At 43.2% G+C, this 68,692-nt stretch overlaps 7 protein-coding genes across 13 annotated transcripts in view; 6 read left to right on the forward strand and 1 right to left on the reverse strand.

Annotated features, from left to right (window-relative positions):
* The first annotated feature begins 1,154 nt into the window (after positions 1–1,154).
* Positions 1,155–8,837, forward strand: LOC148106242 (uncharacterized). 2 transcript variants are annotated; one of them, XM_087837750.1, is made up of 3 exons: positions 1,155–1,568; positions 2,911–3,106; positions 8,765–8,837. In XM_087837750.1, the coding sequence occupies exons 1-3, from the start codon at positions 1,228–1,230 to the stop codon at positions 8,795–8,797; spliced, it is 570 nt and encodes a 189-aa protein (XP_087693876.1). In that variant the 5' UTR covers positions 1,155–1,227; the 3' UTR covers positions 8,798–8,837. The 2 variants fall into 2 exon arrangements, with proteins under 2 accessions (XP_087693876.1, XP_087693830.1); XM_087837704.1 differs by lacking the exon at positions 8,765–8,837 and having other exon boundaries at positions 2,911–3,793.
* gpn1 (GPN-loop GTPase 1) lies at positions 8,813–16,959 on the forward strand. 2 transcript variants are annotated; one of them, XM_087837461.1, is made up of 13 exons: positions 8,813–8,980; positions 9,669–9,762; positions 9,973–10,079; positions 10,167–10,204; positions 12,007–12,085; positions 12,163–12,257; positions 12,682–12,727; positions 12,820–12,966; positions 13,173–13,255; positions 16,107–16,146; positions 16,223–16,313; positions 16,393–16,494; positions 16,590–16,959. In XM_087837461.1, exons 1-13 carry the CDS (start codon positions 8,813–8,815, stop codon positions 16,694–16,696), a joined length of 1,197 nt encoding a protein of 398 aa, XP_087693587.1. In that variant the 3' UTR covers positions 16,697–16,959. The 2 variants fall into 2 exon arrangements, with proteins under 2 accessions (XP_087693587.1, XP_087693766.1); XM_087837640.1 differs by having other exon boundaries at positions 16,396–16,494.
* An 8,264-nt stretch (positions 16,960–25,223) lies between these two features.
* On the forward strand, positions 25,224–32,336 carry LOC102789246 (stathmin-4-like). 2 transcript variants are annotated; one of them, XM_087837883.1, is made up of 7 exons: positions 25,224–25,300; positions 26,746–26,813; positions 26,895–26,990; positions 27,531–27,736; positions 28,218–28,382; positions 28,499–28,516; positions 30,807–32,336. In XM_087837883.1, exons 2-7 carry the CDS (start codon positions 26,801–26,803, stop codon positions 30,813–30,815), a joined length of 507 nt encoding a protein of 168 aa, XP_087694009.1. In that variant the 5' UTR covers positions 25,224–25,300; positions 26,746–26,800; the 3' UTR covers positions 30,816–32,336. The 2 variants fall into 2 exon arrangements, with proteins under 2 accessions (XP_087694009.1, XP_087693955.1); XM_087837829.1 differs by lacking the exon at positions 30,807–32,336 and having other exon boundaries at positions 28,499–30,105.
* A 584-nt stretch (positions 32,337–32,920) lies between these two features.
* Positions 32,921–34,004, reverse strand: LOC148106243 (interleukin-17F-like). The gene is made up of 3 exons (XM_087843734.1): positions 33,974–34,004; positions 33,256–33,443; positions 32,921–33,164 (listed from the first exon to the last, which is right to left on the reverse strand). Exons 1-3 carry the CDS (start codon positions 33,998–34,000, stop codon positions 32,921–32,923), a joined length of 459 nt encoding a protein of 152 aa, XP_087699860.1. The 5' UTR covers positions 34,001–34,004.
* Positions 34,005–54,310: 20,306 nt separating this feature from the next.
* On the forward strand, positions 54,311–56,832 carry il17a/f2 (interleukin 17a/f2). 2 transcript variants are annotated; one of them, XM_087843748.1, is made up of 3 exons: positions 54,311–54,346; positions 56,337–56,491; positions 56,598–56,832. In XM_087843748.1, the coding sequence occupies exons 1-3, from the start codon at positions 54,311–54,313 to the stop codon at positions 56,830–56,832; spliced, it is 426 nt and encodes a 141-aa protein (XP_087699874.1). The 2 variants fall into 2 exon arrangements, with proteins under 2 accessions (XP_087699874.1, XP_035768641.2); XM_035912748.2 differs by lacking the exon at positions 54,311–54,346 and having other exon boundaries at positions 56,253–56,491.
* A 3,341-nt stretch (positions 56,833–60,173) lies between these two features.
* Positions 60,174–67,161, forward strand: LOC118455046 (membrane progestin receptor beta-like). Of its 3 annotated transcripts, none has more exons than XM_087843762.1 (6): positions 60,174–60,240; positions 61,739–62,040; positions 62,126–62,238; positions 62,372–62,528; positions 66,074–66,289; positions 66,448–67,161. In XM_087843762.1, exons 2-6 carry the CDS (start codon positions 61,756–61,758, stop codon positions 66,757–66,759), a joined length of 1,083 nt encoding a protein of 360 aa, XP_087699888.1. In that variant the 5' UTR covers positions 60,174–60,240; positions 61,739–61,755; the 3' UTR covers positions 66,760–67,161. The 3 variants fall into 3 exon arrangements, with proteins under 3 accessions (XP_087699888.1, XP_087699882.1, XP_087699881.1); XM_087843756.1 differs by having other exon boundaries at positions 60,180–60,240; positions 61,691–62,040; XM_087843755.1 differs by lacking the exon at positions 60,174–60,240 and having other exon boundaries at positions 61,445–62,040.
* A 1,170-nt stretch (positions 67,162–68,331) lies between these two features.
* Positions 68,332–68,692, forward strand: part of LOC102789037 (uncharacterized) — an 8,485-nt gene continuing 8,124 nt past the window's right edge. Inside the window, exon 1 of the mRNA XM_087843765.1 lies at positions 68,332–68,415. The gene's annotated coding sequence lies outside the window, so the exon portion shown is untranslated. The remainder of the gene's footprint in view (positions 68,416–68,692) is intronic.

Below are 68,692 nucleotides of genomic sequence, written 5' to 3' on the forward strand. Positions count from 1 at the left end.
AGAGCCGGCTCTCTAAAAAGAGCCGGAAATCCCATCACTAACTTGAGTCCAATAAGATAGAGAAGGATCTCTCTCTCCCTCCGGCTCTGTTCCTGTGCCACTGGGAGTGTAACCGCCCCTTGCTCTCCTGCTCAGCAAACAGGTGGCTGTTTTTGCACCCGTCCCCTCGCTGCTCAGAGCAAACACAAGGCTCATGTGCAGAGTGAAGCAGAAAAACAGCAAGAGAGGGAGAAAGAAAGGGGAAAAAACGGAGCAGGCTCCTGTTGTTCACTTCAAGGAGGCAGCTCTAGGGGCCGTTTTGTTTGCGACCGACACAAACACACACAAACACACACACACACACACACACACACACACAGTATATATATATTCTCAATCACATTTACACCACTCTCTTATATCAGTTCCACTACATCAAGACAATTTTATGGTGGTCAGCTGTTTTATTGCCATGTATTTTGCAAGGTAAGATAACCATGTCCTGCATTCAAAACCACTGAAAATGTCTATGGTGGTGCTGTACCTAATATTGTGCTCATTTGATCCAAAACCTATTTTTCCTTTATTTTGAAGGCAGAGGCTCAGATCCATTAGGTATTCACGAGAAAAGCATTATCACATGTCAGGATTACAGTATATCGAAAACATGTGATTATAATGGGAGTCAATGGGGCCCAAAATGGTACAAGGGTAAACAAAGGTAGTACATATGTGAATCTCCTTTACACCACACCATAGAGGGGATCATTGAATTGAAAACACACATCCTGGCCAAGTTTCATGCAACTAGTCTTTAAAATGACTGATATATTGAGAATCAAAAATCCAAAGTTACCCAAACGGTGTAAACATCTGTCGTGTAAACACTGATGTACTGTTGAGGATCACAACGACAGCAGTTGAAGAAAACCTGACAATATTCACGTTTCAGGCGATAAAACCTTTTTCTGTAAAACATAAACATCGGTCTCCACCAAAAGGAACAAACCAACAATGAAACGTGTGAAATGTTTAAAACAGCAGAGTTTATTAGAGGTACGAGGCTGTCTGCTCCCGGTCACAAACACAACGCACAGCCAGCAGAGGGGCGGGGCCGCACGCGGACTGTTTGTCGTGAGGAAATGTTGAGGAGATCCCCATGGCAACCAGGCAGCCGTAGGAGCTCCGCTACCGTATTTAAAGCAGCTTCAATGGAGCGGCCGCCAGTCTCAGCCGTCCGAAGTCAAGATGGCCAATCACTTCAAGCTCTCTCTGACTGTTTCTGCCACTTTGCATCTCTCTCTGCTGATCCTCTACGAGCTCCGCGCCGAGATGGTGGACGCCTGCGAGCGCCAGTACATGACCACTAGCGAACAGGCTGCCCAGCAAATGCACGAGCTCCGCCCGGCCGCCTCCAGGTGTCTCAGCGCCGAGACGGTGGAGGCCCGCGAGCGAAAGTTTGACGTCAACCTGAAGAAGCTCGACCTTCAGCGCCACGCCCCCGAGCAACAGAAGCTGACCACCTGCGAACAGGCTGCCCAGGAAATGCACGAGCTCAACGGCCGCGCGCTGTCTCCGTGGCGTTACTAGTAAGTATGGAACCCGCAGAGGGACAAAAACGCTCATTCTCTCACTCATTACTGTTTGAATGTTGGGTATTGTCGCAAATTTCTATCATCGATTCGACTGAATTTTGACTCTGACAGTCAGAAATATTCTAATTCTATATTTTTTTCCATCTCTGTATAAAAACAAAGCTGACACTTCATCGGAGCTGTGAGCATCACAACAGATGTGTTTGTCTCAAAGTAACTGAGGCTAAAACAGAAACATATCATATAACATAACATAACATAACAGATAACCTTAAAAATATTCTGCAGCCAGTCAAAAATGGAAGAAACCCATGAATCAGCTTCTGAACCTGATGCTGCTGAAGTTACAGAGGTTTGATTAGAGACTCAGCTCAGAGTTTTGGCATCATTTTAAAAAGTTTACATTTCTGCACTGAACAGCAGAAATGAGGCTTTCTTGTTGGAGGCTGACAGCACTGAACACACAGGTAGACTGGTGCGTAATAATGCAGAAAACAGAGATTTGAGATGGGAAACTGTTCTTGAAGGACACTTAGAGAGACAGAGCTGTGCAGGAAGTGAGATCGTATCGTGGTGGAAGCAAAACAGTCAAAGTAAGAGAGAAACAATGACGATGTTTTACAAATGTGAAGCTGCTGGTTCAGTGAATTTTGGTCAGAGACTGACAAAAATAGATTCAGGATTTAATGAATCGATATCGCGTTATTCTGGCTAAAATCGATTTGAATTGGAACATATTTAATAATTGTTTATTTATTTACCAACATGGTATACATCATGCTTTGATTCAGCAGCAGGTACGGTGGATGTTTTTGACAGTAAGTAAGATTTCATCAGAGTGACGGCCTGTGGAGGAAGCTGCACAGATGTCTGTTGGCGTACAGTGCTCTGTAGCGCCTACTAGAGGGCAGGAGTGGGAACAGGTTGGGTCCAGGCTGTGATGGTCTGCAGTGGCGTTGCCTGCCTGTTGCCTGTTTCTAGATTTGTACGAGCCCTGAATGGAGGGCACGTCAGCAGCAGCAGTGACTTTCTGTGCAGTCCTGACTTTCCGGTGTATTCTGTTCTCGCCCTGTGTGGTGGCTGATCCAAAGTTTGGACGTGCAGAGAGCAGGCTGGATTATTGCGGAGTAGAAATGGATGGACAGCTGCTGAGCTGGTTCAGGAAGTTCAACCTGGAAGGGAATGGAGGAGGAAGCCTGCTAAGCCCAACCAGCGAGCAGATGAAAGCTACCAGCTTTAATATTAAACGAGCTTTGATTTGAGAAGCCGCGTATTGTCCCGACTGAATCTGTCTGTCTGTGTCTCCAATCTCTTTTCTGTCTGTCTGTGTCTCCAGCATAGACCGAAACGACAGCAGGTATCCACGTGACATCATCTTTGCCGAGTGCCTTTGTAAGGGATGCATCATCCACGGGCGCGAGGTGGACGACTACAACTCTGTGGAGGTTCGGGCTCCGATGGTGGTCCTGATAAAGACCAAGTGTAAGGACGCGGACACATATCGAGTCCAGAAGACGCGTATCGAAGTCCCGGTGGGTTGCACTTGTGTAAGGCCCAAAATTACTCTGTGATCTCAGAAACGAAGCTTTACTCACACTGAAGGCCATTTCTAGCTGTGCAGCACCTTCACTTACACTATAAGAATATTTATCACAGCTTTCTGCCTGCATGTGAAAATGTTGCAACAACAGGCCCGTTTTGGCCTGGATAGTTAAGAGAAACTAACCGTGATCGGTCATTCTGGAGTCTTCATCATAAACAGGACCAACACTAAACCGCAGACAGACTCAGAGGCTTCACGTCCTCAAAGAGCCTCAGACCTTTCCTGTCGTTTGCTAACAGGAAACTATTACAGCTGCTGCGCTGCTTTGTGCAAATACATATCAAGCTTATTTAATATAGCACTTTATCTCCAACTACCTGTAACTTTCCCTCCTCATTCGGACGTTACTTGCAAGTGAAAACTGGTGATTTCTTTTTGTTTAACCTCCTAGGACCTGCCGTCCACATATGTGGACATCTTGACCAAAATACTCAATTTTGCTCTACAAGGGCCTGATATCCACTAACAAGGACATTATGCTGCCACTGTTCTATCGAAATTTAAAATGAATGTCCTCATATGTGGATCTAATTTCTCTCAGAAACAAAAATCAGGTAAAAAAACAAAACAAAAACAAAACAGGTAATTCTTTGTTTTTACATCCATCAGGTCCCAATCAGCCCAAAGAGAAATTAAAAATGCTGCCATGACAGAGTTTGAGCATCAGTCTGCTCTGTAGAGTTTAACGAGTGACTTAAATCAGGCAGGACTGCAGTCAGTCAGGTTTTTTGATTATTTCTTGGAAGAATTCGTCTGAAAGCAGCTTGTTTCCACCTTTCAGTAAACGTCCAACCAACAGACCAGAAACTCCAAAGAAAGTCAGATTTCTTCCCATGTTTTTAAATGAAAAAGTCTCTTTTTCCTCACACGGTTAAAACTGTGAGACCTGCAGGTTTAACCCGTGAAGCACAGAGACTTCACCAAAGACACGAGGATGTGCTTTCACACTTTAGTATTTATTTTGTTGTATTTTATTGTATTTTTTGAGTCGTTTGCACATGCAGATTAATGTGAAATACCACTAAAGCAGAGTGCCGCTGTAGCTTCACTTCATGCCAGAGCGGCTGGAAGCTCGGCGTGAACAGAAGATGAATAGTTCAACATTTGGGCAAATTTGGAGACGTTAGCTTAGCTGAGCACGAAGCCTCGAGTTTTAATGTAACGATGAGTCCAAGGAAACATTTTAGTACGTTTCATTTACCAAAGAAGAAGCAGAGACAGTCAGCTGATCGACTGTTTCACGGTCAGGAACAGCATCGTGTAAATGCACTGAGTTTACTAAGGAAGAGTCCATAATTACTGTCGGGACGTCAAAGAAATCTGTTTTTAATGTGACTGATGTTGTTGTCAGATGGATGCAGAGCAGTAAAAAGCTGGTGAGGTCTCTGACCTGCAGCAGAGTGAAAGTCAGGACGCTCGAGCTCGGAACAAGGGGGTGAAAATCCTCTAAAGTTGACGTGGTTCGGATCCTGGCAGAAACGCTGTGAGCCTTTACAGAGACGCACCTTTTTCTGCTCAGCTAAGCAAACAGCTTCATGGCTCCACATTTAGCAGAGCGATGTGAGAGCGGTCCGACCCCCTCGAACTGTGAATGAATCAAATGTTAAACTATGCAGAACAGGACAGTGTTGGGCACATGCACAATATGAAGAAGCTGCACCTTAATTAGCTTTAAAGAGACTAAAAAGTAACGAACGTGTGAAGAGAGGAGAATGAATGTGAAGAAATGTTTTAGTGAGTTTCACTATATTTCTTTGAGATATTGTTCATGTTTTTATTTATTCGTGTTTTTGTTGTGAGGTAATGATGCAGATTTGATCCCTTTGAAGAGATTTTTAAAGCTGTTTTTGTCAAACTGTCAGTTTGTGCTGGATAAAGGTGTAAAGCAGGGGTGTCACACTCAGTTTGCATTGTGGCCACATACAGCCCAGCCTATGTTAAAAGGCCCGGACCAGTGAAAGTGCCCTTTCTGTCAGCGTAAAGAGGCTTAAGTACATATTTAATCCCTGACATGTTCATATAAGACCAAGAAGGGCAGTCTGCACAGTACAGCTCAGTTTTTCTACGTGAGAAATAAATGCAGCTGCAGGAAAGACAGAAATCTGCCAGCGTGACTCTTTGGGCTTAAATGTTCAGAGAGCTCATTCCTCACACTGCACTTATAAAACACCAAGTTTTACTTTTACTGCAGTCTCATTAAAAAAAGAACTTTTCTGCCCTCAAACTGATTTCCTATTAATTTATTTCTGTGTTATAGTACGAATGTGGATGGTGGACGTCTTTATCAGTAAGAAAAGCTGTAAACTGATGGAAATACAGTTAAAAGGGCAAAATTTATGCCTTCCTTCACTTGTTCCACCGGCCGAATTAGAGTCTTTGCTGGGCTACTTTTGGCCCCCGAGCCTCCTGTTTGCCACCCCTGATATAAAGACACCTGTGAACTTTAAAATTGTATTTTTATTTATTTAACCAGGAAAAATAAAACTCTTGGAATGAAAATTTCTTTTACGAGAGTGCAAAGAAGCACAAGGAGTGACATTTTTCTTTAATTTGTGTTATAAATGTACCGTCAAAGCTTTGTTTTTATTTTTGTAATCTTTACGTTATAATTTCAGGAGAGTTTAGAAAAAGCGAACCGGGTGTGCGATGACATGAAGCCGCGTTTATTTCATGTACACTTGGGAAATCCTCCCTGACTCCTGTGCGGCTGATCGTCTCACCTCAAAACGGTTCAACATATCCTTAAAAGAACACTTTATTTTACTATTTAACTATCAATAAACAAGTTTCCTTCTATGATTTGTCCAGTCGTGTCTTTTCTGTAACTAATCACAAGCATCTACGTACAGCAGTTTCTTTTCTCTGTCATGTGGGGGCGCTGTGGTAACAGCATGACCAACTTTGGACTCTTTAGCTTGAGACACCAGAAGATCTATTTTCTTAGCCTGTTTAGAAATCCAACACAGAGCGTCACTGGCTGTATCCCAATTCAGGGTCTGCAGCCTTAAAGTACGCAGCCTCAACGATCCTCAAGGGCCGCGTACTTAAAGACCGCTAAGACCGGAAGTGCGAGGCTTGTGAAATGGGACGGTCTAGCCTCCGTCGCGCTGCCCAGGTTGCCTAGCAACCATGATACTAACAGCTGGAAACGTTTCATACAGCTTTGTTTGACAGAAATGAAGGAGAAAATCTTTTGTTCATTTGTTTGTTTCTACATGAGCTTTGATCATTCTCTGATTAAGCTCAGCTATTGAACGGCGTATATTTTAAAGTAAAGGCTTTAAAACCAAGTTAGTACAAACGTCACTAATGTCACATAACTTTGCCGACATGTGGCCAACAGTAATGTTTTAATGTTCTTCGTTATTAAACATTTGCACATAAATAAGTGACATAATATTCAGTACTTACTTAAAGTTCACTCTTCAGGCGCCCCTCATCCACCGTTTTTTTCCGGCAAAATTATCCACACCCACCGCCGTGCTATGCATTCTGGGATATGTTGGGCCACGAAGTCTACACCGCCACATCCTTAAAATTCAGGGAAATGAAGGACGCGTTTGAGGGCCGCATTTCGAGCAGCCTTTGAATTGGGACAGCCTTCATCACGTCGCTGTGACGTAATCGGCCTTAAAATGCGGCCTTTAAGACTGCAGACCCTGAATTAGGATACAGCCACTGAGCTGCCAACGTGCCAACGTGTGGCGGCTCGAACGCCTCCTGCTGGAGAACTTACCATCATCGGTCAACTAAACATGCTGCTGCACACCTGACACTCTGGTCCACCTGATAAAAACTGTCAATCAGAGGGTGACTAACAATCCCACACCTGATATTACAAAGTTCATATCAAGCTCTTTCCTGTTACCATGGTAATCACATACGGTCAAAGATCCCTAGCTAGTATAAAACTTCCAACTAGCAGAGCTACCATCAGTGGCGACTCGTGAAAGTAGCCTTATTACCATGGCGATTACATGGCATTGCATTGTTATTAGCTGTGTCCAAATTCATAGGCTGCATCCTCCTGAGGACCCGGCCTTCGCGGTCTACGTGGGCCGGGTCCTTTGAAGACTGAAAAAGCTGGACGTGTGAGGCTGTGAAATGGGACGGTCTGGCCTTCAGATTTGCCGTCACCGCTGTCTCTGTAGAGTTTAATAAACTCGGCTGCTTGCTTCCTCAATATAACAGGACACTGGAGTAAACTCTCGACCGTCTCACACTTCGGTTTAACCAGTTTTCTGTTTGACGTTTATTCAGCTGTATGAAAACTAGAACTTTAATCTCAGCCAAACCGATTTACTCAGGAACAAATCAAACACTGAAAAAATAACATTTTTAAGTTATCTGAGTGACTCATATATCATGTTTAACTCAGGTGGGTTGAAAACGATGTGCCCAGAGTTCGGCGTTTTCGCCCCGGTCAGCTATCGAGCTGGTGGGTAACAGACGTCTCAGAAAATGTCGGAGCACTTTTAGAAATATGTGATGTCTTGATAAATCGAGCAGATATTTGAAGTTTACACAGCTACATTCTCTACGTACAGCAGTTTCTTTTCTCTCTCCAGAAAGAGTAATAAGAGTAATATTAAAATTAAGTAGCTGCCGCCATTGTTGGAAACTGGAATCGGCTGGGCAGCGCTATGAATTATGGGATAGGTTGGACCACGAAGGACACACCCGACACATCCTTCAAATCTGGGGAAAAGGAGGACGCACTTGTCGGCTGTATTTGGAAAAGTCTTCGAATTTGGACAGCCTTCGTCGTGTCTCTGTGACGTAATCAGTCTAAAAATCAGGTCTCTGAATTTGCACACCCTACTGAGTCTTTATTTTCACATTATTATCCAACTATTGCTGTTTTATTACTGAGCTACTGAACTAGTTTAGATGAAAGGCACCTGGTAAAATACAGGCAGATGGCCCCGCCCCTCCCTGAGCCTGGTTCTGCTGGAGGTTTCTTCCTGTTAAAAGGGAGTTTTTCCTTCCTGCTGTCACCAAAGTGCTTCTCATAGGGGGTCATATGATTGTTGGGTTTATTGTGAAAATCATCCACCACACTTCTTGCAATTTTCATTTGACGAAGAATCTACTTCTTTTAGAGTTTTATTCAAGGAAAGTAAAATTTCAGAATATTTCTAGACTATAATGAGAAAAATAAGTATTTATTGGTTTGTAATTTTTTTTAAAAAGGAAGTGTTAGTGATACATGTGAAAATTCCAGTTATGTATATTAAAATTAATTATTTAAAATATTTGCAAAACATAAAACTAGTAAAGCCAATATTCTTTTAAAATACGGAAATATATATAATATAGAAATGATTAATTATTTATATACTGCGTTACTAATAAATTATAAACTACTAAAATGTACTAAAAGTAATATTTCTAATCCACAAAAAATTAAAATAAAATACCTAACAGCAGAAATATTTTATTCTCTGCAGTCTTGTGTTTTTTTATTTATATTAATTTATCTGTAAAATATTCTAATAAAGTTTCCTTGTGTTTTCATCATAGTTTATTAAACACGCTGCCGACTTCTGGCTTTCGTTTTGAACACCGCGTTTCCATTTTACGACAGCGGCTGCGTGTGGACGGCAGCCGGTTACTATAATATCCCTCCAGCATCATGGCAGCGGCGGCGGATTGTCCCGGCACTGATGCGGCTTTCCCGGAGACCCGGGGCAGTTCGGCGACGGCAGGTGGCAGCGGGGTCCCGGGAGCTGCTGCCGGGGACAAGCCCGTGTGTCTCATCGTGCTCGGCATGGCGGGCTCCGGGAAAACCACCTTCGTCCAGGTGAGTCCCGGTCCCTTAGCGGCTAACGCAGCTAGCCGCATGAGTTAGCTTTTTCAGAGAGACCGAAAGGTAAATAAACGAGCAGCGACAGGTACCGGTGTGTGAGCAGGTTTACATCAGAGGAGGAGGAAGAGCTTTTTTTATTATTTAATTTCAGCTTAAACTCAGGTACCAACCAGCTTTCTGTGGGACACCGAGGACCACACGAAGCCCCCAAACCGCACAAACCCATTAGCATCAAATAAAATCAGTTTGATTTCAGTCAGGTAGGAGAGGCAGCAGAAGGTTAGTTATCCTACAACAGCCTTTAATAAAATAACTTAAACGCTCAATAGAATATAAGTTAGGTCAGCAAGGTGTGGATTACATAGTCTTAGCACGTTTAAGTAGAAAACAATAGAATATAGAGTAGAGTCAAACTTTACTAAATTGTATATAACCCAATAAATGTTAAAATAGCTTAATAAAGTCCCTAAATTAAACCAATGACACCCTGTGACTGATGTTTGCTGCTCCTTCAGTCTGAGCTCAGAGATGAAGATTTTTTAAGCAGCTGATGTTAACATCTTCAGCTTCCCTCCTCTTCCTCAGAACATTTCCTCCGTATGAACAGTGTTTCCTGTTTGTCTGCCTGTTGTGAAGTGAGCCGCAGTCACGAGTAATCTGAGTACTTTTCTGTTTCCCGCAGAGGCTGACGGCTCACCTGCATTCCCTCAAAGCGCCTCCATATGTCATCAACCTGGACCCCGCCGTCCACGAGGTCCCTTTCCCTGCAAACATCGGTAAGGATCCATCTGTTTGCTGGACGCTACTCATTTAAACCAAACTGATGCTGGATTTGCAGAAGTGCATTTAATATTTGCATTACACATCACAGCGAAAGCAAATAAACCTTCACGTGTTTTTGTGACTCAAGCGGAGCTGAAAAGACTTTTAGCTCCGCGTCATCTTCAGCGTCTGTTAGTTTTCTCTGTCTGTCCTCTTGCTTTCAGACATCAGGGACACGGTGAACTACAAGGAGGTGATGAAGCAGTACGGCCTCGGACCCAACGGCGGCATCGTGACGTCACTCAACCTGTTCGCCACCCGTTTTGATCAGGTGACTCACAAATCTCAACATCTCGCGGTACGAATGTCCACACCGGACAAACAGTTCGGATGCTGACTTTGTGTTTGTTTTCTTCAGGTGATGCAGTTCATCGAGAAGAAGCGACAGAATCACCGGTCAGTATGTAGCTGCTTATTTGCAGCTAAATGTTTTAAGGATCGTGAGGGACGCCAGCGGCATCCTGTGTGTGGTTGTGATGCACAACACTCCAAAATATTAAAGGAACACCTTAAAGCACAGCAGAGCTCACTGAGGGTAATAGGTGATGATGCGCCTACACAGGGCTAAATTCAAAGACACCCCAAAATCAAAGTAAAAAATCGATGCAGGCCCATTTTGTTCAGATTTCGTTGCAGGACTTCAGAAATGATTCTCGGGAGTTTGAATCCCCCCACGTGTTTGTATGAATGCCTGACGGCGCCGGGGTGATGTCCTGATGAGAAACGTAACATCGCAGAGGAGTTCTAGTGATTTAGGTCGGGCGATGCGGGGCAGTGCATGGATCAGTTCCTTCATCCTCCAGGGACGGCCTGCATAGTCTCGAGATAAGAGGCTGCACCCACATAGGCTCCGACAACGACCCCCGTCTGTGTCTGATTGGTTGGACATTCGCAGCAGTGTCTCAGTAGAGGCCTCTTTGTAGTTCTGGTTGTGCTCATCCTGTTCCTCCTGTTACTCTAGGAGTGCTGCCCTCCTAGAGTAACAGCCTGTCTCCTGGAATCTCCTCCAGACTTTGCTGGGAGACACAGCAAACTTTGAGTAGCACTTATGGATGTGCCATCCTGCAGGAGTTGGACTATCTGTGTAATGATGTGCAGGTCGGGCCTGATGCTGACCGTAGCCAAATGCAAAAATCCTGAAAAACAGTAAAAGGGGAAAAATGTCCTCCAGTAAAACCAGTCGTGTTCAGGGTTGTTGTTTCACCTGTTGTTCATTTCATTCACAGCGAAGCAGCTGATGCTGATTAAAGTTTCCTTTAATGTTTTTGAGCAGCGTATAAACATCATACTGAACAACAGTAATACCGCGGAAGCACTAGCTGGTAGTCGGGCCGTACGCGTGTCTTAGTGCAGTTGAACATAGTCCACAAAGTCCGCTTGTAGTCGAAAAACAAACAGGCAAACATTTATTTCCACAGTGATCCACAAATACAGTGATCCGTTTGAATGCTCATGTACACTGCAAACACGGTAAGAAACTGTTTTTCTCCACAGCTAGTTAAAGCCCCCGTTGCTCCACACTGTCCGTCGCAAACGCTCCCCCGTGCCCAGTTACCGTGTCTTAAAGGAACAGTACGTAAAAATTAAATAAGGCAAGAAAAAATACAGAGGCAGCACGGTGGTTAGCACTGTTGCTGCACAGCAAGAAGGTCCTGAGTTCAATTCCACCATCAGGTCTTTCTGTGTGGAGTTTGCATGTTCTCCCCGTGTTTGCGTGGGTTCCCTCCGGGTACTCCAGCTTCCTCCCACCGTCCAAAGACATGCAGCTTGTGGGGATAGGTTAACTGGATAATCCAAATTGCCACTAGGTGTGAATGTGCGAATGAACGTGAGTGTGAATGGTTGTCTGTCCCTGTGTGTTGGCCCTGCGACAGACCGGCGACCTGTCCAGGGTGTACCCCGCCTCTCGCCCTATGACAGCTGGGATAGGCTCCAGCGCCCCCCGCAACCCTGAAAAGGAGAAGCGGAAGCGAATGGATGGATGGATGGAAGAAAAAATACAATTTAACTGTAAATCTTACGATAAACAAATTATAAAGTAAAAACTGAAATTCCCCATTATCTTACACTTATCTTTATCCAAAATGATTCAAATTATTAACAAATATACACTCTGTGCAATCTGAGTAAACTAAGAGATGATTAGACCTTTATCCTATACAAACAGCATGAATGAGCAGGTGTCTCTCTGGCTCCAGGTACGTCCTGATTGACACTCCAGGTCAGATCGAAGTCTTCACCTGGTCGGCGTCTGGAACCATCATCACCGAAGCTCTGGTTGGTCTGCTCGTCTGCTTTTCTGTCTAAGTTATGAATAAAGACGAGTCGTTTAGAGCGTCTGCGTGCGTTTGCAGGCGTCATCCTTCCCCTGTGTGGTGATCTACGTCATGGACACGTCCCGCAGCGTCAACCCCGTCACCTTCATGTCCAACATGCTGTACGCCTGCAGGTACCGAACACCAACCACATCAGATTCATTTCAATGTTTTCTGTGAGACGTGATGACTCTGAGGTCTGATTTACAGCAGCTGCTCCTCCCGTTAGTCTCTCACCTTGGAGTCGGACTCCAGCTCCACTTTCTACGACCGCCGCTGGTCACCGTAGTTCTGGTAGCAGCAAATGGGGGAGGACACGCCCATCTCCAGTCCAAGTCGGTGGAGCTGGAGTCCAGCTGCAGGCTGCAGAGATGCTTCAGAAGCCCTCGATCATCCTGCCGTTTGGGATACACAACAGCAGCTAGACTTTCAAAATAAGAGCCAGGGGATTGTGGAGGCCTTGTTCTTACCTGAAATGAGTCACTAAATATACCCGAGCATCCCATCAGGACAGTCAGCTGAGTTTTTGTTTAAGTCCTCTGATTCTTTGTGTTTCAGTATCCTCTACAAGACGAAGCTGCCCTTCATCGTGGTCATGAACAAGGTGAGGACGCTCGGCGTGCTGCCGGCTCATTGCTGAACTCGTTGTTTCTGTCGTTTGATGACGGGGTTTCCTCTCGTGGTTTTCTTTTTCAGACCGACATCATTGACCACAGCTTCGCGGTGGAGTGGATGCAGGACTTCGAGGCTTTCCAGGACGCTTTGAACCAGGAAACCTCGTACGTGAGCAACCTGACGCGCTCCATGAGCCTCGTGCTGGACGAGTTCTACACCAACCTGAGGGTGAGAGGGGCCGCCGAAAAACTGGACCCTTAGCAAATCCTTAAACCCCAAAGTTGTAACTTTGTGTGACGCACACAGGGAGAGGCTATGCTGACGGTTTAGCTGCTTACAGGGTTTTAAATAGACTGTATGTAAAGGATGGATGCACTGATGGGTCAGAGCGAGTTAGAGAAAAGGATAAAGCGATAAAGTCTCTGCACCTGCAGGTGGTGGGCGTGTCTGCGGTGACAGGAAGTGGATTAGACGAGCTGTTTGTGCAGGTGGAGGACGCGGCCAAGGAGTACGAGAGGTGAGTCAGACACACTGGTGATAAGATGTATGATCATCAGCACGAGGAGTTCCCAGTGAGCTGATCTGACTCTATACAGCTGTTTTAAAACATTCAGGCACCTTTTTGACCAGAGGAAGAAACACGAGGTTATGTTTGTTTGCTCAAAGCGTCAGAATAAAACCTCAAACCTGACATGATTTAAGTAGTTCAACAACAACAACACTGAATGAAACTTTTCTAAATATGAACATGTGTAAAATCTTTGTTTTTTTTAGCATTTTAGCCACATGTGACCATTTTTGTGCAGTTCTCCTCCAACAGTAGCAAACCTGATTAGGAAACTGGGGGCTAGCAGCTATGTTGGGTCTGTCTAGCGCAGGCCCACCGCTGGAACGACACAATTTAACTACACAGCAAAAGCATTGAACACCAAGTACGCAAAGTTCTTCGTGTTACTCTGCCTGGAGCCAAGTGTCGTTCCACCCACTTGACCTCCGTCAGACTCTCAGCCAGGTTCCCCATAGCACTCCTTTTATTCACATGAATATACATAGGTTCATTAACATATGACGTCTACATACACATAGAGTACCGTGTGTGTGGTCAAGATGTGACCCTCTGAAGACTCCCCAAAGCTGGTGCCAGGAGTCTAGCGGTCCATGTAAACAAAAGGCACTTAGCCTAAAGCTGACGTAGCTACGCTTATCCGACCATAAAACAATAAGAGAAGCTACGCCCTCTCCCACGCTCCCAGGATGTGGGTGTGAATGCCAGAACACTCTGGAATGCACACCAAGCCTTTGCAGACTATTAAGGATCAAGTTATTAAAGTTGAAAACTTTAATAATAATAATGGATTGCATTTATATAGCGCTTTTCAATCCCACTATCCATTCACTCTCACACTCACACACTGGTGGAGGCAGCTACAGTTGTAGCCACAGCTGCCCTGGGGCAGACTGACGATGGCGAGGCTGCCATATCGCGCCATCGGCCCCTCTGGCCAACACCAGTAGGCAGTAGGGTAAAGTGTCTTGCCCAAGGACACAACAACCAGGACAGAGAGCCCGGGGATCGAACCGGCGACCTTCCGGTCCCCAACCCCCTGAGCCACTGTCGCCCTTTAAGCTTTAATACAGTTTTAATAGGCGAGTTATAAAAACATTTGGTCCTCATAAAGCTGAGAGGTTATTAATTTGTATTTTATTTTTTACCTGAAGTGTTTTTTTGAAGTCCTATAAGTTATGACTCTATTAAAGATAAAGAGATTAAATGTCCTTTGTGTCTGCAATATGAGGACGCTGTGTGTGGTGTCAGCCACTAGAGGGCACCAAATACCCATAAATAATCGCAGAAAATAATCTGGGAAACACAGTTTTTACAAGGCCTTTCAAAGGTTTGCTGCAGTTTTGTAAAGTCATGTGTGACTTTAAAGCCTCCCAGAAACTGTACAGAAAGACATAAACTTAAATCACACTTTTGTATGAATTCGTTTATTTTGATGTTTTTTTGCATGTTGTGCACAAAAATATTTAGTTTTGTTTTTCCTGCAGTTTAGGAAAATTAGTGTCTCAAAAATTAAACTATGAAGACACTCATAATAAATTCTCTGTAGTTGGAAAGTATGTTGCGCAACTTTTTGCATTTAAAGTTTTGAGGGATAAACCTAGAAATATTTTGTGGGCGACCGTGGTTCAGGGGGATGGGAAGCTCCTCTTGTAACCAGTTTGATCTACAGCTCTGTCTGTCCTGGTTGTTGTGTCCTTGGGCAAGACACTTCACCTACCGCCTACTGGTGTTGGCCAGAGGGGCCGATGGCGCGATATGGCAGCCTCGCCTCTGTCAGTCTCCCCCAGGGCAGCTGTGGCTACAACTGTAGCTGCCTCCACCAGTGTGTGAATGTGAGAGTGAATGAATAGTGGTATTGTAAAAGCGCTATATAAATTCAATCCATTATTATTATATGTGTCCAACTCCAGGCCTCGTGGGCCGGTGTCCTGCAGGTTTTAGATGTCACACCCTGGGTCAGCACACCTGAATCAGATTATATATCCGTTACCAGGCATGGACATGTTGAAGAGGATTGAATCAGCTGCAGGGGGGAAAAAAAACATTTTTTTTGTAGTTTATTGCACTTTTTTGAAATTTATGTAGTTACTATGGGCTCAATACATTTGGAATATAAAGGTTGTATGGATGTATAGCAAATTGAAATCCTCCCAAAAACGGCACTACAGCAGGTAAAAATATAAAGATAAGCTGTAGCGGACTTGGTTCTGTGGTGGGCTTTAAAGCAGCGGTCCCCAACCCCCGGGCCTCGGACCGGTACTGGTCGGTGAGTCATTTGGTACCGGGCCGCGAGAGTTGAGTCTCAGGTGTGAAATGTATGGTTTTCGGGGTTTTTAGTGGTTTTCAGCGTTATTTTGTTATCGTTTTGATCGTTAACTCTGTTTTCCTGGGTCTTTTCACGTGTGTTATGAATAAATCTTCTTTTTTTCGGTACCGGTACTAGTTTTATTTTGTTGTATTTATCCGCGACACCTTAAAGGCCGGTCCGTGAAAATATTGTCGGGCATAAACCGGTCCGTGGCGCAAAAAAGGTTGGAGACCGCTGGTTTAAAGGGTTAATCAGTGATTTCCTGACCTGGATGACTGAGCGTGCATCACGAAACCATAAATACTGACTTTGAATTACTGACCACAGGACTCTGTTTGCTGCAGTGGTTAGCAACAGTAACAGTTATTTTATTCAAAAATAAAAACTAGACTTTTGAGTCGTGGAGCTCGACGCTGAGCGTTGGGTTCTTTTTTTTATCATGGAGGAAACAAATTGTTGTGACGAACTGAAGTCTTCTTCCTGCTTCCTCAGGGACTACCGACCCGAGTACGAACGACTCCGCAAACAGCTGGTGAGTGCTTTGTTTTGTTTCTCCCTGTTGCTCCGCCCTCACGTCGTCCTGTCTAAACTGACTTCCTGTCCTGCAGACCGACGCTCAGAGCAAGAAGCAGCAGGAGCAGCTCGAGCGGCTCCGGAAGGACCTGGGAGCCGTCGACATGAGGAACACGCCGTCCACAGGTAGAGCCGGCGCCGTGAAGCTAAACTGTTATTATGCTACGTTTTTGTAGTTCGAACTGACAGATTGACTTCCTGTCAGCAGATGAAGCCGACATCGCCGGGCCCAGTGACCTCATTATGACACGCGGTAATCCTGACGAGGAGGCGGCGGACAGCGACACGGACGACATCGACCACGCCGGTGAGGAAAGAGTTGGCGTGGATTAACTTCCAGATTTTCTTAGAAGCCTGAAATTATTTCATAAACATTCGAACGTCTGATGTTTGATTTTTCAGTGACGGAGGAGAGCAAGGAGACCGAAGCCTTCGGAAACTTCCTGAAGGAGAGGAAGGAAGTGGTTCAGGTCCGAAACAGGAAGTGTATGATACCCGAGGATCCCTGACCTCAGAGGTTTCCCTCTGCAGGACACAGACTATTACCTGGAGCAGATCTTCCACTGCTGATACCTCGTCACAGGTTCAGACACGACGAAGCGAGGGCTGAACTTCCTGTATGATCAGGTGACCTGATTGGCTGCTCCTTCCCAAAAAGAGAGAGAGAACTATATTTTTATATCTTCTGTTCCGTTACTGTTGGCTTTGTTTGTGAAAGTACTGAAAGATTTATGTAAAATAAAACGAGCTCTGATATCAGGACTGGTTTTAAGCCTTCGACTCAACCTCGTGATTCCAGAAGCTCCGTCTTTATTCAGACGTCAGGAAACAAACTTCGCGTTTACGGAACAATAACAGGTCACTGAGTCCTGATTGATCGATAATGACGTAAACCAGCCGAAGTCTGCCGTGTTTCTCAGACACTTTCTACACTGGAGTCCGTGAGCTCCTAAACAAAGACGCCTATAAAGAGTCCAGAAATGTTCTCAGAGAACACAGACGATGTTCTTGTGATGGACACAAATGTCCAGAGAAATAACGGAGAACTGCACTTCCTGAGACGGGCACCATCGAGGGAGGACGTCCTGTCCTAAACCGACCAGTCGGCACGCATTAGCATGATGCTAGTGGGAAAAATGAGCTCTGAGAAGCTAAAGGACGGACGAGTCAAACTAAAGTCCGATGTCGGCTGTTTGATGGGATGACACGTGGCTGCAGGATGCTGTGGTTCAGTGTGCCCCATCACACCTCCTGCCCCATGCTTCATGGTGGAAACCGTGCATGTAGAGACCATCGTTCACCTTTTCTGTGTGGCACAAAGACAAGGTCTCGAATTTGGACTCATCAGACCAAAGCACAGATGGTCTCATGTCCACTGCTTGTGTTTCTTGGCCCAAACAAATCTCTTCTGCTTGCTGCTTTTCCTTTGTCCTGACCAGAGATGGGCAGTAACGCGTTACTTGTAACGTGTTACTGTAATCCGATTACTTTTTTCAAGTAACGAGTAAAGTAAGGGATTACTATTGCAAAAACGGTAATTAGATTACCGTTCCTTTCCCGTAGGAACGCTGCGTTACTGCGTTACTAAAACCGTGATTTTTTGCGAGAATGTCTCATGACAGTGACGTAAGCGAGTGCGACGTTCGTGACAACAGCTGTGTGCAGATCAACAATGGATCATATATCGAGTGCAGAGAGAGTATGAGCGTGCAGCGTTTAAAGCGTGGAAGTACTGACCTTACTTTGAGTTTGATTCCATAAAAAGTGACAAAAACATTAGTGTCCGTTGTGCGTGGGAAGAAAACTTCTTTTTACAGCGAAAAACCCCTAAACTTCCAAACAAGCACCGAGTAGCTACGACGTAATGGGAAACTCACAGAGAAACTCGCGGATTCTTCCACTGACCGCTGCACACCTGCACCAGGGTAACCCTCCGCCTACCCCACTCCTGCTTTACAGGTGAAAATAGAGCAACAGGACCGCTAGTCTTTGACTTTATTTATTTTCTGCTGTGTTTTACTTGCATCTATTTGAAAGACTGAGTGTAAACACACAAAAATATTTTATTTTATGTGCTGGAATGTGCAGAAAATAGGTTTAAATATTAAACTAATTTCTTCCAGTCAGAGAATGTTGCAGATAATTACATTTTTGCTTGATGCATAAAGTTAAAAGATTAAAACTAACAAAACAAGTTTTAAAAAGAGACTTTTCCATTTGATTACATTTTGTATGATGATTATGCAGAAAAAGTAGAATTGGGCTGAAAGATCTATCGCTTTATCACCTATTCAGGTTGTAAATCGTGTTTTTAAAAAGTAACTAAGTAATTAATTACTTTTGAAAATAAGTAATCAGTAAAGTAACGGGATTACTTTTTTGGGGAAGTAATCGGTAATTAGTTACTGATTACTTTTTTCAAGTAACTTGACCAACACTGGTCCTGACCATAAACACCTGATTCACACAGTCTCCTCTGAACAGCTGATGTACAGATGTGTCTGGCTCTGATCAAACAAACGTTAGTGTCAAAGGTCAAAAGGGCCTTAATCTGACAGCACGGTTGTGGTTATCGATGACATCATTCCACAGCAGGATATTTCAGCGCTCACCGTTTTGCTTTGCGTCTGGTAAACAGCTGGTAAACAGCTGGTAACCACCAGATGTGGATTTCTGCTTTTTACTGTTCAGAAAGACTTAAATTTATTAAGAGGTGCTGAAAAGTGTGCAAAGGTTTTTTCTCTGGAGGAGACGGCGTGTTCCCAACAAACTGTTTGTAAAAGAAAGGATGTGAAAGGATGAATGGAGGAGAGAAAACCTCCCACTGACAGCAGTTCTCTGGTGTTTCTGGATTGTGTGTTGTGTGTGTGTGCTCGTCTTCATTCATGTCTGAGCTCTGTGAATGGATTCAGGTCGTCCGCCCGCCGACCATCTGCCACCAAGCTGCCAACACGCCGCTCGCTTCTGTCGCCTACGCGCTCGTTGAAATCCGGCAGCGTGGTCGGACTGAAGAGCGTCTGACTCATCTCTCCACTCACTTCAGCTTTCAAAAGGACAAAGCACGAAGCCGCAGAGAAGACGGCACGCCTGCGCGAAACACTGACAGCTTCAAACAACTTGTGTTCTTTCAGCTCGGCGACGGCGTTCGCTCCAACACAGATATGAGGCGCTCGTGTTCAGAGTGGGGGCCTGAATCTGTCAGGTTTTCATGTGAACCTGGAAAGTTAAATTAGTAACTCATTTAAAACTTTTGCTAACGTGGATAATCAGCTGACGGCAGGTGAGTCGGTAACTGCGAGTGTTCAGAAGTATGTGGACAGATAATGAGACTGAAGGGGACTCGCTGTGAGGTCATTTTAAAACAATCGCAAACCCTGCTGCAACCAGTTTCATCTTCACCAAGCTTCACCTGCCTGCACAAGACAGACTGTATATAAAAGATGGATTCTGAAGATGCAAAGTTAGCATTTTGGTCAGAGTCATGCTAGTTTTTGGGGGGGGCTACTGTCACCAGGTGGAAGTAATTTTAGTGTTTCAGCCCGTGTGCTCCACATGTATGTTATATCAAACTCTGGCACACTAAAAAAAAAAAGTTTTATAAACATATGTTATTTTTCTTCGATTTTATTTATCAGATGTTTAAACTGCTGGAGGAACATTTGGAGAGTGGAATCTTGGAGAGCACGCACACATTCACCAATCTGCAAAAACACTACATCTAGACCTGAATATGTCATCGTGTACACAATACCATCAAAATAACCTGGAGAAGTCTCTGTGCAGGAACAAACCTGCAGGCCTGCAGTGTTGGGAAGGTTACTTTTAAAATGTATTCCATTACAGATTACAGAATACATGCCCCAAAATGTATTCTGTAACGTATTCCGTTACGTTACTCAATGAGAGTAACGTATTCTGAATACTTTGGATTACTTAATATATTATCATGCTGTTTACAACTACATGAATGTACTATTGCTGTGATTTATTACTGTTACTGAAGGTCCGCGGCTCCGAACCGTAGTAAAGGGACCTCTGGCTAATACGGTGGGTTCTGTGTCGGGCTCGTAGCTGCTCCAACAGAACTTATTGTTTTTGGAGGAAAACACGAACACGGTGTACAGTCGAGTCTTAATAGCTTACTTACAGCTGGGCTCGTCAGGCTCTCTTCTTGGCTGCAGTGGTTATTATTATATTTACATGCTTCCAGCTCCCGTTTCTGCTCGATGACAGCTCGTACTTTTCCTTTTTCTCCCTCCCTCGCTCACAGACACATAACGTGTATGGCAGTCCATTCTCCCTGCAGCACGGACTACACTGCCCATGATGCTACATTCTTTAGAGCTATACCTGTAGCATTCTGCCTGTTAGCTTAGCACAACAACAACAGGCGCTCTCTCACCCAGGAAACACGCAGAGAGAGAGCGTCACCCTGTAACCATGGCAACCGCAACGCTGCCGCCTGGAACAACAGAACGTAGCTGTCAAACAAAACCCAAACAGTCCTGACCCGCCACAATATGAAACAGGGAAGTACCGCCGTGTAATCCATTTATTTCAACAAAGTAACTGTATTCTAAATACCACCTTTTTAAACGGTAACTGTAACGGAATACAGTTACTCATATTTTGTATTTTAAATACGTAACGGCGGTACATGTATTCCGTTACTCCCCAACACTGCAGGCCTGTGATCTGCAGACCCTCAGACAGCAAAGCATTAAGCACAGGCGTGATTCTGTGATGGAGATCAGTCCATGCACCTCCAGGATTCGCTGACTCGTCTGATGAAAAGCTCCGTTATCAGATCGGGTCTTAAGGAGCCAGAAGTTAGGGGTGCCAGAGGGGATCGGTAGGGTTCCCGGGGTTAGGAGAATGTCAGGTGAGTGCTGTGTGGAAGGTGATTGGATGATGCAGAGGTCGATGTACCTGAAACTGCTCCTGAACTACGACAGGAGGTTAACACCTGCAGGTTAAAGGTCAATCATGCAGAGAGGAAGCGCCTTCTTCTCTGCGCGACTGAGGCAACGTGAGAAACCGATCTGAGGTCAGATGGACCCATAGGTGAAATTCTTTTGGAAAACATTGACTCCTCCGGGCTAAAGAGGAGAGGGATGCACCATAAGACGTGTGCCACGCTGTTCCTTTATATTATATATATAAGAGAAGACGAACACGTCTGCAGCTGATGTCTCTGTGTGCGTCTCACCTGCAGCAGAGCCCAAAGGCAGAATCTGAGGATTCGATTTTAGTCTGAAAATTCCCTCAAACTGTGAAAAATGATCCGACACAAAGTGAAAGTCGCGGCAGTGAACTCGGGTGAGTTTCTGGAAGTCTCGTCCTGCAGCGTTTACTCGCCTCCGCTGATATTCAGCCCACGCTGCTCTCTCTCCTCAGCCTGAAGCTCGCCCCTCCCTCACTCTCCTCCTCCTCTTCCTCAGTGGGCTGCGGTCACGATGCCTCGCCGACACATCGCTCCAGCTCGTTTCATTCAGGGCCGAGCGAGTGTTTCGTGCCTGCCAATGAATTTAACACATTTGTTTAATCTGAATCCTGCAGCATTCAAAAACACAGCAGCAGCTTGGACCCACAGTCAGACAAACCTGCAGTCTGTCAGCTGAATTTATTCTGAGTGTCTTCATAGTTTAATTTTTGGCTAAACTGCAGGAAAAACAAAACTAAATATTTTTGTGCACAACATGCAAAAAAACATCAAAATAAATTAATTCATACAAAAGTGTGATTTAAGTTTATGCCTTTCTGTACACCATGTGACGAGTTTCAATCGGTCACATGGTGATCATGTGTAAGTGCTGAGGAGTTCTCATGCATTATGAGACAGAGGCAAAGACTGTATATAAAAGATGGTCAGCCACTGTGACGTCGTTCTTATTTTCTGACTGTAGTGGGGCCAAAATTACTTTCACGTTTTATTCAATAAGGCTTGAAACCAGCGACTGAGATCATCATTTTCTCATAGTCAGACTTGTAGCCAGAGCTGGTCTGTGTTCTCGCCACACTCTTCAGGGCCCCGCCTCCTCCACACAGTGAACACCCCACTGTACCACAAGCAGCTGCTCAGCAGGGAGTCAGCATCAGTACCTTTGTCCAACCCTCTAAATCTAACCTCTAACAAACGTTTTCTCAACGTTACTCTGAGCTCAACCTGGTTCAAACCTTAATCTTACTCTAACACGACCCTTACTTAATTCTGTTTGTGTAACACTGCAGGTCATGTCCTCACAGCATGATGCGCTGATGTGTTTGTCCAGTCTCACCTCAGCTGCATGACTCATCCACTTTACTTTCTTGCTTTTACTCAGTCCCATTATGATGACATCACTCCGAATCCATTTCATCGCAGTGACCTCATTGTTGGTGACATCATCTTACGGCCTCAGAGGTGATGTCACCTCTTCCAGTTATTCTGCTGCTGTTTGTCCTTAAAAGCATCCTGCAGAACTGGCCAGAGCCCCGCCTCCTCTGTTCCCATCACATCTATTCTATTCTATTCTATTCTATTCTATTCTATTGCACTGCTACAAACAGCCTCATTTCTGTTCTGCAGCAACACCTTAGTGCTCAAATAAAAGCGCAATGTGTTATTGTTTCTGCTGAATCCAGAACCTGATTTTACATCAGACACACACACACACACACACACACACACACACACACACACACACACACACAGAAGGTGTGGCTCTGAGCACTCTCAGCTGATTGGCTGCAGATGACATCATCAGTTGGGATGTGGAGGTTTCTCCTTCTCCTTGTTGCTGCAGCCTCTGGCTCACCTTGTCTCCACACACACACGCACACACACACACACACTGCAGATGCATTACATCATCTGGTTCAGAGTTGGGGGCAGCTCGTGAGAACATTATGTTCTGCTGCAGTGCATCATGGGAGCTGGAGTTCAGTCCTTCCTGGTCACTCCCAGGTCATTTTCTGTGTTTTACTGAACCACTGTGTGAGATTAAGAGATTAGATTAGTAACCTCGCCCGGTTTTTGGGCTCTTTAGTCTTTCTTCAGACAGGACAGCGGAGCGCGCTCGGGGGGAGACGCAGTAAATGCCCTCAGGAATCAACCTTGGCTTCTGTCGAGCGTTTGGGTCACATGCTCCACCCTGTTCGTGATGCTGGCGTCACTCTTGACTGACGCTGGGTCCGTTTATACGTTTCTTTTCTGCGTTTGTCTTTGCCCGTCGGGAACCCATGGATATTTTTGGATGCTTGGGAATTCTCAGTGTGACGTTGAGAATTCCCAAGCATCCAAAATCATCCAAAAGCATCTCAATACACGCAGTACTGGTAAAGCAGTGCCCCCTAGTGGTGAAAGTTTAACTTGGCTTCGGCAGCGGGTAGCTGCTAAAATGACCTTTAAAAGCTGACGGTGCAGCTTACGCTCCTGCGCTTCTGCTGCTCGCCTGCTATCCACGAATATTTCCATCTGAAGCAGGTGCTTTCCTGTCTGTGTGAAATATCCTCACGTGCCTCCCCCCAAATTGCACCTTGTTCGGACTTGGCCCAAAGCATGACTGATCGATCAGAATTGTCTGCAGCCTAATCGATGCTGATTCGAGACGTGAATGTGCGAGCTGTCTTCTCTGGACTCCGTCGCTGTGGGTTCGTCCTGCGAGCGGCAGACTGTTTGGCTGCGAAGCTCGGTGACAGATGGAGGCGTTGAGCTCAAGCACAGATTTGTGTTTGTGTGCCGAGGATGAGTAACGCTTCTTTGTCAGCCGGTAAATTTAGCGCTGACATTTCCTCAGAAGCACGCCGACCCAGCAAACTGGATCAGACCGGATCAAAGCAGAGCCGGCTCACCTTACACTTCATCTCCACGTTCTCTCATTAGTTCGCCCAGCAGCACATGTATGTGGGAGGAATTTCATCCTGAGGCCCTAAAGTGTGCCTTCATGCTTTCTCTGCATAAAGAATCATCCCTCTGCAGCTCCCTACCAAGGGTCAAAGGTCATGTGATGTTAACAAGTTGCTGAAAAGTTGTTGAAAATAAATCCAGAGTTGTAATGTTTAGGTGTTTCCAGCATTTTCTGCAGGAAAACCAATATTTGTTCCCAAACTGCATTCAGACTGCAGTCTGCAAAAGTTTGAAGAAAACGTTAGCCACCTGTCCATCAGGGAGGCCACGCCCCCTCAGGGGCCGGTGTCCTGCAGGTTTTAGATCTCACCCTGGGTCAACGCCCCTGAATCTAATGATTAGCTCATTCCCAGGCCTCTGGAGAACTTCATGACATGTTGAGGAGGTGATTTAGCCTTTAAATCTGCTGTGCTGGATCAAGGACACATCTGAACCTGCAGGACTCCGCCCCTCGAGGCCTGGAGTTCCTCCACCCTGCTTTAACCCTCAGGTGAGTCATAAAAACATCCTTCCCCCCCCCACCGCCGGAGCCTCGTGACCTCATTAGAAGTACTTCTGACTTGGTAGAGCTGTTTAAGTTAGAATCAAATGACCTTTGACCTTGCAGAACTCTGTAGACTCATGGTGCATGCAGCACATGCAGATACAGATCTTATTGAAGGCTCACCTCTGTCCTGCTCCTGTGGACAGAGGATGTCCCTTTCACATTAAAAGCATTAATATTTTTGCTTGTTTCACATCTTTTCTTTTACATATTTGTAAATCTTTAGAAGCCTCTTAGAAAAAAGCATTTTATCTTTTTAAAACCGCCTGAATGTTTCTGTTGTTGTCGAGACTGTGCTGCTGCTTCCATGAAGCCCTTGTTGGTGCTGACACATGAAATCCCGGGAAAGTTGATCGCTGCTTAATTTCAGTTGATTTTTCATCTTTAAAACATTAATTTTTCTTTCAGTAAGTGACAAAGTTTGTCCTCCTGATTCTGATGAAGAGCTTTCAGTTACTGGTCAGGAGGTTTCCTCTGAAATAACCCAACACCACCTCCTCCTCCTCCTCTCCTTCTCCTCCTCTGCCCTGCTGGACCAATCACAGCCCAGCATCCCTGCTGGCCAATCAGAGGGCTGGTGGGTGATGTCATGTATTGGGCTGCTGTGTGGTGGTGCTGATGCTGCTGAGCTGCAGATCTTCAGTGTGAACAGAGAAGAGCTGGAGCGAGCATCGCTGCAGGGTGAGTGACAGATCCACTCGTTCACCCCCACACTGATTATTTCTATTATTATTTTTTACGTTTTCTGCAGCTCAGAGCAGAAAGATGAGGCGATAAAAGCAGATTTCTCGGCTGTGACTCGTTTCTTTGTTCATGCATTCGTTCCTCTGCAGTTTCTCTTCATCTCTTCCTTCTTCCTCGCTCTCGTGCATCCTCTCCTGCGTATTTTCTCTCCATTTTCTTCTTCAGTTTTTGTTTCGTTCGGTTTGCTGTTTGAGTTCAGCTCCTTCATCTCTGCAGAAGGCGATGCGCTTTCTGGCAACAATGACATCATCGCTGAGAGCATGCACACACACACACACACACAGATGCACGCAGTGACACACACACACACACACAAAGTTAGGACATTGTGTTTGCATTTGCATTTCAATTTTGCAACAAATTCACGTTTTTAATCAGTTTCTGCAGAAAAAAGCAAATGTAAACATAAATATTCCTCCTCATTTACAAAGTCGAGCTTTGCTGCTTTTCTCCGTTTACTCTCTGAATCTTTTTGCCTTCTTATGTTTAGAATTAGAAATGCAGTTTGTGGAGATAAATGTTGGTATTTTCTTCATTTTCTGGGCTCCAGACGTGAAACGATCAAATAGCTTAAAAGATGAACTTGTAGTGAAAGATGAATCGAAAGCAGGCTTGGATAATAGATGGAGTTGACTTTGAAATTCAAATGATTTTCATGCAGTTTGTAATTTGCTGCAGCGACTGTGTGACATCGTGTTTACCAGGAGTTTATCTGCAGGAAAAAGTTCAGATAACATTGTGTTTGCTGTGGTTTCATAACAGATGCAGACAAAACTACAAATACAGTTATAATCTGCTTTTTCAGAGAACATCGGCTTTTAAATCTTTACATTTCTTAGAACTGTGGAGGTCAGTGTGAATCCGAGACACTGCAGATCTGCAGAATCTCTCTGTAAAGCCTTACACGGAAGAAAGTGATGATGTTCCTGCACATGTGATCTGAATGATCTCTGATGAGGGAACAGCAGAAAAAGCTGCTGAGTTTTTGTTTCTGGGGCACACTGAGGGTTCCTCTCTGCAACGGCGGCTTCGCTTCGGAGGCCGAAGCCCGAGCTGCTCCTCGTGTCTCTGCTGCTGATTCATCCGTCACACTGAGTGGATTATTTTAAGCTCCCGAAGCAAATCGGTGGCAGGTGTCGAATCTTTTCGTGTGAATGACTCATACGAGCCGAGAAAAGCTGCATCGTGAGCAAAAGCTGACCTTTAAATCGAATCGACGGCGGAGATATTCTTAGACAAAATGACACTGAATCACGGCAGACGAGCTGCGGGTGAAACAGCAAAAGCAAAGATGCGGCTCGTGCAGGTTTTGATGTTTGCGTTGCTGCCTGAGACGCATTGTTGTTCATCTGCTTCCACTGATCAGACGTGTCTCTCTGCAGGAACAGACTCTACCTCACCACAGTGTCTTTGACTGAGAACAGCAGCAGCATCAGGATGACTCTAGCAGGTAAACGACTTTTCTTTTGGCTTTTATCTCTCAGTCCTGTCTGCAGCTTTTCTTTACATCTTTTCCCTCTGAACGTTCCAGCTTACAGGGAGAAGATGCGAGACCTCCCCCTGGTGTCTCTCTTCTGCTCCTGCATCCTTCCCGAGCCCAGAGAGCCGGCGGCCGACAAGAAGGAAGGTCAGTAGCACAAAGTCACCTTTGTCCCACAAGACAGGAAGTAATGGTGTCCTGCTAAAAACTGAAAAAGGACTACAGAGTCAGGCTCAACCTGTCTATGAGCTACAGCAGGAAAGACGATGCTGAGGCTGCTTTTGGTTGGTCATCCCAGTAAATGAAACCAGAGAATGATGTGAAATGTAAATAACACAAAATATTTACCCAAAAAGCTGCAGGCTGAACCTTTCGAGGCTGAGCTATCTCTGAATGGAAACACGTTTATATCCAGTCTTGAATAAATCATCAGATTTTGCGATGTACAGTTTATCAACCAGCCCATTAATGAGTCGTAAAAATCTGAATCTCATGCACTGGGAGTTGTGGTCGGAGCACCTGTGAAAACCAGTGTTTTAAAAGTTGCAGAGCTCAATCGGTCCGTGTTCGAGGAAGATGCAAAACAGTAGTTTAGCGTAAATCTCAACAACGAAGTCAGCCAAACGAAACCATAATAACCACGGCTTATCTTCATCTCACCGCCTCATCCTCTCTCTGCAACTGCAGGCGTGGTGGACTTGAACCTCTGCAACATCCGGGACATGGAGGTGATCGAACTGAGCAAGCGAGCGAGTGGCCAGGCCTTCGAGGTCATTCTGAAGCCACCCACCTTCGACGGCGCCCCCGAGCTCAGGGCCACGACGCCGCCTCGCCAGAAACCATCGCTGGCGGAGATCCAGAAGAAACTGGACGCTGCTCAGGAAAGGAGGAAGGTGTGTATGTGTGTCAAAGGAGTAGGTGTGCTAAAAGTGTTTAAGGTCATAAATTTGATGTTTTATTTAAAAACATTTAAATATTTTTAATGCATGTAACATTAATTTATTGATGTTTAACAGTTTAGCTTGTATTGCCTCTTGTTGACCTGATTTGGTCTCACTGGGATAAACAAGTTAGTACAGTTCAAGCTAAGGAGAACAAACAGATATGAAATGCACAATTTATGGAAATTCTTCAAAGAGTTTAAGAGAAATGTCAATAAAAACAGATGTGAGGCTCATAGAGTCAGTGCAGTTTTAAATTGCAGTCCATCCAGATGTTACTACAAAAATTAGGGGCCCTAAAATCGAACTCTGAGGAACGCCACAAGTTCTTTCAAATTGTTCTACGTGTCTGTTCAGACAAATACATTTCAAGATTGAAGCATCATGTAAAGGGATGAAACTCAGTAACAATCCTCCCTCTGACTCGCTCTAGTGTCAGGAGGCGGAGCTGCTGAAGCACCTGGCCGAGAGGAGGGAGCACGAGCGGGAAGTCGCTCAGAAAGCTTTGGCCAAAGAGTGTCAGGAGCATCGCGCCACCGCCAACATGGAGCAGCGGCAGATGCACCTGAACGCCTCACAGGAGAGGCTCCACGAGGAGGTGAGGACCGCGGTTTTACACTGCGAGCTGTTACCTTCATTTACTGAAAATAAAATCTGAACTCTGGAAATAAATCACTAAAAGGAGCCGGTGTGGTTTCTGTTTGTGTCTTTCAGGACAAGCACAGCGTGGAGGTGAGCACGGCTGAAAAAAGAGGGAATCTGGGTAGAAACTGTGAGACAAAATGTTTTTATTTTAATCTCTGTTGCTTCTTCTGGGAGAAAAACAACCACAGAAACACTATAGACTCAAATAACACAGTTTGCAGTAGCAAACATGCAGTCAAACCGAGGCTACGTCCACACGTACACGGGTATTTTTGAAAACGGAGATTTTCTGTTTTCATTTTAAAAAAATAATCCCGTCCACACGTAAAGGCAAAAATGAAGGAAAACGCTGCTAGGAACATGCCAAAGCAACAGGTGGCGCTATATTCCTAACCGTGCAGAAATGTTGGCCAATCAGAAGTCTAGAAGCCTCGGTGGGAAAAAGTAAACAAAGCTGGGGCATAGAAGCAGAACCGAGTGGTATGTTTGGAGGGACAGTAACTGTGTGTGTATATGTAAGCATTTAAACACTGCAGAGAGAACAAGTAACAGTAACAGTGTTGTAGAAATTCATTTCACCGAAACAATAACGTGGCGCACAGTGTGACGTCAAAAAAGGCGCACACCTTTGACGCTGCGTTTTCTCCGTTTTTCTCGTCCACACGTAAATGCAAAAACTGAGTTTTCGAAAATATCCACCCTGGCCGGAGTTTTTAGAAATCTCCGTTTTCAGTGACCGAAAACGCCGTTTACGTGTGGACGAAAGATGCAAACGCATAGAAAAATCTGCGCTTTCAAAAATACCCGGGTACGTGTGGACGTAGCCCAAGTCACTGACAGTTCACGTTTATAAGCTACCAAAACTGCAGCATGGTGATAAAAATTCTCTTAAAGGATGGAAAAACATGACCAAGATTGGTCTGAGTAAAAACTCTAACAAGGCAAAGGTGAGTCCAAGTCAAAACATCAAAGTCAAGACTCAAAGTCTGAAAACAACTCGTCAAACTTGAGACTCATCGAAACACTGTGATGCAGACAGACGCAGTTCACGAGGAAGGAACGTTCTGTAACGAGGAGAAGTAACCTATTAGTTACTGACAGGTTAACAGGTAGAGGTTATTTAGTTAGAAATGTCAAAATCCTTCTAATAGCACAGGGTTGGGAAGGAGCTGGGTTTGGGATGCTCAGAGAGAACCTGAGGCAACATGAATATCCGATGGTCGTTGTTGGGATATTGTGGTTTAGGTGAAACCTTTTAAAACACAAGCGGTGGCTCTAAAACCATGAATTATTTTACAACAATAACTTTTTTAAGACTGAAACAATGATCTCTTAGCCTTATTTCTGATTGCAGTGGGTAACAGTGTAATGCTGTGATCCACATAACAGCCGCCTGAATAAGAGAGACAAGCTTAAAGGAACTTTTGGGGAGTTCTGATAGCATAGAGTTAGCGATGAGGGGGTCCCTGTTATAGCAGTCCATCTAATAGCTACTATTGAGTCTTTACCTTGCCTTGAGGCGACTGCTGTTGTGATTTGATGCTATAAAAATAAAATTGAATAGAAATTGAATAGTTGTTGGATCTCTGAAGAACGGCAGAACAACTTTCAGACAGGTTTCTCATTGTGATTGTCAGAGCTGCCGTTTTTGACCAACCACAGTGAGACTGTGACATTTCATCTCTTAACATCCACCGGGGTCACCGATCACTCGTTCAGCGTTTGATTTGGGTTCTGTTTGAGTCACGTGCTAAAAAGCAACGATGTAACCGTTCAAAAAAAGCTTTGTTCAGTTATTTTGGCATGAAAGCTTTTCAATGTTTCCAGACTGTTCTAAACACTGAACGAGTGTTTGGACAGTAACCAAAGTCAAAGCCTACCCTTAGATTCACATGTAACAGGTTACCTGGAGGATGTGAAGAGGAGAGAGCAAAACTGACAAAATAATTGCAATTTGCAGATATAAAGCAGATTCACTTTTACTGGATCAAAAGGTTCTAGACCAGGGGTGTCGAACTCCAGGCCTCGAGGCCCGGTGTCCTGCAGGTTTTAGATCTCACCCCTGAATCAATGATTAGTTCATTACCAGCCTCTGGAGAACTTCAAGACATGTTGAGGAGGTAATTTAGCCATTTGAATCAGCTGTGTTGGATCAAGGACACATCTAAAACCTGAAGGACACCGGCCCTCGAGGCCTGGAGTTCGAGACCCCTGTTCTAGACCAAACCAGAAAAAGGTGCCAGAGGTACAGAAATGTGTTTAGTGAGAGCCTGTAGCTCATATCCCTGCAGGTTTTAAGCTTTTTAATATCTTCACCTCCTCCTCTTTTAAATGTGAGTGTTTGTGGTAACAACAACCTCCTGTTCTCCGCTCCCAGGTGTCTTGATGGCCTGATCACAACACAAGCTGAACCTTATTTGGAAGCCATTTTGGAGGGCTGATGAGCTGATATTTGATGTGCCGGGATGCTGGTGCTACTCCGGCGCAGAGACTGACAGGAAGTAGCTCTGAAAAGAGTAAGAGAAGAAGACGATGAGGAGGGCAGAGGGCAAGACCGACTGCACAACAACTCCTCTGTACAACCAGGACTCTCTTTAACAAGACGAACTCTTTATAACGAGACGGACGCTGCAGATTCAGTCGTCATTAGATGGTTTGAAGGGGTTTTACTGTGCTTTGTTTCCATGCCAACGGTGCCAATGTGCTCATGTGTGTGTGAATGTGTGTGCCTATCAACCAAACATGAATTGGGCCTAACATGAACCAGATCCATCCCCTACGACTAGAAGGAAACCTTCCTCTGGGACTTTGAACGTCAAAATTAACTGAAATGAAGGATGCGTGGACTTACAGCTGATCTCAATCAAACAGCGCCATCTGCAGGATCGTTTAAATCATTGCATGTGGCTCTTTAGCGACATCTAGTGGCATCTGTAGGTATAAAATAAGCAGCAAGCAGATCCATTTTGTCTTTTAGGATCAGAGTCAAGATCACTGAAAAAGTCCAAGACGAGTTGGTGTTTCTGAGGTCAATTTAAGACAAACATCAGCAAAAATAGAGCTGAACTTAGTCGTAGAGGTGAGATTACCAACAATGAAATCACCCAGGAAGTCAAACCACACCCTAAAATCCCCAAACCAAAACAGCGCTGCCCTCCAGGGCAGCTCGTTTCACCCGCTCTTTTCCTACTTTTAAAGGCAGAAGTTCTAGGCGCTGTGCAGGAGACATCACATCTTTGCTGTTTCACAGACGATGTGGTTTGGATCGCTCAGACTCGGTGTCTCTGGATATTTGTCATTAGTGAGGGAAGCATGGAGCAGGAGAGATTGACTCCCAGGTTCTGTTGTGATGATGAGAGAGAGCTGAGCGTCGATGCAAAGCCGTCAGTCAGTCTACGCTCCTGCGCTCACCGATTGCACCGAGCGGAGTGTGGTGACCAATAGAGATGAGGGGTGAGGACCTCAGAGTAGACTCACCCCAAAAAGAGGCAGTTGAGGTGGTTGAGCATCTGACCAGGATGCCTAATGGGCGTTTCCTAGATGCATGTTTGGAAACACCTCAGTGTCCCCCCGGAAGAGCCGGAGCTAGCCGGGAAGAGTGAGCGCAACCAAAAGATTAAGACAAATCCACCCGAAGTGCAGGTTTTCCTGTTTCAAACTCTGCCTTTAGGTTTGTTCCCCACCAGTTACGCATCTCTTTGTCTTTCCTGTGTGAAATGGACGCGACACAACGCTTCTGAGACATCGGCGATGTTTGCTGCATCGAATGAGTGACTGGACCGACGTGTGTACAGTGTTTACAGCTGCTTATCACTGCAACATCATTGTAAAGGATTATGATATGATGATGATAATGTACAGAAATCACATTATATTTTAAATTCAACAATAAAACAGTCACACTTTACTACTTTGTTCGGTTTTTTTATTGAGTCAGATTCTGGATTATAAATACATTAAGAGTCAATAAATATCTACTGAAGAGCACAAAATACTTAAATAAAACAAAATTAAATTAAACCATAAATAACAGAAAGAATATGAAATAAATCTCTGCTTTTAAATCTCAGCTACAGTGTGCGTTTGGTTGTGTAGTTTCTCCCATTTTCTATTTCTGGAGTAAATGTGAGCTGTTAAATATTAATAATAATAATAATAATAATAATCGCTGGAAATATAAAACAAAAAGATGGCAGGTTTAACGCTAAGCAGCATTTCACTAAGTCACTGAGATGAAACAGCAAACTGAAGTCAGTCTGTTGCTCATCATTCATTTAAATAAACGTACTCTGACAGATATAATTATTTAAATTAGATATTATTAGATTTTTGTCGCTTTTGTCGGATTTACATGCAGGTAATTCTGTATTTTACATGTATGGACCCCTAATTTCATGTTGGATGAGAAAATCATTTCTCATGAAATCCTCAATGGATTCGTTTTCTCTCGACATTCCCGGTCTTCCGTACATGAGCCCGTTTTGCTGGTCCTCATTGCTGGATTCGGACCACAGGCTTGACACAGGTGCAGCCCACCGAGATGAGGCGGGACTCCAGGCGGTAGTGGTAGTCCGCCGACCCTTCTGGCCTGATGCGCCGCAGCAGCAGCACCTGGTGCATGATGGGTCTGGACTCCAGGTTGCGGTCTTCCTGGCCCTGTGAGTTCAGGCAGCCCTGCAGCAGGCAGTGAGCCTCCGACAGGAAGGGAGGGAACAGAGTGTCGTCGGTGGTGACGCTGAGGATGGAGAAAGCGAGGGGACAAAAGGTGATTAAAAGAGCTCTGTACGCCCCGTGATTAAAGGGCCATGCCGCAGTTTGTCACTCACTTGTACGTCCATGGCGAGATGGAGGCGTTGTTCAGCAGCCTGGTGTGTCTGTGGGTTTCCAGAGTTTTGGCGTCCAGCTGCAGAGAGACTGTTTCTAGCGTTGCACCATGCTTGTGTGTCCTTCCTGTCTTCGGCATGGCCGCAGCCTCTGTGATCATCATCATCATTATTGCCACGACACAGGCGGCCTGAGGAAGAGAAGCCACATTTTTAGATAACGTCACTGTGATAAACTTTTTCTCAGTTTTCAACGAGATACTGCAAGACACAATTTCAAAATCCAGAGTTATCTATAGATGACACTTTATATTGTAAGCCTGCAATATCAGCAATAAAACCGCAGTGACCGGAGACTGTGGTGAGGAAGAACGTCATTTTAGCAGGAAGAGGCATTTGGCAGAATTATTATTTTTTCATAAAATCAACACGTTTGTAAAACTTGTTCTTATGATGACGTAACAGAGGACTTCCAGACAATGTCGTTTTTTAAGTGAATAAAATGTAAAATAAGAAAAGAATAAGGGACCAGTTGTTGTTTTTGTGGCACTGTTGCATTACATGAGTGACGAGTGGAAGTTTCTTGTGTTAAGTTATCAGTAACCCCCTGAAACTATTTCAACATTTGCAAGTTGTATAGCTACGTAATCATTTAATTTGGAGCTTCGATAAAGCTTTTAGTGGCGTCTCTAACAGCTAACACAGGCGAGCGTTTTCTTACCGTCACTTTGTTTGTCGCTGAAAACATGCTGTCGGGCTTCTCTGTTCGTTCTTCGGTCGGATGTTCTGGTTGTTTCGTTTTTGGGTTTTTTTCCAGGTCGAGAAGTTATTGGGTGTTTTTTTTTTTACCCTGGGGCTCTGTGGGTTGAAGGCTCCTCGGGCTCTGCTGGAGGTTCGGGCTCTGCTGGAGGTTCAGGCTCTGCTGGAGGTTCAGGCTCTGCTGGAGGTTCAGGCTCTGCTAGAGGTTCAGGCTCTGCTGGCTCTTGTCAGAAAGCGGAGCGTCAGGCTATGGTGTCGTCTTCCTTCTTGTTTCGTGGTGTTCTGTGTGACTGCAACTCGGAGCTGCTCAGATTTTTATGGTGAAGGACACCTCCTCTCATGATGTCACCTTTTTGGTTGCTCTCTCCCTCTTCTTTGATCTTCATCTCCAAACCACACAGAATGCATGACGAGGCTTGAACGTCGACCCACTTTCACGTTCGATCTCGAGGTTAAAGTTTTTGGCACACACAGAAAATTTGATGCAGATTTTTTTAGGTCAGCTCATCCTGTGGCGTCTCAGGTCTTCACCTTAGCACACGATATGATAATTCTTCATGAAATTAAAGTGCATCTGTTTAAACGCTTCCAGACAGCTGAACTTTCGGTGCTCTGTGCTAAAAGCCTGAATCGCCCACACAGTTCTCTACGCCACAATTGTTTAATGTAGTAAATAATCCTTTATTATTTACAGTGAAAGAGCCCAAAGCAACACGTGTTACTGTCTAAATACTGTACATTTAGTGGCATTATTCCTCCTGATATATCGTCAGCATCTGATTCCTTCAGTAAATATTTTACATTTATCTCTAAACTGAGTTTCAGATCGTCCATCTGCAGTCGGCTTATCAGCCATCATCTGCGGTCGCCAATCTTTACTATCAAAGAGCCCAGAAAGATCATTTCGTGTTTTATATAATGCGGTAACAAGCAAAATTCAGCCCTTCAACAGTCCTTATCGTGATTGTAGATAATGTTATCACACGTGACTCCTTTGAAGTGGCTTTTTTCGATTATTTGCTACTTTACATTTGTATATTTGTTACAATACGGCGTCTGTGTTGTGTTTGTGACATCATGGAGCTAAATTTACAGAGAATGTTCTTGTTTTCATTATCAACAAAGAAGCTCGGTTTACACTTTGCAGGCCAGTTTGAGTCCTACTCGTGTTCATGCAAAGGAATCAAATTAAAAAAGTCTCGAGCTGCAGTTTGAGGCTTCACAGCTGTCGGCTTTAGTTTTAAAATTTCATGTTGTGTCAGCAATCTGGGTTCATAAAGAACCTGAAGATGATTCCTTCCCGTGTTCCTTGAGGCCCAACGTCAGGATCTGCAGATCTTCTAAGATGCTAGTTTCCTCCAAACTCCAAAGGTTTGTTTCTGCCGCAGCGTAGTGTGGTCTTCTGGTGCTTCAACATTGACATGTCGTGCTTTCAGAGACCCTCCTATGCAACCCCCTGAGGCTCAGGGGGTTGGGAAGCGTATCTGTAACCGGAAGGTCGCCGGTTCGATCCCCGGGCTCTCAGTCCTGGTCGTTGTGTCCTTGGGCGAGACACTTTACCCTACCGCCTACTGGTGAGGGGCCGATGGCGCGATATGGCAGCCTCGCTTCTGTCAGTCTGCCCCAGGGCAGCTGTGGCTACACCTGTAGCTGCCTCCACCAGTGTGTGAATGCGAGAGTGAATGAATAGTGGAATTGTAAAGCGCTTTGGGTGCCTTGTAAAGCGCTATATAAATCCAATCTATTATTATTATATCTCAGTTTTAAGGAGAGATTATCAGAGTTGCTGTTGCCTTCCCATTGGCTCAAAGCAGGGTGGCTATTCTCCTCCGGCATCAACAAGCATGTTCACTCAGAGAACTGCTGCTCGCTGGATATTTGCCCTTTTTTGGACGACTCTCTGCAAATTGTAGAGAAGCTTATGCAGGAAAATTCCAGCAGTCTCTGAAATACTCAGATCATAAACAAAAGAGAAGTGGACCGAGAGCAGAACCCTGTGGAACACCGTTTTTAATGTCTCGAAAGTTTGATTTTTAAATATTAACAAAACCGACACTTTGAGGGATTTCATTTCAGTTTAGAAAGCTCAACATGTCGTCTTTGTTTCTTTAAATCAAACGTATCAAATCAGCTTTAACAAGCGAGAAGTGGTTAATTGTTAAATCTGAGTGTTAACCCACTCCGACACACTTTGTTACATCACAGCCTCCATAATGTTCCAGTATGACTGATGCAACAGTCCAGCGTGACATCACCTCATCCTGAGACCCCGTGAATCGTCTTATCGCCTCACCTCCGCCGGGGTTTTGAGATGTGTCTTTTGTTGCGTTGCCAGAGCTGCAGCATCAGCCGTGATCGCAGGATGCGAGCGCGCTTCAATCTCTGACCTGATTTGCAGTCGTGTTGTGACTCAGGCTGGTCTAAAGTGCAGCATCATCACTGTTTTCTTCTGTTTTCTTGCAGCCTACAGTATGTGACCTGGTTTGATTGAAAGCTTGATGTTTATCAGTAATTTTCTGCTTTCTGCATCACTTCACAGCCTCAGGATGCTCATTATCATCTTAACTTTGTTCTGCATCTGTCAATGAAATGTTCACACGCCATTTAAGGTAAGAAAAGGGTCACCGCATTCGAAACTCGTATTTAAAAATCAACCTCACACCTCTTTCGAAATAACACAACATGAATAAAATTAAAAATTAAGCTATAAACTACATGCTGCTACCATGCAACGCTATCTGGATTTAATATTATCTGTTTGCACCATTTAGACAGGCCTTATTCCTCTGGGGGAGGTGCTCTTTGTAATAATTACAGCTGATGCTGGGAAATCAGGAGCCAAATATATAATGTGCATCAATTTATCTGAAGGTGCATGTCTGTCATGCACTGCCTTTAAAAGTGCATGGAAGAAGATCTCTTTAAGTCTCACAGCAGCTGTTTCACCAGTGTGAGCATTATGTCTCAAAAGCTGTGTGGGAAGTTTTCTGAAAAAGATCTCAGCATAGATAGCGTAGCTTCCCTGCAGACGTTTGCGATCTGTCACTTTTGGATTTGGCCTGAATCAGAGAAACTTGTGCTCTGGCTTCATGTTTCAGCTGTTGCATGGATTCAATCTTATAACAGAAATAAACTCTCGTGCTAATGAAGAGCACCGGCTTCTCTTCGCACTCATCAAAGGCGTAGGCGACTCAGCCTCCATCTGCTCTGAAATCGTCTGCCTTCAATATCAACTTTCCGTCACCAAACAACACGTAGGAGGCCAAAATTCATTAGGACCCTCGAGCGACGTCTGTGGGTCGGATTTAAATCTGATTTAAATCTGATTTAAATCAGATTTAAATCAGATTTAAATCAGATTTGTCGTGTCACATCTTTTCTGCGGTGTCCGTGTCGAGTGCCTCGTATAGAAACGTGTGATAAAAAACAATTTGCACATCAATTAGCATCCGTCCCCTCTTTCTTTTCAGCTTTTATGTGTATGCGTTGAGCAGCGCCCCACTATGTTGGAGCTGGTTTATGCTCATCACTACCATTGTTTTCTTTAAATGAAGCGGAGTTCAGGTTTCAATGTGTTCGATTTCACAAAAACGTGTAAATATTTCCACAGGCAACAATTTTTTTCTGTCTTCATGATCACTGCCACAGAAGATATTCAACTGATTGAGCTGATCTGTGTGAGTAAGCCTAGAGGTTTCTTCCTGTTAAAAGTTCTTCATCCCCACCTTCACCAAGTGCTGCTAATAGTGTTGGGGAGTAACAGAATACATGTACCGCCGTTACGTATTTAAACTACAAAATATGAGTAACTGTATTCTGTTACAGTTACCGTTTATAAAGGGAGAATGGACGGCCATGCCTGTTATGTGTCTGTGAGCGAGGGAGGGAGAAAAAGGAAAAGTACGAGCTGTCATCGAGCAGAAACGGGAGCTGGAAGCATGTAAATATAATAATAACCACTGCAGCCAAGAACTGTATTCTAAAATTTTACGATCTCATTGGGGCTTCAGAACTCCTTGAATTTTAATCTCAAACAAGATTTTGGCTTTTCACGAATAAATGAACGTGACTGAGTGATAGTGCAATGCTGCACCGATAGAACTCCCTCCATCAGCTGCATGTCTAATGAGCCAGTCCAGTTTATTGTGGTCTTGGTCAGTTTACTCAGTGTTTTTGAGTTTTTTACTCTTTCATGTTTCATGTATTGAAATATTCAGTATTTCTATTGTTTCATGTATTTTTCCCCTCTTCGTGTATTTAGTCTGGGTCTTGATCCTGAGTGGTTCTGGCATTTAATTCCTCTTTCAGTGTTGTGTTAAGTCTGCTGTATGAAGTTCATGCCTGTGAGTTTGTGTTCTTAATCATCTCGTGTCCTGCTTTGAAAGTTAGCGTTCCTCATGTTTTGCTTTTAGCTTTGCTTTCGTTGTCTCATCTTCTGTGATTTAGTTCAGCTACTTCTTTTTCTCTTCAGCTGTCTCCACTTCCCCAAACTGCTTTCCTGTGCCTTTATTCAATTCATTTCAATCTACTTCAATTTTATCCATAACCAAAATCACAACAATAATATTGTAAGATAAAGACCCTACAATAGTACACAGAACCCCCAATAATTAGACAGCTCCCTACAAGCAAACACTTTGGCGACAGTGGGAAGGAAAAACTCCCTTTTAACAGGAAGAAACCTCCAGCAGCACCAGGCTCAGGGAGGGGCGGGGCCATCTGCTGTGATAAGCTGGGGTGAGGGGAGGAAGACAGGACAAAGACCGCCTGTGGAAGAGAGCTATTAATAATAACTCATAATTAAATGCAGAGAGGTGTATAAACACAATATATAGTCGCTGCCTCCCCTCGTGCTTTGTCAGAGTGTCTGTTCACCTTGTTCCAGATGTTTCCAGCCCAGGGTTCAGGTTTGTTTTCTGTCTGAACCTCAAGATTTTTGTAACAGTCAATAAATGGCTCACTGTAAGTTCACCTCTGGCTTTGGTCCTCATCTCCACACGTACAACAAAGTGCTACACTAACAGACAATAATCCAGAGGAAGGTGAAGAGCTTCTCCCTCAGAGTGGACCATCCATCATCTAGAAATACTTTCACGTTAGGTCAACACATTTTAACCACAATTAAACCGAGAGGATCTCACACCTGTCAAGCATTTTGCTGTGAATTTTATTTACATCCACTTTTTTCTACAAAGATTACGTAACAGGAGGAACTATGTGAAGGTCGAAGACGTGCAGTTTATGCATTTTAATTTACTTCAGCGTGATGGAGAGAATTCATGTGAACAATGAAGAGCAAATTTTATTTTGCTACAAAAACAAGTTCATTAATCTTTATTGTGACAGTAGAGAGAGGACAGGGAGGATTGACAGCCGGGCCTGAACAACATCCAGGTCAGCTCAGTGAGAGCTCAGCTTATTAACCTGAGTTTGCCACGTATGCACTTTTTTTTTGTTCAGATATTTCATAAGCACAATACGGTGATATTTTGTTTCTTAGGCTGTTTCCACAAACTGTTTACCTCCCACTCTCACCAAAAGCAAGAAGAAATTAAAAATTGGGTCACAGTAATTCAGACTCACCTACCTCATCTCTTCAGCACAAAGAGATGAGGTAGGTGAGTTTTCGATGGACGTGATCCTCGCAGTGTGGCGTGTTTGACGAGCGAGCTGCTGCGGTGACTGGAAACAAAGTCAGAGTAGTGACGGGAGGGGGGGTTTCTGAGCTAACCAGAGCCTCTGCTGTGGTTTGGGGAACCACAGAGTTTGTGACATCCAGGAATGTTTTATTCATTCAGAACTGCCTCTTAGGGTTCCCATTCATGGCTCATTCATTCCCTCTTTCCCTGCCTGGAAATTAAGCTTATGATCTCTACAGTCAAAGTGCAATGTGTCTTTATTTTTTGTCAAATTAGTCATTACATATCTACTTAGGAAAATGAAGAAAGGTTCATTGTATTTCGGTAAGTGCAAGAACTGTGATTACAACCAAAAAATGAAGCACATGCCAAAACTTTAAACTGAGTTTCCAAAAGTATATTTCTCTGTCTCTGTAATATTTCTGTTGACCTTTTACATAAAATAAAACTGATATAAAACATATTTGAGGAGCTAAAACTGATTTGATTAAGTTTGCCTCACAAAACACAGAAACTACCTGCCGGCTGAATTCAGTTTTACTGTATAAGTAAATTGTTTTAAGGTTTTGCGTGTAAATGTGAAACTGTTCTTTATTATATTGCGTACAGCAATATTACATAGTAAATTTTACTATTATGGGTTACATGCTATAAAAAGTGAAACAATAAGTTTAAACACAAAGCCCTGTTTCTATGACAACAACGTATAAAAAGACCTAATTACCCAAAGAAGATGAAGATGAAGGTGTTCAACTTCTTATTGGCTGAGCGTGGGTCAGGCCGTCTCTATGCAGATGGAGGCAGTGTCCAAATAACGTGGTACAGCTGGTCTGTGGCTGCTCCTCCATCAGCCAGCTGCAGAGAAGAGCAAAATTATAACATATGAAGATTTGAAAGAAAATCAAGTTTTAAAAACAAAAGTGTAGTTTGCAGCCGTCTGTGATTTTCATGCTGTTTTTTAATCCTTGATGTTTCGTCACACTTCTCCCGTTCCTGGAAAACTCTGCTGTCGCTCCCTTTTCCGGCCCAGAACAGGCTGCTGGGTTTTTGGAGGAGTGCATGGTTGGTTCCATTTATGTTGGAAAGCTAGCTAACGAGATAGCTAAAGCTAGGCTTTAAGTTCTGTGTACGTGAGAGACACTACGAGGTCTGAAAATACCTCCCAGTTTTTCTGCGATGACGTTTACAAAGCTGAGCCTGTTTAATATTTGGATGAAAAAATAAACTTGTATGCAGATGATGCAGCACTTTTAAATGTTCCTGTGACCCCTCGGTTACTTCCAGTGACTACTTTGAGGAAAGAGAGGCCAGTTTATCTGCATTTATCCTCCAGTAGTTTACAACAGCTCATTGAGATTAAGAACAAGAAAAAAATCAATTATCCGACGTCTCGATCGCTGGTTTCGTTTTACTGCTGCCTTAGATCTTAGTTCAAGCATAAAACTGCATAGATTCTGTTTTTTGATATAAAATGATTGTGTCTTAAGTCTAGTCTTTTTAAGTCTTTTTCAATCTGTACAGCTCTTGTGCCACATATTATAATAAATGACAATAGTAAAATGCAAGTTGTCAAAGGAGCTTGGAAAAAAAAGCGTCTGGACTTCTTCAAGTTGCAACTTAAAGAAGTCCAGACGCTTTTCTTTCCAAGCTCCTTAGACTACGATGACCTGGATGAATGAGAACCTTCACAGACATAAAATGCAACTTATAACATTTTTAATAGACAAAAAATTGTATGGCTGGTGTCTCTTTTCCTTGAAAATAAGAGTTTCTAATGTTTTTACTGTTACATCGCTCCCTTCCACTGAGCCTTTACAGGATGAAGTAACTTTGTTACTTTGTTTCTGGCCGTGGAGGCCAATAACGGCTGGCTGTCCTCTCCTTTAGCGCCACCCTCAGGTCAGACATTTTTATCTCACCAAAGACAACGCTACAGCTAAGGCATCCCCTTGTATCCATCGCATTTGCAGGTGTCGCTGGTGAGGCTGCACAGGTTACCTTGAAACTTGATCGACAGCTCCTGGGCTGTGTGAAAACTCCTGACAGCCCTGCCAGTAACCAGCAGTGGTTCAATACTTAGAATTGAACCACTTCAATTCTAAGTATTGTATTGAAGTGGTTCAATCAAGGATTTATTTATCAGATATATCCTCGTTTTGTCGGGTTTCCTGTGTCAAACCAGGTCAAAGGAAATATGCTGACAGCTCTGATAGAAATTCTCGCAGCTCAAACCTCAGGGTAGACCACAAACGAAGCTCCGCTGTGATGTCACTGCAGGGGGTGGAGCCACGACAGGAGCTTCTGTGAGAACCTAATATGGAAAAAGGAAACATACTCACAATACTGAAACATGGGGGCTAACTGAACTATGAATGCATTCAAACCTGCAGCTCTTTCCATGCGAGACACAGATGAAATGCATTGTTCTGATTGGCTGATTACATACAGCTGTTTCTTACTGGTGGATTTTCTGTATTTGACACTTTAAGAATATGTCACTGGTTTCATTAGATTGGGATCCATGAATATGGTAAATGGCCTGTATTTGTATAGCGCTTTTACTAGTCCCCCCTAGGGACCCCAAAGCGCTTTACACACCCAGTCATCCACCCATTCACACACAGGTGGAGGCAGCTACAGTTGTAGCCACAGCCGCCCTGGGGCAGACTGACAGAAGCGAGGCTGCCATATCTGCATTGGCCCTTCTGGCCAACACCAGTAGGCGGTAGGTGAAGTGTCTTGCCCAAGGACACAACGACCGAGACTGTCCGAGCCGGGGCTCGAACCGGCAACCTTCCGATTACAAGGCGAACTCCCAAATCTTGAGCCACGATCTGTAAGATTTTCCCTCATTTTTTCTCTGTAATGGAAAATCTCTCTTTTTTTTTTTTACCTTCACAGAGAAAGTGAAACATTAAGTTAAAACTCTGTGTTCTACGTCCACCATACAACGTTTTGACATCTCCTATGAATTAGTAGACATATCTATCTAATAGTCTCTAATTTGTTCATGTAAATGGAGAGTCCTCGTCATATTTTTATATTTATTTCCCCATACCTCTACACAATCACTTAAATACAATACAGAGAATTATAATCTAGAACCTGTTTCATTTTGTTCATGATTGAGAGGTTAGCTGAAGTGATAAGAGCTAGCTTTTGAACACTTGAGTTTGGACACAACTGATTTAATTGTCACGTATTAGTCCTAATAATTTAGTCTCCTTTACTATTTTAGTTTGTTCATTTTCTACCTGTGTTTGTATCCCATCATTCACTTTATACTCACCAAATATCATTGCTTTTGTTCCCAGAAAGAATATATTAGCACCATCTCAGCAAATAATATTAAATTTGATCATTTAGAAATCTTGAACATCTCATTAATATATGTACGTACACATATACATATATGTATATATATATATATATATATATATATATATATATATATATATATATATATATATATATATACATATATGTATATATATGGATAAAGCTCTTTATCCATATCTGTTTGCATAATCATCAACCTGAACATCTTTTAGTGTTGAGATTCAACTTCTGCACCATGAAAAACAAAACCGCGGTGACGTGAGGAGACGAAACAGAAACACCTGGTCAACATGTACATGGTGACATCATCCTGTGGAGTTTTACACTTTTCTGCCTGTGAATAAATCTAAAAAGCGCTCTGAACAAGGGCTCAGAGAAGAGCTCGAGAGGATGTGGAGGGTGAAGGTATCGGTGGTCCCCGTGGTAATCGGAGCACTAGGTGCGGTGACTCCCAAGCTAGGCGAGTGGCTCCAGCAGATCCCGGAAATAACATCGGAGATCTCTGTCCAGAAGAGCGCAGTCCTGGGAACAGCTAAGATACTGCGCAGGACCCTCAAGCTCCCAGGCCTCTGGTAGAGGACCCGAGCTTGAAGGATAAACCGCCTGCAGGGGCGTGCTGGGTGTTTTTTGTTTTTTTTTTATATATATAATATATATACATATATGTATATATATGTATATATATGTATATATATATACATATATATAAGAGATACATATTAGAGATGGACCAATCCGATATTACATATCGGTATCGGTCCGATACTGACGTAAATTACTGGATCGGATATTGGAGAGAAATAAAAAATGTAATCCAATCCATTAAATATCAAAAAAGCACCTCACAAAACTTGCTACACGGCGTAACTCAGCTCATAACCGTAGCACGTTGGAGCAGTGTGGTCACGTGATAGAGCGGCTGTGTGTATTTGTAGCCTCGCTACCAATCCGGCATTTCATCTCCAAGGAAGTTTTCCCAGAGAGAAGTAAAGCAAGTGTGTAAGTTCATCTATGAATGTTTGTAAAGCATTTTCACGTTAAGCTTAACAACCGATATATGGAGCGACTGCCTCTCTCTCTCTCTCTCTCTCTCTCTCCTGTTGCTACTTCAATCATGAAACTGATCAATGATCAGCTGATCGTCTCTCTTCTTTGTTTTTGTCCCACTTTGCACCAGAAAGAGGAAACCAGCGGCTGAACAACAGCAGCACGTTTAAGCTTGATCAGCTGTTGTTAGAATTTATTTAATATTATTTCTACACCAGGATCTTTTTCTATGCAGCTGACGTAACTGTGCAGGGGCGGATCTAGCAAAGTTTAGCCAGGGGGGCCGATAGGGCATGAACAGGGAAAAGGGGGCACAAAGACATACTTTTCTTTCTTGTTCTCATTTAAAATGTCGAGCTTTTAATAAATAATTAGAGTCTTACACCCAAAGTTTTAATCTGATGTAAAATGTATAGAAGTCCGTTACTGTATATAGTAACTGTTAAGTCTAATATACCCTAGTAAGCTATAGTACTTTTTCCTTTGGGAACCATCTGCGCAGTCTGCAGTTCTGTTGAAGAAAGATGTTGAATCTATTTAATTATTCTTGAAAAATAATTTATTTCTGTGTATTTTTTTCACACTGCATCAAATTAAAGTTGATTACGTTGATTAAGAATCATGAGGTGGAGGGTGGTTCCCTATTTTTTTTTTTTTTTTGCTGGGAGTTTTAAAGCCCTATTGGTTAGGTTGCTTACTCTTTAAAATACCAGAATAGGGAGGATGGTTTAAGTTTATTAGATTGATCAGTTTTGCTGAACTATGAAATATTTTGGGTGCAGTGTATTTTTTGCATACAGGTATAACAGAATAGCTTTAGTGTTGTTGTTTTTTTTAACTTGAGTTTGAACTTATACAAAAAGCAGCAAGATATTTTTAAAAAACAGTTTTATTGATTAAAAAACACTATATCAGATTCATATTGGTATCGGACATTAAAAAAAAAAAAGTGGTATCGTGCCATCTCTAATATATATGTGTGTGTATGTATATATATATATATATACATACACACATACATACATACATATTCCATCACTGAAAAAAGGAAATTAGGTGGTTGTTACATTTACAAAAGCCTAACTTGTTTGCAAAATTATTTCATGTTTCTATGGTGAATGTAGTGAAATCATCTAAGGTCTGAATGAAATTCAACAGATTAATTTGTTCTTGTTGAGATGACATGAAACAATCCTGTCAGAGAGGTTACTTGACTGGACGCACGAAGTTCATAAGATCACACAAGATTTTCAAATCACAGGAAATTCACGAGTCAGAAGAAGCAGAAAAGCATACGCACACCACGTGTATGCTGTTGCTATATATTGTGGTTTAACCTGTCCAGGACAAAAAAATGTAAAGAAAATTCTGCATCAAGCCTTGTAATCATAGCTTTCCTACTTTTGTGAGGTCTATATCGACAGCTCAGTGGTGCATTGGTTAGCATTGTTACATCACAGTAAGAAGGTCGTTGGTTCAAGTCCGCAGTCTGGTTAGTTTGCAGTGGGTTCTCTCTGGTTTCCTCCCACAGTTTAAAGTGTTGCATTTATTAGGGCTAGGTTAACTGGTATTTATAAGTGAACATTATGTAATACGAAGACAACATGCAGTATTTAAGTGACCAAGTAGTACTGGGGTAAAAAGGTATTTAATCGATTTGGAGAAAATTATAATATTCAAAGAGCTCAACTTACTTCATCTAAACATGTTTAATCACATTTTATCAACACAAAATTCACACGTTTATTGAATATGAATAAGTTGTGTTGAATTAACTCAGTTGTTTAAGTTGCTGCCAACGTGACTTAAACAACTGTCAAGAGATTTATTCTAAAGACACATCTTCAGCTAAGAATCTAAAGGTAGAAACACACAGACGCTGCAGTTTTTACTTGCAAGGGCATGATCACAGAACGCTCACACCAGAGTGGGGGCCCTGTGATGTGCGCTTTGTTCCTGCACTTGCCTTTATTTATATACAAAAGTAATACAACAGTGAATACGTCTATTCATTAACAGAGGAATGTTAGTATGTAGGGAGTGAAGATAAAAGTGGTTCAGGTGTGTGTGTGTGTGTGTTATTCTGAAGGACGTGGCCCCTCTTCTTGAAGATAAGAGCATCCAGCTCCCCTCTTCCTGGCAGGAGTGAAATGATAACAGCTTGCTCAGCTATTATCACTGTGAGAAAGAATTTATAAAGCAAGTCTTGATTCCAACAACAGTCATAAAAGGGTCATCATGCAGTATTCTATAATATGCAAACTTATATCACTAAAAGATTATACTGACTACTAAGTACAATTTTCTATTGACAACAACACTTTTTTCAGTATACCCAATTCTCCAAACTTCACAAACTGTTGTGTTCTTGATAAATGTATTTATTCACTTCCTTAAATGGACGACTGTAATTCATTATTATCAGGAAGTCCTAAAAACTCCCTGAAAAGCCTTCAGTTAATCCAAAATGCTGCAGCAAGAGTCCTGACAGGGACTAGAAAGAGAGAGCATATTTCTCCTGTTTTGGCTTCCTGTTAAATCCAGAATTCAAAATCCTGCTCCTCACATACAAGGTCTTAAATAATCAGGCCCCATCTTATCTTAATGACCTTGTAGTAGGGCTGCTCGATTATGGCAAAAATGATAATCACGATTATTTTCACTGAAATTGAGATCTCGATCATTTGACGATATTTATTTAACAATAACAATGTGTTGAATAATGACTTTAAAGATTGTCAAAAAATAATATAAAATAGTGTGCAAATACTGATAACAGTGCAAATGTTTGCAATATAAAAAATAAATGAAAAATGTAAACATCTATGTTTAGTGAAGTTTGCAGTGTTGCTCTGTGGTGCAGCTACGACACTGTAGCAAAGTTTCCACACTGTGTCTACTTGATCCACGTCTGACTCCACAAACCCATAATGTTTCCACACCACTCAAGTTTTTTTTCCCTCTTTTCAACCAACAGCCTTGGGCCTCTCCCTTAGAGATAGGGTGAGAAGTTCGTCCATTCGGGAGGGGCTCAGAGTAGAGCCGCTGCTGCTCCACATCGAAAGGAGCCAGTTGAGGTGGTTCGGGCATCTGACAAGGATGCCTCCTGGGTGAGGTTTTCCGGGCATGTCCGGGGCCCCGGGGCAGACCCAGGACACGCTGGAGAGATTATATCTCTTGGCTGGCCTGGGAACACCTTGGTGTTTCCCCGGATAAGTTGGAGGAGGTGGCTGGGGAGAGGGAGGTCTGGGCTTCTCTGCTTGGGCTGCTGCCCCCGCGACCCGGCCCCGGATAAGTGGAAGAAAACGGATGGATGGACCTTCGGTAGAAAATGGCTGAGAGGTAATAATGTGGAAACAAACATAGCAATATTTCCTACCAGAAAAACACGTCTTCCTATCAGATGACCTCCTATGAGAAGTCACTTGGCCACAGTGGGAAGGAAAAACTCCCTTTTAACAGGAAGAAATGTTTGGACAGAACTGGTGGGCCACTGTAGCAGAAACCCCGATATAAGGAGTCACCTTTAAACCATATCAGTAACTGATGATTACAGCCAGCGAGAGGGATTCACCGCGCCAACAGTGTCTTCGACAGCACGGCACGCAAAGCTAGAGAGATATTATCTGACGTTACTCGAGTGGATTAATAAACTCACCACACACTAAGACAGCTGAGTCACTGACTTGAGTCTAAGATCTTAGCATAAATGAAAACTCGGCTTCCTCAGCTCAGACCATGCTTTGCACCCATGGCTGTCCATGCTGATGAAGAACCTCTTTAGAGCCATGAAGGCTACTTCTCAAATTCTGACCTGTGGAGCTCCACCTGCTCTGAAGTCATTTGGTGGATGTCAGTAGCTGTCAGCTGCCCAGTTACCGTCATGCCTGCAGATGCACAGTAGCTGAATTGTTAGCATGGCTGTTGCTGCACTGCCTTACTGCGAGTGTGGGTGTTAAATTGTATGATTTCATTTACTCGGTGGCACAGAAGTATGTCAGGAGAATTCGGCTGAAGGGCACACTGACCTTTTTCAGTTTGAGGTTTGGGGGAGTGATGGTGCCACTTTGACCTCAGACGCCTGCTGACAGTAACTCATTCTAGGCTACAACCAGCATCAAAGCAACGAGGGAGGTTTGCGCCCATGTCATCATTATCATGCTGTGGTATTTTTTATCCTCAGTGCTACCATTTAGGCTGCCAATTCAACCAACTTCAACCAAGTAACATCTGCCACAACTGTACAGTCATTTGAGAGCGCTTTGAGAGAAATCACCTGTGCAAAATGTCAAACAGGAGCTTTTGTTGAAATGCTTTTCTCCCACTTTAAAGTAGTGTGCCAAATCCACGCTTCCACAAATCTAACAGCCAGCTGTGCCAGAGTGAACCGAGCCGCAGGCCCAGAGGCCGGAGGCCCGAGGGCCCCGAGGGCCCCGAGGGCCCCGAGGGCCCCCCGCGCCCCGGAAGAGGCCTGACCGAGCAACAGGCGGCAGGCCCTGCCAAGTAGTCACCGGGAGTGAGCTGGTACATACCTGAGCGCCCAGCCCCGGACACCAAGAACCACTAATGCACCGACACCTGAGGGCATCAGTCACCAGCAGGGAGTGTGGTGAGGGGAGATAGGCCTCCACACTTTGGAGGGCCTGGGAGTTCCCAGAGAGGTGGAGTCTAAGACCTGACCTGACATATAGACACAGACACAAACATGCATTCCCACCCTCATTGTTTTTCTTGTGACATTACCAATAAGTTTGATGTGTCACATGACCCTCTTCCTATTTAAAAAACAAAAGTTGTATCCAAGATGGCCGACTTCTAAATGGCCACCATGGTCACCGCCCATCTTGAGGAGTTTGCCCCCTCACATATACTAATGTGCCACAAACAGGACTTTAATGTCACCAACCATTCCCATGTTGTTACGGTGTATCCATATAAATGACCCACTCTGTAGATTTTATCCCTGCACAGTTGGTGTGGAGCACCCACAATTACGTTGTGCATGTACAATAACAATAAAGCGCTATTCTACTCTGTTCTACTCTTCCTCTATTAGCTCCAAACATCAGTGCAGGTTTATGCTTTCTGTAGATCCACAAAGACACCGTGAAGCTCTTTCTGACCTTCTCTATACTCCACCGAACATGCGGACATCAGTAATAATAATATTCATACTCTAACAGTGGTGTATGGCACCACCCTGTTCAGGTGTAGAACAATAACACGTTTTGAAAGTGCACAAGAAACGAGAAGAAGCAGGAAGAATGCAGTTTTTTTAATATGATCCGTGTTTCCTGGTCGATCATTACAGGAAGACGAGCACTTTGATCTGTCTTTACTAATCTGACCTCATGCTACTGACGCACTGAGGCTCCATGACGTCTTCCGGGAATGGTGACAGCATTTTCAGTAGGCAGCAGTTTCATGTGCGTTGATCTCTATGGTTAGGTCAGCAGTGTTACTATGGAGATGAAACCACTTTCATAACAGAGAAACACGAAGTTAAACCTGAAGTTTTCTCCAGAAGCTGAAAGTCCTCAGGACTGCGGTACCCTTGTGGTTAAACTGTGTTACTGCAGCGTCTGCGGTTTCTGTTGATTTCTTCTCTCACCGTAGATTCACGCTGCTGTGTTTTTACCATAACAGATGCATTTGGTCACCAGAACAAGGAGAGGCATCACTGTTTGTTTGAGTCAATTTCAGACTAATGAATGACTCATTTAATTGTTGCGTGGGAGGTGCTACAGTCATTTAATCAAAGATTAATGGTCATGTAGGTGTGATTGTGGACGTCATACTGGTGCTGGTTTGTTTTCTCTCTTCTGCAGAGCGTGCAGAGCATCTCAGTGTTTATTATCCTGTTTAACTATCAGGTGAACTGAAGTAGTAGCATCTCACTGAGAAACGCCGCTTGGCAGCTTTTCACTCATCGCAAAACGATTTTATGGAAAATCTAACAATTATGACTTTGCTGCAGTTTTTCAGAGGGTTGAATTTGATGGTGGTTCTCCTTGGTGAAAACATGGTTCATGTGTTAAACATAAAACATCTGGCACAGCTGTGCCCGCCTGCACAGTCAATCATGATGAGAGTTTTTAAGAGGACCCAAATGCAGGACACCAGGACATGGAGTGTAATATATTATTGCTATTATGATTATGTTTATGATTGTTATTATCATTGTTGTTGTTATTAATGAAAAACATAAAACCGACAAGTTTTACAAAATAAGAAATGAAAACGACACACAAAAAAAATTCCACTCGTACTGATCAGCAGATGAGTTTTTTTTCTGCAGTAATTTAATAATTCAGGTTACACCACAAACATGAGCCTTTAGCCCAGATTCTCTACGTCAGTCAGTGCATCAGCCCCCTCGCCAATAACATCAAATCAAAAGACTTTGGTATCATTTTTGATCAGCACCTGAAACTCGCATCAACCCAGTCTTTTTTCCTTCATCCGAGAAATATTGAAAAAAATCAAACCTTTACTGTCAGTTAACCTCTTAAATTTTAGTCCAATTCTTGCATCCCGTCTCTGACTTCTGGTGAAATTAGAAGATTAGATTACAATTCTGTTCTTAACATGCGATTTTAAAATCAGAGGTGATTTTGGAGGTTGTTACGTCCAAACTGTGGAACAGCCTCCCTCGTTCAATCAGGTAGGCTTTATTTGTTATTTGCTGAAAAAGTCATTGTTAGCCATAGTTTAAAACCATGCATGTGCGTGTGTGTGTGTGTGTAATGAATTGTGTGTGTCTTTATTTGAACTGCGAAGCGCTTTTCAACTCTGTGTTTTAAAAGTGCCATAAAAATAAGTTATTATTAGTTAATATTATTATTTTTGGTTTAGAGCTGTGGAAGGACAAAAGCTTCAAGCATTTAAAGAACATCTGTCAACATCAGTACAGGTCAAATAATCATTGGGCCACTTTTAAATACCAAGCTTTTAAATCAAATTAAAAACATGAAGGTGTGTTTTTTTTTATGAACATCAGGGTTTACAAAAGATATAAAATATTTTTTTTAAATCCTCCACTTTTAATCGTTAAGTTTTTCTCTTTATCTTGACCAATGTACAGAATTTTAAATAATTAATTATGAAGGACAAACGCACATTTCACAAATTGAAAAATGAAGTCTGGACATAATGTGTAGACTCTCAGCTTTCATATGAGCGTATCCACATTCAAATTGGATGAAGAGTTTAAGAGTTTCAGGTCGTTAACATGTGCCACACTCTTTCTATAGGGACCAAAAGTAATTGGACGATTAACTCAAAGGGTGTTTCATGGGCAATTCCTTTGTTGTGTCATTATCAAAGGCCTGGAGTTGATTTGAGTTGATTTGAGGTTTGATTGCATCTGGGAGATTTTGTATGAACAGACATGCGGTCAGAGGAGCTCTCCGTGCAGGTGAAACAAGCCAACCTACAAAAACAGAAAAAACATCTGAGAAATGGCCACAATATTAGGAAAAACCTACAGTTTGGTGCATCCTGAGAAAGAAAGAAAGCACTGGTGACCTAAAAAGACCTGGATGCCCACAGAAGACAACAGTGGTGGATGATCGCAGAATCATTTCCATGCTAAAGAAGGCAGCTCATGATCCAAAGCACATCATCTGTAAAACACGGCACAGGCGGTGTGATGGCTTGGGCGTGCAAAGCTGCCAGTGACACTGGGACACGGGTGTTTATGATAATGTGACACAGGACAGGATGAAGTCTGCAAAGAGCAAGCAAAGAAGTGAAATATTCACAAATGGCCAAGTCAGTTACCTGATCTTAATCTGAACACGCGTTTGTTGAAGACTGAGCTTCAGACAGAAAGGCCCACAAACAAACGCCTGGCAGAGCATTAAAAAGGAGGAAACCAGCATGTGGTGATGTCCACGAGTTTAAGACTTCAGGTTGTCATTACCAGCAAAGAGTTTGCAAGTGTCCGGCAGCCTCGCCTCTGTCAGTGCACCCAGGGCAGCTGTGGCTACAGTGTAGCTGCCATCACGAATGGGTGAATGACTGAATGTAGTGTAAAGCGCTTTGGGGTCCTTAGGGACTGAGTAAAAGCGCTTCACTCACTGCCATTTAAGTATTATCGGGGCGATCGTGGCTCAAGAGTTGGGAGTTCGTCTTGTAATCGGAAGGTTGCCGGTTCGAGCCATGGCTTGGACAGTCTCGGTCGTTGTGTCCTTGGGCAAGACACTTCACCCGTTGCCTACTGGTGGTGGTCAGAGGGCTCGGTGGCGCCAGTGTCCGGCCGCCTCGCCTCTGTCAGTGCGCCCCAGGGTGGCTGTGGCTACAATGTAGCTGCCATTATCAGTGTGTGAATGGGTGGATGACTGGGTATGTAAAGCACTTTGGGGTCCGTAGGGACGAGTAAAGCGCTATATAAATACAGGCCATTTACCATATTAGAAATGAACGTTTCATTTTCAGTTATTTAATTTGTCCAAATGCTTTTGGGCCCTGAAATGAAGTGATTTACTTTAGCTCCCTCACATTTTTTATTTCAACCCACCAAATTAAAGCTAAAAGTCTGCATTTCAGCTACATCTGAGTTGTTCCACTGGGGTACTGTACAGAACCAAAATTAGAAAAAAGTCTGTCCAAATACTTATGGACCTTATTGTGTCTTATCTTATCTACTGAAATAATCAGAGCCTTTTTTCCCACCACGATGATAAAAAACCCAACTTTAGCGTTACAGAATAAACAGATACGGTGATTATCAAAGAGGAAACAGATATTTAGATCAGATGTTTTGCTGGTGCGCTGACAGTAAAAGATGCAGATAAAGACGAGATAAACTGGAATGATCCCACGCGGGGAGCTGAATTCTCACGGCAGGTGATGAATCGAACAGATAAGAAACTATTAACGAAACAACATCGTAAAATTCAGGGCAGCGTGCACTTTGAAGACACTTTTGGGGGGATTTTATGCCTTTTATTTCAGAGGAAAGAGTCAGCAGGAGATAAAGAACAAAGGACTCCTGAATGACACCACAGGACTGCAGACCTCGACACAAAGCCAACCGAGTCTTCTACGTATCTGTGAAGCAAACCTTCTTCCAAACTTTCTTTGTCGGCCAGTTTCTGGAAGCACGATGAGAAGCAGCGCTAATGTGGAAAAGCAGCTTCTGAACGACATTGCTTCTTATTTTTTATTACAAATCAGAAGTTCAGAAAGCACATCACAGCCTCGCAGAAGTTTTATGTCCACGGACACAACTTTTCCAGTTTTCTAACCTTCCTGAACACCATTTGTCATCTCTCCGTTCTCACATGTGGACCAGAAACACTCCTGGAAGCTGTGCTTATCAAATAGAATAAACTTGGTTAGATTTAGGTTAGATAAATGTTGCAGATATGAAACCTGCTTCCTGTTGAGATACATCAGTTGCAAAAGCAGTGCATGAACACAATCAGATTAATTTTTTTGATAATTTTCGATCGATCAGGATAAAGATACGTGTGCTGGAGCAGAGCAGCGTGTTGGTCAGGGTTGGAAGCTCTGCAGGTTTCCCCTCGCGCTCCAAAGACATGCTCACTAGTTTAACTAACGATCGTAAACTGGCTGTAGGTGCGTCTGTCTCCAGGTGTTTGAGATCTTTTGCCCTCTGTCAGCTGGGAGAACTTTCCCCACCACCGTGATCGTAGGTGAGGGAAATGGATGGAGCTGTTGTCCAAACAAATTACTTCAGGACGTCTCTGATCGCGAATGCTTCTTAAAATTGAACATATGTAGTTTCTGCTCAGGTAGACGGTACGGAGAACACCTACAGTCTTAGCAGGAAGACCAGAGTTTGCTGTGCCTGAAGGAAGTGACCAAATAAAGAAATCAGTGATGATCTCAGATCATCAGAGAGAAGCTGAGCGTACACTTATTAATACATTTAATGTAAACCGTGGACACTATATCACAGAAAATAAAAAAAAAGTAGAATCTGTTGTCATTAAAACAAATTCTGTTCTTTAAATTAATGCGACCAAATCTGCCGCACTGAAGATAAAATTCAGCTTCTGCTGTTTTACACGTTTTTCTGTCACAGATGTTATCAGTGCAGCCAACGTGTTATTTTCATCTGACAGACCGCCTGTCAGGCTTTCATCGTGTGATTCAGATGGTCTGCAGAGATAACAGGAATCTCCCGCTTTGTTTCTTGAGCTGTTATCACCTCAGAGATCAGGCGTGATCACATCTGATCTGCATAAATTGTGCTGATCTGAGAGCAGTCGCACACAGACGCTGGACGGGACCAGAGCAACATCATGAAGCTGCTGAGGCACGGCGTCTACACTCTGCTGGTGAGCGTCGACTTTATTCACTCTGATCATCTGTTCACTGCGACTGAGAGATGAAAAGACAGATTATATTAGTCTGCTGGAAATTACAAGCAAGAAATTACAAGCAAGAAATTACTCACGGCTGATAGTCGCAAAGGTTAGATTGGGGATGACTGGTGAGAAGTTCCAGCGCAAAGTAAATTTAGCAGTTTGACTGTAAAATTGATCAGACTGGAAGAACCAGCAGCGGCTGAAAGGTTTTACTGGGTTCATTTAATGGATGGACATGAAAAGTGTTGCAAACAGAAACTAGCTCCAAACAGTCTTTTAGAGATGTCGTTAGCTGGCCTCAGGGTCAGGTGTCAAGCTGTCCAGAACTGGAACCAGCGCGGGTCTTTAGGCAGGTGAGTAAATTTAAACTGGTCAGAAAACGCTTTTAATAAAATAATGTTTTACTTCATGTTTCCAGATGGTAAATGGCCTGCATTTGTATAGCGCTTTTCTAGTCCTTAAGGACCCCAAAGCACTTTACACTACATTCAGTCATCCACACATTCACACACTGGTGATGGCAGCTACATTGTAGCCACAGCCACCCTGGGGCGCACTGACAGAGGCGAGGCTGCCGGACACTGGCGCCACCGGGCCCTCTGACCACCACCAGTCCAGATAATCTCCTGTACGACTCACAGGGTTTATAATAATTATAATGTGTGTGGCTAACGTAATATTTAATCAACTATAACAGTTTTTGGTATTTTTACCTGATAGTTACACAGTCATGACGCGTAATAGCTCATCCCGTCCTAAAACTCTCCGTGAAATCGTCCTCCTGCAGACACTCTGAGTTTATTTATGTTTAAAACTGAGTTTTGTGTCGGCTGCTGCTGTTTAATGGACTATCATGTCTTTTTTTGTGCTTATCATGGTTCTTATTTGGCCCTGTAGATTTGAAATTTAAACCCTGTTAAAACAGCGTTTAGAGTGATGAAGTTTGTTGTTGCTTAAATTGCCATCATCTCACTAAAAAGTATAATAAAATAACCTTCAAGGGATGGTTATAGACTCTCAGCAGCGAGCTCAGCTTAACAGATGCTGATGGAGGCTCGAAGCATGTCAGGTTTGGGGTTTGTTTTCCAGCTTTTTCTGAAGAATCCACAGAATCTCCTTTAAAACAGTCCAACCCAGCATTTTCATCCAGCTTCATGGTGACACTCCTCTGGGCAACACCATAGATTCAATCCGGATAGACTTAATTAAAAAGAGCTTGTTTGTGTTGATATTACATCTATAATTTGTGATGTTTTTCTCACATTTTCACTCTGGATTTGAACTTTGTTCTCTGTGTGAGTCTATCGGTCTGTCTCATCACTGCCGAGCAGTTTTGGTCCACTCTCGGTAACAGCGTTGCTTCAGTTCATCGAGGTTTGCACCATTCGTTCATGCACAGCTCTCTGGACTCTGCACCACTGCAGCCGCTTGATTCTTTTCTTTTTCAGCCACGCATCTTCATGGAGCTCTTGGGTTTGAGCTCAGGGGGAATTTGCTGGTACGTCTGCTCCTGGGGAGATTGTGGCATTGAGTGTGTTAACATATACACCTGTATATAGAGGTGGTCCCTCGGGTCATTAATCAGATGATGAAGGGCATTTGATTGGCTGATACTTACCCTCCGCTTCACACGAAGGGACTTTGAGGAATAAACGCTCTAACAGTCTTTAAAAGGCAGAGTTTTAAACTGTCAAACAAATAATTCTAGTTTTAGTATTTTAAGCTTCTAGTACAGACTAAAAACTTACTGAGAAACTTGCACAGATGAGCTTCACTAAGAGGTTCGTACTCTTCATACTAGATTAAAAGTTGAAACCACTGAACGATGTTTCAAACAGGCTGAGGATGATCAGAAAGCTCTGAAATACATATATGTATGCAGAAAAATGTAAACATGGTTGAAATAGTTGCATTTAGTAAAACCCAAGATTGTAACTTGTTGGTAATCTTGTATATTCAGGTATGTTGCAGTGCATTGTGGGTCGCTCACTCCGAGGTTGAAACTGAACCTGCAGCTGAATGTGACGCCACGCTGACGTTCTCCTCCGAGATCACGAGCCTGACTGAAGGAAACGGGGACATCCACAGCAGATCTCTGTCTCCGTGGAACTGGACGTGAGTAAACTCATGAATGAATCTGTGAATAGATGACTGAATGAGTAAAAACAGAAGCAACTCTGATAAATGTGGAATTTCACTTGTTGCTGTGTTTGTTACTCAGGCCAAACACGGACAGAAACCGAATCCCCAGGACGCTCTGGGAGGCCGAGTGCAGCACCAGCTTTTGTTCCAGTCCCATCCCGGGACAGAAGGACCAACACAACCTGAACTCAGTCCCCGTCTACCAGAACATTCTGGTCCTGACCTCACACAATGGCCGGCGCTGCTACAAAGCATCGTTCCGCTCTGTGGCGGTCGGCTGCACCTGTGTTCGAGCCGAGACCGATCAGAAGTGAAGCCCAGGAAACAGAAATGTTTCAAAATAAAAGGAGCTAAAAAATAAGCTAATTGAAACCTGGTCATTTCATTCTTGCTGTTTTTGTTGTATTTATTTAAAAACTGCACAGTGCGTGTTAATATCAGATGTGCCAGATTTGAATCAGCTCATTTTTATCTGTAGTCTCTGTGCAGGTAACATAAAAAACACACAAACAAATAAAAACTACGTGGAGTAAAAAATGATGACAAGTCTGGTTTGTTTGAGATCAGCTTTCATTGTATGTGCAGCATCGATCTGAGAAGTGCCAAAATAGTTACTCCCCTTTACTGACCTCACATTTGGTTCCTATCAGGCCCCTCGCTGTCTACTCTAGCAGCAGCCCTAACACCAATCCCCCCAATAAATCAACTGAAAGTATTGGGGGAAAGTCTATATTAAACTTTATACATAAAACTGCCATGTTTTTTAAATGATCGAAGCTTAAGAGATCGCCTTTATCGATTTTTTTCCTGGAAATGGCCTGATGCGCTTGGATTTGTGTAAATTAAATTTTAAATTGTTGTTGAAATTTTCAGTCATACTGTTACACCCGAGCCCAAAGTGAGTCAAAGTTAACTGAACTTGTTTACAGTGTCATTGGTTGTTTCATAAACATCACACATTGTTCAATAATTAGTCAAATTAATGATTTTGAAGTCACTCTTGAACCTGTGCCTCTGTAAGACATAAGAATGTGTGATTTTGAGTGTGTCATTGTGTGAAGACTACTGCATCATCTGCGTAGATTGGATTATTAATATTTAGATACATGTTAATATGAAGTGCAAAGAAAAGTAGTCCGAGCATAGAGCCTTGTGGAATCCCTGCAGAGTGAATATATGCACATTGCTTCCTCTGTGATAGAGAAATCCACAGAACAGCTTCAGTTCAGATAAAACTCGGTGTTTGATTGTGTGAAATGTTGTTTTCAAGTCTGGGTTTGGATGATTGCTCGTTTTTGTTCAAGCACAAAATAACATTTTAATGTATTTTGTGCAATGAAAGACATGACTTTGTTTGACAGTAACATTACAGGAACAGTCTTGATCTCTGAATGATGGCGTGTGAATATAACCAAACAAATCAAACACGAAACAGATTAAACATGTAGTTGTGGACTTGCAGTTCTCTCGCCATCCACCAGTGGGCGTAGCAGAACTGCTTTTCTCCTCTTTTTAAAACAATTCTTCTACAAAGCTTGTTACCTTTTACAGTTTTGTTTTGGCCAACATTCTTAAATATTTTATCATCTTACATTTTTATTATTTTAGAATAGAATAGAATATTATAGAATAGAATAAAATAGAATAGAATAGTTTTCATTTAGAATTTGGAAATATAACTAAAATAACAAGAGAAAAAAAAAACTTGAAGTTTACAATTTTGCTTTGCTTTGTCTCTTCATTTTTTTGTTGAATTAGTCTCCAAATTTACCATCATGTGCACTGGACGAATTAGAAAAGTTCCTAATCTTTCCTTTTATTAATCTGACGTGTTTAGAGAATAAATGTGACGTTACTGTGTGGAGGATTTGGTGGCGTATTGGCATGCACGCTGCAGCGAAGTGTGCATTACTGCTGAGTCTCATGATGTCTGAAATCCTCTGCAGAGAAAAACTTGTTCAGACTGAAATCAGCTCTAATTAGCTGAAAACAAGAACACATTGTGGAGTGTGTGTGTGTGTGTGTGTGTGTGTGTGTGTGTGTGTGTGTGTGTGTGTGACAGCAGGCCCAAAGACCCGAACAGAAAACAATAGAAGTGAGTAGAAAATAAGTTGTGCAGCGTAGCAGCGAGCAGCTCACATCCAGGAGACGCTCAGGTAGGTTTGATTTCCTTCTTGTCCTTCAGATTCTGTGACCTCTGACCTTTGTACAGAGATAATTGAAGCTTAAGTGTTTCCAAAGAAAAAAGGCATTTGAAGGATCTTTAAGCCAAAGTTTGTTGAAGCTGAATAAGCTCCAATCAAAGCTGTTGGACTGCTTTTAACTCAATCTATTTGCCACCTATCTGTACATTTATTTCCCTCTCGTGCACAGCGGGGTAAAATAAGTACTGAATACCTCACCAATTCTCAAAGTTAATCCATTTTTAAAGCTGCTATTGATGTAAAACAACCCAATGCAGTACACAGATGCAAAGAATTCAAACCATAGATGTCCATAACTTGAGTTATGTGTATTAATTAGAAAAACATAGGGGAAAAGTATTGAACACATTTACTGAAATGTATTTAATACTTCGTGCAAAAGCCTGTATTGGTGATGACAACTCCTGCACAGAGAAACTAGTCTCACGCATTGCTCAGGTGTGATTTTGGTTCATTGTTCCACACAAACAGTCTTCAAATCCTGAAGGTTCTGTCGACCCCACTATGAACTTTAGATCTCTCTATAGGTTTTCATTTGGATTAAGGACAGCTGATTGGCTGGTTCATTCTAGCAGGTTTATTTTCTTTCTCTGAAAGCAGCTGAGAGAATCCGTGGCTGTGGGATCATCGTCCTGCTGAAACGTCCACCCTCGTTTCATCTTCATCATCCTGGCAGATGGCAGCAGATTTTTATCCTGAATCTCTCTGTACATCTTTCCATTCATCCTTCCTTCATTTATATGAAGTACCGTATTTACCGCACTATAAGGCGCACTTAAAATCCTTCAATTTTCTCAAAAATCAACAGTGCGCCTTATAATCCGGTGCACCTTATGTATGAACTGGTTGGGCTTATTGACCTCAAACCGATTTTATGTGCTACACGGCGCTCAAAAGTCTGTCAAAAAATGTTTTAGAGCTTGATGGATTGTTGGAGCATCACAGCTACCGTAGTCAGGAGCCTCGCGGAGTAATCTGGGTCCAAAACTCCGTCTGCTTCAGGTACCAAAGTCAAACAAACACTGAGAGTTAAAAACGGTCTAAATTCTTTCTTCTTTAATAAAATGGTCAGCGTTGCTGCTTTACCAGGTGTAACAATTAGGTTTAACATCCAGGCATCCACGAAAACAGAATTTATTAAATGTAAAGGAGTTAGAAGTTAGCAGGAAGTTAGCTCGCTAGCTTCCACCTAAACATGATATAGCATGTTCTGACTGAGAGATTTATGAAAAATTCAAACGTACAGCTCTGTTATCACTTCCAACATAAATGAAGACAGAAAACTAAACAGCAGTGACGTTTGTAGGGTTACTGAAGTTGGGCTAGCTGCTATATAATGATGTGCTACGTGATTGCTAGCGACACAGCTATGTTAGCATAGCATAAACACAGTGAAGCTGGAGGATGAACGCTAACTTTTTTCCAACTGATAAAAGTTAACGTGAGGGTTTCTGATGGTTAAACAAATGCCAAACTTCAGTCAGGAGAACAACTGAGATTATTCATCCACAATACGAGGTTAGTCATTAATATACTGCAACAACATGGGAATAGAGCAGCTGCCAGAGAATTCAACATTAATGAATCAATGGTACGGAGGTGGAGGAAGCAAGAAGAATGAGTTGAGTAAAGTTTGACTTAGTTTTGTTTGGATTAATGTGCTTTGTGCTCCGAAAAATACATTATGCTGAAAAACAGTGATATGCTGTGCTTATTGTTCTCCACACATGGTGTTTTGATGTATTTTGGCATCCAAAGAGTTCCATTTCGGTCTCATCTAATCAGACTATATTCTCCCTCTGTTTCACAGGCTTGTCTAAATGTTGTTCAGCAACCCTTAAACGCTCTTCAACACGCTTTTTCTTTAGCAATGGACTCTTGCATGGTGAACGTCCATACAGGCCATGGTAGTTAAGTGCATAACTTGTTTTCTTTGAAACAACTGAACTTGTTGATTCCAGGTCTTTCTGTAGCTCTCCACAAGTGCCAAGTATCCAATGCCATCAGTATGTTTTACAAAAATACGGTTGTGAAGGTGTTGAGAGAGCTCACTGGGTTTATCCATCATGAGATGTTTACTTGTGTGACACCTAGGTGATGAGGCACCATTTTTATAGGCCATCAGTTGGGACTGAACCAGCTGATATTAATTTGCAGTAATTACTGATTTTCTGAAGCTGATGCCATTTCCATGCCTTTTTGAACCTCCCTTTCTTCATGTGTTCAATACTTTTTCCCTGGGCGATCGTGGCTCAAGAGTTGGGAGTTTGCCTTGTAATCGGAAGGCTGCCGGTTCGAGCCCCGGCTTGGACAGTCTCGGTCGTTGTGTCCTTGGGCAAGACACTTCACCCGTTGCCTACTGGTGGTGGTCAGAGGGCCCGGTGGCGCCAGTGTCCGGCAGCCTCGCCTCTGTCAGTGCGCCCCAGGGCGGCTGTGGCTACAATGTAGCTGCCATCACCTGTGTGTGAATGTGTGGATGACTGGATATGTAAAGTGCTTTGGGGTCCTTGTAAAGCGCTATATAAATACAGGCCATTTCCCTGTGCCATTTTGCATTATTATACATAAATTAGTTTATGGACATCTGTGGTTTGCTTTCTTTGTATGTGTGCATTGGATGGGTTGTTACCCACATCTGGTGAGAATTTCATGTTAATATCATCTTTAGAAATGTATTTATTTAGAAAATTCAAGTTTTAAAATAAATTACTTCAGAGCATTTTACTGGTATATTCATGGTAGAAATTTGTTTGAAAACTACAAATATTTGACATTTTAATAACAAATATCTGCTGAATTACAGCCATTTCCCAGCATTAAACTTTTATTTTACATTTTATAATCTGGAATTCCCAACAGATAAAAGCATAACAAGGATATACGCTTTACAGCTAATACTCTCAGCTTTTTGGCTTCCAAATAAATTTGTAATTTAATTTACTGAAGTGTGATTTTCATTTTCACTTAGGGGTAATCAAACAGAACAGAATCTTCTTATCATTTCCTCCTCATCCAGCTGGGTCATCTCCCATCATGCCTCAGGTGTCGTTTGCCCATCCCTCGCTCTGTCTTAACTTCCTCCCTCTGCTGCACCGCCTCCTCCCATCCAACCCCCCTACCGTCCGAGACGTGGATGTTCCCCCTCTGTTTCGGGAGCGCTTCATCCTGACGGGGTACCGTCCCACGGGCATGTCGTGGCGGTGTTACGCCCTCAGCCTGTTCCAGATCCACAATGAGACGCTGAATGTGTGGAGCCACCTGCTGGCTGCCGCCTTCGTGGTGCTCAGGTTCATGGTGTTCGCCATCATGCGAGGAGGGGTAGGATATTTACAGATGCTCTGATCTTCTGCTGCATGATGACATTCTGTTTGACTTCCTGTTGTCTGACCTTTGACCTATTAAGGGAATCCTGGGTTTCCGACTGCAGGGTCCTGAAGGTGAAGGTTTTTCTGTGGATGCCTCCTCTCTACCTCTGGTCCTCTATGTTCTTTCTGCCGTCACATACCTCAGCTGCAGGTGAGTGATTCATTCTTTGGTCACCAACGATAAGAAAGTGTTCCTATATATTTGATTTGGGAATGATGTTTGAAGCTTAATGTAAACATTTTAAATATTGCAGCTTTAACTAACATCGTGTTACCTCCTGCAGTGCTGCCGCTCACCTGCTGCAGTCCCACTCAGAGCAGGCGCATTACTCACTATTCTTCCTGGACTATGTGGGCGTGGCCGTCTATCAGTATGGCTGTGCTCTGGCTCTCTGCCTGTACAGCTCCAACACTGCCTGGAGACAAAGCATGCTGGGACAGGTTTGTTTACAGATGTTGAACTATGGTAATATTTGATGGCTGATTGTTGGACGTCTGCAATGTTGGTTGATTTTTTGGACGGCCTGGTAGTTTTCTGGTAAGGTAGTGGAAATTTAGTCTTGACTGACTGTCTGGATGAAGGCAGGAGGTTGGACAGTTGGATGTTACATGTTGGATAGTCTGACAGTGTTTATGTTTGGGTATTTTCACTGAATGATGGATGGCTGGATACTGTGATGGCTGGGTGGTTGCATACTGTGTAACTATCATGATCCGAGTGAGTGTCTGCTGTTTTGATGTGTTTCTCCATGCTGGCTCTGGTTCTCCAGTATCTGCCCATGAGGGCAGAGGCTCATTTCCACATGCATCATCCAGCAGTGATCCATCAGTGGCAATCAGCAGGCTGGCATTTAAGACCAGCTCACCCTTCGTCTCATTGCCAGTCCGTCAGCTACGGCTGTAACTTAGTTGAATTCTAACTGGTGTTTCCTTGTGTGTCCAGTTTGTTTTTGCCGTTCCTGGAACTAAACTCCGCTGCAGCTTGCTTTACTTGTCACTTTCTTCAACCATTAACAAGACAATTGGAAGATTTATACACAACTTTCGGAGCCAATTGGAAATTGCCCTTCACTGTGATACACCCACAACCCTTCTACCTGGTCCTCACAACTTTCATGGACTGAATATACTTATAACTCACTTCTCTCTTCTGCTATAGGTCTCATGCCTTTTGAAGCCTCTCTAGGGTACCAACCCCCTCTTTTTCTACAGATGGTGCCTGATCTTGCGGTGCTCTCAGTTTGCTCCAGTCCACTGTGCCCGTCTGCTAGTAACTGCTAGTCTATTGTCCCTTGAGTCTGCTTTCATGTCCACTTCCACATATCAGCCTTTCACCCCCTGACAGTTAGATGACTGTACAGTATATGGATAGTTGGATGGTTTGATAGTATAACCATTGGATGTTTGGATATTGTGATTGTTGGACAGTTGGATTGTTGCATTTTGGATAGATGGATTGTAGGACAGTGTAATGCCTTAATGGTCTGAAGGCTGGATGTTTGGATATTGATATGGTTGTATTTTTGGGGAGCAGGCTGACTGGCTAGTTGAATACATGGACTGCTAGATGGTGTGATGGTCAAACAGTTAGATGAGTCGATACTAGGTAGTTGGATGTTGAATACTGGTATGTTTGTATGGTTGGAGAACTTGATGGTTGGATACTTGGGTAGTTAAAATTTTATTAGTGTGAAAGTTGCACAGTTCAGTGATTGGATGTTGGATGACTGGATGGTTGGATAGTTTAATAAATGGAGTCCTGGACGGTTTAATGGTTGGGAATTTGGTTCATTTGATTGTCGGATGTTGCATTATTGAATCACTGGATATTGTTATGGCTGTATATCCAGTGATGCAACTGGATATACCTCCCAACTGGAGCTAGGAGGTTAAATAGTTTGACTCATGGACTGTTAAATAGTGTGATGAGTGGACAGTTTAGTGACTGGGTGTTGGATGACTGGATGGTTTGTAAATGATATTGGTAAACAATTTGATAATTGGATATTGGATTGTTGGACGGGTATAGCTGTATGGTTGGACATCTGGGTGGTTGGACAGTTTAATGATTGGATGTTGGATAGCTGAATACTGTGACTGTTGGATATTGGAAAGTGGGGTGATTAGATGACTGAATGGTGTGAATGTTGGACTGATGAACCCAGTGCAGGCTGGACAGGTTTGTTCACGGATGGACAATTTGGATGTTTTGTAGTTGGCTTATTTAATGGTTTGATGATTACTTTGTGGACAGTTGGATTTCTTATTGCAATGATGGCTGTTCAGATGGAAGGGAAAACATGGTTAGAAAGGTTTGTGTTTGAGTCTTCTGTCCCATCGGTACAGTGGGGCAAAAAAGTATTTAGTCAGCCACCGATTGTGCAAGTTCCCCCACTTAAAATGATGACAGAGGTCAGTAATTTGCACCAGAGGTACACTTCAACTGTGAGAGACAGAATGTGAAAAAAAAAAATCCATGAATTCACATGGTAGGATTTGTAAAGAATTTATTCGTAAATCAGGGTGGAAAATAAGTATTTGGTCAATAACAAAAATACAACTCAGTACTTTGTAACATAACCTTTGTTGGCAATAACAGAGGTCAAACGTTTACTATAGGTCTTTACCAGGTTTGCACACACAATAGCTGGTATTTTGGCCCATTCCTCCATGCAGATCTTCTCAAGAGCAGTGATGTTTTGGGGCTGTCGCCGAGCAACACGGACTTTCAGCTCCCGCCACAGATTTTCTATGGGGTTGAGGTCTGGAGACTGGCTAGGCCACTCCAGGACTTTCAAATGCTTCTTACGGAGCCACTCCTTTGTTGCCCGGGCGGTGTGTTTTGGATCATTGTCATGTTGGAAGACCCAGCCTCGTTTCATCTTCAAAGTTCTCACTGATGGAAGGAGGTTTTGGCTCAAAATCTCACGATACTTGGCCCCATTCATTCTGTCCTTAACACGGATCAGTCGTCCTGTCCCCTTGGCAGAAAAACAGCCCCATAGCATGATGTTTCCACCCCCATGCTTCACAGTAGGTATGGTGTTCTTGGGATGCAACTCAGTATTCTTCTTCCTCCAAACACGACGAGTTGAGTTTATACCAAAGAGTTCTACTTTGGTTTCATCTGACCACATGACATTCTCCCAATCCTCTGCTGTATCATCCATGTGCTCTCTGGCAAACTTCAGCCGGGCCTGGACATGCACTGGCTTCAGCAGCGGAACACGTCTGGCACTGCGGGATTTGATTCCCTGCCGTTGTAGTGTGTTACTGATGGTGACCTTTGTTACTTTGGTCCCAGCTCTCTGCAGGTCATTCACCAGGTCCCCCCGTGTGGTTCTGGGATCTTTGCTCACCGTTCTCATGATCATTTTGACCCCACGGGATGAGATCTTGCGTGGAGCCCCAGATCGAGGGAGATTATCAGTGGTCTTGTATGTCTTCCATTTTCTGATGATTGCTCCCACAGTTGATTTTTTCACACCAAGCTGCTTGCCTATTGTAGATTCACTCTTCCCAGTCTGGTGCAGGTCTACAATTCTTTTCCTGGTGTCCTTCGAAAGCTCTTTGGTCTTGGCCATGGCGGAGTTTGGAGTCTGACTGGTTGAGGCTGTGGACAGGTGTCTTTTATACAGATGATGAGGTCAAACAGGTGCCATTCATACAGGTAACGAGTGGGGGACAGAAAAGCTTCTTACAGAAGACGTTACAGGTCTGTGAGAGCCAGGGATTTTCCTTGTTTGAGGTGACCAAATACTTATTTTCCACCCTGATTTACGAATAAATTCTTTACAAATCCTACCATGTGAATTCATGGATTTTTTTTTCACATTCTGTCTCTCACAGTTGAAGTGTACCTCTGGTGCAAATTACTGACCTCTGTCATCATTTTAAGTGGGGGAACTTGCACAATCGGTGGCTGACTAAATACTTTTTTGCCCCACTGTATGTTCAGATGTCCTGATCAGGTTTTTGGATTTCAGGTCTTCCTCCCAGCAGCTGCCCTCCTTGCGTGGCTCTCGTGCACCGCCTGCTGCTATGCAAAACTTCGTTTCCGCCGTCCATACCCCCTTCACAGGAAGCTCTGCCAGCTGATCCCAATGGGCGTGGCCTACCTAGTGGACATCAGCCCTGTTGCCCACCGTCTTGCCACCCACAGCTGGACAGGCAGCCCTGCACTACCATTGCACTTCTTGCAGGTAGTTCCTTTTACTTATTTCTTTAGTCATGGATTTATTAGACCTAACAGTTATATTTATTACTGGTTAGTAATTTTGGGTAAAAATATTGCACGAATTGTTCTTATTTGTATATTTTTGTGCTACTGTCAAAAAGCTTTCTATCATTTTTCCACCAGGTGGTGCTGTTTATGCTATCCGCCTTCTTCTTCTCTTGCCCCGTTCCTGAGCGCTTCTCCCCCGGCCGCTTTGACATCGTCGGCCACGGACACCAGCTCTTCCACATCTTGCTGTCACTCTGCACACTGGCCCAGCAGGAAGCGCTGTTCCACGACTTCTTATGGCGGCGGCCGGCGATGGTCAGAGAGTTTGGAGAGGAGCGCCTCCTGCTGGCTTGCGCCTCCTTTCCCTGCCTAACGTTGTGTTGCGCCTTGACAGCCCTCGCCATGAGGAGGCAGGCTCAGGCACAGCTGATGAAAGAGCAACGATAGAAGAGGAAAAAGTTTGTGTACAGGAAGTCTCTTCTTCTTCTGAGGGACTGACTCTGCAGTGGAAGCATTTCTTTACTTTTGTTGGTTTGGTTGTTTGTTAGCATCAGATCATAGTGATGCAGACCAACATATTCCTGCACCGAACTTCTGGTTCTTCTGGTTTCTCTTTTTTACATTTTACTAAACAACAACTAAAATCAAGTGACCATTTAACATTACGGGACCAGTTTTTAATTTCTGTTTGCATATTCAATGAAGCAATATTGTCTATAGTTTGTACGTTTATCTGATAGCTGAACACTGTTGCCTCTCTGAGCTCCAGGTTGGGGCCTTGATTGAAAATAAATCTAAAACCTGTATTTAATAAGATAAGATAACCTTTATTAAATTGGTTTTGTTACAGCAGAAAGTAATAATAATAATAATAATAATGGATTGCATTTATGTAACGCTTTTTGGGACCCCTCAAAGCGCTTTACAATTTACCCTCTGGCCATCACCAGTAGGCGGTAGGTGAAGTGTCTTGCCCAAGGACACAACGACCGAGACTGTCTGAGCCAGGGCTCGAACCGGCAACCTTCCAATTACAAGACGAACACCCAAATTTTGAGCCACGATCGCCCGCCAAAGTGGACGGTGCAAAGTTATATAGCAAAACTTAGAAACACTGGAATAGAATAAGAATGAGATACTACATAAAATAGATTAAAATAATAAGATAATAAAATACTAAGATAACCGTTGACTGTTCTTCCTTTAACAACAGTCTGTAAGCATTTGGGAACCAAGGGTTTGCATTTCGTGCTTGTTTTAGGACTTGAGCCACATGTTTTAATGGTTGATGGTCTGGAGTACTTTCAGTTTAGCAGGCAGATTTTTTTTTCCTGCGTAGCCGTGCAGTTTGTGTGGGTGTAAAGGACGGTGATAGGTTTGTAGCATAAACCTATTCGCTGGAACGTTAAGGACAATTTAATTACACAGCAAAGCAAGACATGAGTAGGCAAAGTTCTTTATGTTTCTATTTACAGCCTGTCGATTTGTATGAACAATCATTGAACAACCTATAACCAACTTGTAGGTTGGTTTTTAATATATCTGTTATTAAAAAACAACCTACCAACACGCCATATTTTACTAAAGCTGATTCTCCCTTTATCTATCAAAATGAAATTTTAGCTGACATTTTACAGTAACTACAGGGTTTCTATGGACTTTAACACCACAATGCACGTATGACAACATCCAGACAGAAAGCTGAATGCAGACTGCGATAGAGAAAAAATAATGTGAATTCACTTTATGTGTCCTTTAACAGCAAGGCTGCTGTTATCTGCCTCTCACAGTCCTCAAAGGGCCTCACTCTGCCAGTCAAGCAGAAAGTGTCAGTTGCACAGATCGGGTGGAGCTGCTCTTGGTGCTCAAGTTTCAGTTTGATCTCGGCTTTATGGAGCTTATCAGTCGCAGCTGCCTGTGGTTAGAAAGACGCCATAAAATGTAAAACACACCCCCCGTTCAGCTATCAGGAGAGAATATCATTCTCGGTTTGAACACTAAAATTATGAAACAAAGCCACTTCTGAAAGCATTTGTGGCTGTGTTGTTGACAGCACAGTAAACACAGTGATTATAACAGATGTGTGAGGAACCACACGGACAGGTGAGGAACATCCTGTTCACGTATACTTGTGCCGTAGAGCAGGTCAAAGTTCATCAGTAAATCAGCAGTGAAACAGCAAATATGCAGAGGGTGTTAAAAATAAAAAAGCAGAGATATGAATCAATTAAAGCAGAAAAAGAGGCAGCAAGTGAGCTGCTAGCCTGTAGCTCTGTAAAAATAGAGGCTTCAAACAGGTTGATTTGTTTTACCTTCTAATTTAATCTGCTATGAACAGCAAATCTTTAACAAGACAGTCTGTTCCAGCTTTAGTTACTCA

This window comes from Neolamprologus brichardi, chromosome 1, assembly GCF_056152115.1.
Source record: "Neolamprologus brichardi isolate AB-2024 chromosome 1, ASM5615211v1, whole genome shotgun sequence".
NCBI classification, from domain to species: Eukaryota; Metazoa; Chordata; class Actinopteri; order Cichliformes; family Cichlidae; genus Neolamprologus; species Neolamprologus brichardi.

Excerpts from the sequence above, each read along its gene's own strand:
- LOC148106242 (XM_087837704.1), top strand. The coding sequence starts at position 1,228 with ATGGCCAATCACTTCAAGCTCTCTCTGACTGTTTCTGCCACTTTGCAT. Across the intron at positions 1,569-2,910 it reads CTGTCTCCGTGGCGTTACTA|CATAGACCGAAACGACAGCA; the intron begins GTAAGTATGGAA and ends CTGTGTCTCCAG.
- gpn1 (XM_087837461.1), top strand. The coding sequence starts at position 8,813 with ATGGCAGCGGCGGCGGATTGTCCCGGCACTGATGCGGCTTTCCCGGAG. Across the intron at positions 8,981-9,668 it reads GGAAAACCACCTTCGTCCAG|AGGCTGACGGCTCACCTGCA; the intron begins GTGAGTCCCGGT and ends TGTTTCCCGCAG. Across the intron at positions 10,080-10,166 it reads TCGCCACCCGTTTTGATCAG|GTGATGCAGTTCATCGAGAA; the intron begins GTGACTCACAAA and ends TGTTTTCTTCAG.
- LOC102789246 (XM_087837829.1), top strand. Across the intron at positions 26,991-27,530 it reads GGCGGCCGACAAGAAGGAAG|GCGTGGTGGACTTGAACCTC; the intron begins GTCAGTAGCACA and ends CTGCAACTGCAG. Across the intron at positions 28,383-28,498 it reads AGGAGAGGCTCCACGAGGAG|GACAAGCACAGCGTGGAGGT; the intron begins GTGAGGACCGCG and ends TGTGTCTTTCAG.
- LOC148106243 (XM_087843734.1), bottom strand. The coding sequence starts at position 34,000 with ATGTTTTCAGCGACAAACAAAGTGACG. Across the intron at positions 33,444-33,973 it reads CAGCGACAAACAAAGTGACG|GCCGCCTGTGTCGTGGCAAT; the intron begins GTAAGAAAACGC and ends TCTCTTCCTCAG. Across the intron at positions 33,165-33,255 it reads ATCTCGCCATGGACGTACAA|CGTCACCACCGACGACACTC; the intron begins GTGAGTGACAAA and ends CTCCATCCTCAG.
- il17a/f2 (XM_035912748.2), top strand. The coding sequence starts at position 56,253 with ATGCAGAAAAATGTAAACATGGTTGAAATAGTTGCATTTAGTAAAACC. Across the intron at positions 56,492-56,597 it reads CTGTCTCCGTGGAACTGGAC|GCCAAACACGGACAGAAACC; the intron begins GTGAGTAAACTC and ends TTTGTTACTCAG.
- LOC118455046 (XM_087843762.1), top strand. The coding sequence starts at position 61,756 with ATGCCTCAGGTGTCGTTTGCCCATCCCTCGCTCTGTCTTAACTTCCTC. Across the intron at positions 62,041-62,125 it reads TCGCCATCATGCGAGGAGGG|GGAATCCTGGGTTTCCGACT; the intron begins GTAGGATATTTA and ends TGACCTATTAAG. Across the intron at positions 62,529-66,073 it reads GACAAAGCATGCTGGGACAG|GTCTTCCTCCCAGCAGCTGC; the intron begins GTTTGTTTACAG and ends TTTGGATTTCAG.